The sequence below is a fragment of the Lutra lutra genome, chromosome 9 (genome assembly GCF_902655055.1).
Source record: "Lutra lutra chromosome 9, mLutLut1.2, whole genome shotgun sequence".
Classification (NCBI taxonomy): Eukaryota; Metazoa; Chordata; class Mammalia; order Carnivora; family Mustelidae; genus Lutra; species Lutra lutra.
Genome location: NC_062286.1, coordinates 112,493,517 through 112,565,605, shown reverse-complemented (window position 1 = coordinate 112,565,605; position 72,089 = coordinate 112,493,517). Strand labels below are relative to the sequence as shown.

The following is a 72,089-nucleotide window of genomic DNA, read 5'->3' as shown; positions in this document are numbered from 1 at the left end:
AAAAAATAAAATATTGGGTAAGAATTTGGGGGGTTGAACCAGCCACATCACCTGAGCTGAAGAAAGCCATTCCCTCTGTGTTAGGCTAACTGGTAAACAAGAAATCCTCCTGTCCCAACCCTCAGCATCGAGGTTCCCATACAGAAATTAACCAATAGCATACACTGAAAAACAAAAACACAGTTTAGAAACAAGAAAGTTGCATCAGACAAATTTGTCTTCCCTTTTGCAGTTCCTTGTCTACCTAAAACAAAACACCAGTCAATCCTTGTTTATCACCATTTAACCACAAGTTGGTTCCGCATTCTCCTTCCTTCCCTCAGAGCCCCCCACGCCCCACTTCCCATGCAACCAATACTACAGATGCCTTTTCACATGGACATAAACAGAAAGGCATTTAAAATTGGTTCCCGGGGCGCCTGGGGGGCTCAGTCATTAAGTGTCTGCCCTCAGCTCAGGTCAGGATCCCAGTGTCTTGGGATCAAGCCCACATCGGGCTCCCTGCTCAGCTGGAAGCCTGCTTCTCTCTTTCCCACTCCCCCTGTTTGTGTTCCCTCTATTGCTGTCTCTCTCTGTCAAATAAATAAATAAATAAAAATCTTGGGGGGAAAAAAAAGCGGTGCCCAAACCAAAGAGAGGATAAAGAACCCCAGAAGTCAGGAGCTGGAAGCTGGTTATTTCAATGAACTGATTTCACCCATAAGGAAACCAAAGCCCAGAAAGGTGAACTGATGCTCAAGTTTAGAACTGGTCAGTTTCTCAAAATAGAAGATCATAGGGGAATGGAGGGAAAAATAAAACAAGACGAAATCATCGAGGGAGACAAACCATAAGAGACTCTTAATCATAGGAAACAAACTGAGGGTTGCTGGAGGGGAGGGGTGTGGGGGGATGGGGTAACTGGGTGATGGACGTTAAGGAGGGCACGTGATGTAATGAGTTCTGGGTATTATATAAGACTGATGAATCACAGAACTCTACCTCTGAAACTAATAAGACACTACATGTTAATTAATTTAAATTTTAAAAAAACTGGCCAGTTACTGCCTTCTCTTAACTTTTTGTTAAAGAAAATTTCAAGTGTATACAAAAGTAGACAGAATAGTATAATGAAGGATGTCTGGGTGGCTCAGTGGGTTAAGCATCTGCCTTTGGCTCAGGTCATGATCCCAAGGTCCTGGGATTGAGCCCCACATCTGGCTCCCTGCTCAGCAGGGAGCCTGCTTCTCCCTTTGCCCCTCCCCCGACTCGTGCTCTCCCTCTCTCTGACAACTAATAAAAAAAAATAGTATAATGAACTCATATATACTCAGCACTCAGCTACAGTTATCAGCATTTTGTCAGTGTTGTTTTATCTACCCCCCGCTTCTGTTTGTACTGGATTGTCTCAAAGCAAATGCGAGATACATCATTTTTCTTGTGCACTTAAGCATGCTTCTTGAACTCAGGTAAAAATACTAAAAAAATAAAAATAAAATCTGGGCACCTGGGTAGCTCAGTTAGTTGAGTGACTGACTCTTAATTTCAGGCTGGGTCATGATCTCAAGGTCGTGGGATCGAGCCCAGCATTGGGCTCTGTCTTTAGTGCAGTCTCATTGAGAGTCTCTCTCCCCGTCCCTCTGCCTCTCCCCTGGTTCGTGCTCTCTCTCTCAGATAAATACATAAATAAACTAAATCTTTTTAAAAAATGTAAAAACCCCAGACCATTAAACTTTCAATAAAATTAATGATGATTCCTTTAATATCACCTAACATCTGTCCATATTCATTTCCCCATTTATCTCAAAGGTGTCTTAAAAGTTGGGCTGTTTGAATCAGGATTAAAAGGGTCCACACTTTGCATCTGGTTATATATCTCTGAGGTCCCTTTTGGTCTACAGCAGTCTTCTCTCTCTTTTGGCTTTAATGCCACTGATTTCTTAGAGAGAGTGGCGCATTCTAGAAGGTTCCGTGTTCTGGGTTTGATTTTTTTTTTTTAAATTTCCTGGGGTGTCCTCCACATCTCATGGTGCTCTCCATTACCTGTATGTCCTGTGCACTGGACGTCAGGTGCAGAGACTGGCTCAGATTCAGATTCAGGTTTGGAGGCAAGAAAAATTGAGAGGAGGCCAGTGGAGAATTTGCTGGTGCTATCCATCGGGGGCCATATAATAGCTTCCAGCTATCTCTGGTTGTGCTAAGACCCTTGGGCAGGCGCAGGTGGCGCTGGCCTGATCCCTCCACGAAAAAGCTCCCCATCCACTTCCACGGGTGATTCTAGCATCTCGCGATGATCACCGTCTGCACTCATTGTTTCATGGTGCTTGAGGTTGGTGGGCTTTTGGACTCTATCATTCTTTTTGCGTCTATTAGCTGCTAAAATGGAAGACTTCCTTACCAACTACTAGGTTTTCCTGAAATGCAGCTGATTCAGTAAAGATAGGATAAATGCTCGATTCTGTCCATTTATTTAACAACTGTCAGAGAACTGGGTTGTGCCCTTGAAACATCTAACGGTGACAAGGGCAGAATTTTCTGTTGTTTCATTTTGTTCGCCTATCATTATGATGTTTCTGTCCATTATAGACATTATATGCATGTCGGTGCTAAAACTGTTCAGTCTTAGGCGAGTGAAAATCCTTTCAGATTGGCTCGTGTGTCCCTTTGACTTCATTCCATTAGCCTTTGACCCCTTCTTTGCTTCTGACTTAGTGAGATGCCCATGCATGTCTCCCTCATGCCCTGCCCAAGACCTGTTAACATCTATTTTCTGCTGGTCGAGACATTCCATTGCCTCTCTTTATACCCCCTATTCCTTTGGGCTGGTCTGTGCCTTTCCTCTGACTAACGGTCATGGTCATTAAATACTGGTCTTAGACACCTCTATGATCAGCAAGATACCTTGAGAGTTGTACAAAACTCTATGAGTTTTGTATGGCTCATTTCTTTAAGGCCTTGGAAGCCCTTTGCATGCCCAGATCTCATGCTTTGCTTTGCTTTTAGTTTTGTTTTTGGTTTTAATACGGCTGCTTCATAACCACAGAGGCAGAAACAGAGAGGAAGGGGAAGAAATCAGAACATTCTGGAGGTTCAGCTCAGCCTTTGGAAGAATCCAGTGTCAATTTAGGCATTCCTTTATCTATCCCCTCCTCTCCGAACACTGGTGCCCTTGGTGCAAGGTGGATAAGCTCCGTTGAGGCAGGTTCTGGATTCCAACATCCAAAGAATAACTTTCCACCTACTGTTGTCCACTTCTGACTCTTCCTCCATTTCTGAGGATTAGAGACAAGGGACAGACAGCAGAGGTAGGAGCAGTAGGAGCAGGAGGGACTGAAGCTCAGAGCTGATGTGGGGGAATTAGGGAGGATGAGGAAGAGAGGGGAGGCCATGGAGAGCCAGCGGAGGCCTGAAGGTGGAGTAAAATTACCCAGTGCCCACATACTCGCTAAAAGTCCACTTGAACAAGCTGGAAGTCCTGTGCTTGTTTATTTAGCATGACGAAGAACTCGTAAAACAATTTTGTCCTGAGATTGCTCAGGATGATGATGATATCCTTTGTCATTTGTGTATCAAAATATTCATGCCTCCAAATGGGATCAGACCATCACCCGCCCCGTTCACTGTAACAGGTGGGGGCAGGGCGTGACCAGCTCCTCATGTAGGGATGGTGGGCTCGGCGTGGAAGAATGGGTGGAGCTCAGAGTTAGGCAGAGGGTGTGCCTCTGTGGCCACTGACTGCCCAGAAGCCACAACGGGGATATTCCAGTTGTGAGTCAGCCGGGGGCGGGTTATCAGTGAGGCCTGCCGTGGGGATGTGCGTATTGCCGTCAGACCGTCTAGAAAACATCTGGCCCCAGACTGATAAGTTCCTTTCTCACTCCCTCCCACTGCCTTCCTATAGCCCTCACCCAGTTTTGGAGGGAAGCCCAGAACTTGTTGTGACACCATGGGTGAAGCTGGCTAGATGATGGGGTCAGAACAAGGCAATGAGTGTTTGCAACAAACATGCATTAAATTTTAATATTAGCATTAACAGTCATCTCATTGAGGAAGGTCCTTGGTGACCATCCCATCTCACGATGAGCCAGGGAGCTCTCACCACCCCTAACGCAGCTCAACTTTAAACTTATTTGATGGTGAAGACCTCTTAAAATACAGATGAAATGTAGGGGCACCTGGGTGGCTCAGTCAGTTAAGAGTCTGCTTTTGGCTCAGGTCATGATCTCAGGGTCCTGGGATCGAGTTCCACACTGGACTCCCTGCTCATCAGAGCCTACTTCTTCTCCCTTTGCTGCTCCCCCTGCTTGTGCGCGTGCTCTCTCTCTCTTTCTGTCAAATAAATAAATACATAAAATCTTTAAAAAAATATATAGATGAGGGGCACCTGGGTGGCTCAGTGGGTTGAAGCCTCTGCCTTCGGCTCAGGTCATGATCTCAGGGTCCTGGGATGGAGCCCAGCATCGGGCTGTCTGCTCGTCAGGGAGCCTGTTTCCTCCTCTCTCTGCCTGCCTCTCTGCCTGCTTGTGATCTCTGTCAAATAAATCAATAAAATCTTAAAAAAAATATATATATATATATAGATGACATGTGTTTACTCTGTGATGCCTGTCATTGTAGGAAATCAGTAAAGGTTTATACAATACTGGGTGAGCAATGTCTCCTCTTGGGAGAAGCAGTTACTGGCGACAGTCCTCCTGATACCAGGACAGTGTCCCTGGACCCACCTCCCCATCTCCCCTTCGGTGTTTTAGGAAAGCCCAAACAGTACTGCTCCCCCACCCCACCACTAGGTTCCAAGGGCCTGCAACCTAGTCTCAGGGGTTCGGACACAAGGGACACAGAGAAATGGGCTGTCCCCTCCCTTCCCTTGTTGCCCTCCCCAGAGCTTGCTCCTGGCTTTCACACCATGGGGTGACATCACCACTCCAGTGGAGATCTGTCCTGATGCCCAGAGCCATCCTCCCTGCTCCCAGGAGGGGAAGCCACTCCTTCCAGGTTCCAGAGCCCGGAGTGGCCTAGAGGGTCCCAGGCTGACGTTGACTCTATTCTCTCTCATGGATTCTTGTGGCCTTTATTTTATTTTTTAGTCTGTTAAACTAATTGAAAAGAAACTCTTTTCTCTTTGACGGGCTTTCACACCCTCCTCTATTCTGTGTTTCCCTGGGTTCTTGTTCCCCACACTGTCTTGCACACCTGTATTCTGGAAGGCAGGACAAGGCCCAGGTATCCTGTGCCCCAAAAGACTCCACCTGCCCTCTTTGCTGATGAGAACATTCCCCAGCACCCGCAACTGGAAACTGACCCACACTCAGGTACAGGACTGATTGGAGGCAAACCTTTCTATAGCTGTGTTTCCAAAAAAAGACTATACAGAGAAGTGGCTTTTTAAGTTAACTATATTTCTATATTCCTGATTCCTTTATTCCTTTATTATTTATTCCTTGATTGCTGATTTCTAGATTACTGAGTCCCCAGAATTTCTGATAGGCTGTTGGTCAGAATTTCTGCAGGAGGAGAGTAGGAATGTCTCCCTAAGCTTTCACCTGCAGAGCCCTGTGTAATACATCCAACATCCTACCTTTGGCTTCAGAATGCCATCGTACACACTATGAAAACGTTGTCCTGAAGTTTTTGCATTTTTGAAATAGGTCTATGACTCTAATAAACTGCTAAGTGTTGGAATTTCTGACTAACAAAATGCAAAGGAACTTTCCTGGCTCGTTTGAGTGTGTGTGTGTGTGTGTGTGTGTGTGTGCGCACACACACACACGCGTGACATCGTGGCAGGCAGATCTCCACGGTAATGACTCTGATCTCTTCCTGGTCAGCCTGCTCAGTTCCAAACCAATATACCTGGTGGCCAATGTGACCGTCCCCTCGGGCGTTCCCAGACAATGCAGACCAGCCAGACCCACAGGGGACGTCACTACATGCCATCCAGCAGCACATGGCCACGGCATCCAGCCACTCGGAGTCGGTGTCACCACCCTTTCCCTCCCACGGTGCCCCCACACCAAGTCCTGCAGCTCCCGCAGGTCTGTGGCTTCCTGCCCGCCCCACACCCCTCCTGCCATGCTCGTGTCAAGGTCAGGGGCTGCGTGACTTCCCTCCGGACTGACCAGCCGCCTCATCTTCTCTGGGCAATGTCAGTAATAACAGCACCTGCCTCACTGGGCGGTGATGAATAAAAACTTGCAAACGTAAAGCAACGATCTCCTCCTTGATGAAATAGCCGCCCATTTGAAAGTGTTTCTTCTGTGTGTGCATCATCATTTCTAGGGCACTGCTTGGTCCTCAAGCCACAGATGGAGTAGATAGTTCCTGGGCACTTGATGGGTCGATGGTCTAACAAAAGCTAATGGAGGTGAGTGTCCTGGGCACTGAGGCAGAGGCAGAGGCTCAACCCACTGAGCCTTATTCTTTTAAATAAGTGTTTGTTTTGTGGTGAGAAGCTGTTTCAGTATATCTAATTTGTCACGTTGCTGGAAATGGATGATTTCTCTGAGAAATCAATCAATCAATCAATCAACCAAACCAAACCAAACCAAACCAAACCAAACCAAACCAAACCTTGATCTTGGACTTTCAGCCTCCAGAACAGAAAAATTAAATCTGTTGTTTAAGGCCCCTGCTCTGTGGGGCTTTGCTGAGGTGGTGTTAGCAGACGGATACAGCACCCACCCATCGACTTCAACAATGAGGAACATTCTGCCGTTCTTGTCTCGTATCCCCAGGATCCCAAATCCCCATTTTATTTTTGGTCAGATTGTTATTTTAAAGCACATCCATGGCAGAATATCATTTTGCTTATGAAAACATCATCTGTTTCTAACAGGCAAGGAGTTTTTAGACACAGCCCTGGTATTCACGTGGCTTTTGATATAGGATTCCATTCCTAGGAATTGGCCCTAGGACACTTGCACATGTGCTCTGCTGGGCCTCTGGGGAGGGAATGACTTCTGAGTGGTAGCTTGCTGACAACGTCCCCCTACCACTAATGCCCCCAACCCCATTTCTGTGCAGCAGTGGGGTCTCCGGTGTTCTACAATCTCCCTACTTCTCTGGGGGCTCATTCAGTAACTGCCTCAAGGGGAGGAAATGGGACACAAGGATCCTGGCGTCTCACCTACTCCCGTTCCCGCTCCCTTCCCCAGCACCTTCCCTCTGCTTTCTCACCCCCTTGCCTAATATGATTCGTGAGGCAAAGAAAAATACCCACCTTTATAATTGCAAACTCTTTTCCTAGTACCAGTTTTGTACACTTGAGTTTTCTGTGGTATCTGAACATTGCTTTTGTCCGCAAAAAATATTCAGAAAAAAAGAAAATTTGGATAAAACACAAACCTTAGAATTCACTCTAATTTCATGTTCTATAGAAAAATTCTATACTACTTACATACTTCTAGCAAATTAATACACACTTCTTTCGGCCTGGAGTGATTTATTGTTTTTTATTATTAGTTATTATTCCGTGTGGATGATCCTGGTTTGCCGAAACACGATTATTTTTCAAGGCTGCAGGAAGGGACATTTGTGGCATCAGGCATTTCTGACATCAGACCAGACCATTTCTTCCCAAGGCCGGGGATCAGAGCAGTCCACACCCGGCTGTGTAAGGACCCTGTGCTGTGTACAACCCAGTGTGTGTCCTGCGCAGGGGCTGGCTTATCCTCAGCCTGGCATGGGCTCTGATGCGCCACCCTGCAGGGTAAATGTTTCCAGAGCTCTGGTGAAACACAGTCAGTTCTTCCCTTCCCTGCAGAAGACAGTGGTAGCTGCTAAGCTGGACAGAATCCCCTTTCTCTGGAATCAGCTTTCGAAAAGAGCCAAGGGCAGCAGGCTGTTTGGGGGGTGGCAATGGCATTGCCATTCTGGGCAAGACACAGTGGCCACTCTCTGCAAAGGCAGCAGAGGGCACCTTAGCTCAGAGATCTGGGTCCCCCCAAAAGAAGCAGGTTTGACTGTGACAGCTGACCAGCTACCATGAATTTGCCATTAATTCAATGAATAAGGAGGTGGTCAAGGACTAAGAGACAGGAGAGGGATAGAAGACGGACATTTCCCTCCTTATCTTAGAATTACTAGTGTTTTGTAACTGACATCAGCAAAGACGGAAATAGAATGCATTCCAGGGTGGGAGGAGGCCATCCTGAATTTTTGTCCTTTCCCATTCATTCACCATTTTCAAGAACAGGAGCCCATGAACAGTGTGGTATTGACTTGGAAGAGAAATAAGTGACTTCAGTTACTGTTCTTTTTTTCAGACGGTATCTGTCTGTGGAGCTGGCCACATGCCCTATAAAATTCATGTGTGCACATTTATAATCATTTTCATTTTTTAGGTCCCCAATGTTTATAGTTTCAGTTCATTCATTCATTTGATTAACTTGGGCATGGTTTATCGTTCAACATGCGTGTATCATTATATAACATCATATATATTTCCCCATGGAGTGCTCCCCTGTGACAAAGCAGCCTCATTACCGCTGGGCACTGCTGAGAACCTTGATTCTCCTGGCTCTCTTCTGCCTCCATCCCAGAAGGGAAGGAGAAAGGGGTCTCATTATTGCAAGTGGACGTGGACGACAGGTTCCCACTAGGCCTTCTCTGACAACATCTTGGCAGGGGGTTGGGGTGTCAGTTTCAGCCTGGCGGGGTGAAGTCTAGGCTCTCCATTCGGTCTTTACTGGCTGGAGGGCAGGGGGAGGACGGGGCTGCAGGCTTTCCCGTGGCATTTGATCGGAATAGAGCAGTTATTGCCTGAAAGATTTGTCTTGCTAGCCTGCCCTTTTCCCTGGTTCTTGGGTTGGAGAGAAGGCTTTGTTGTTGTTTTGGTTTGTTGTTTTCTTCTTTTTTCTATACTTGGTGTTACCTGGTTGCCAGCTTCTCTGATATTATCTGGGACAGATGAGGCAAAAAGAAAACCTGAGGACCTCACCACCCTGGAGTTCCTTGAGTCCTTAGGTCCCTAACTAATCTGTCTTCTCTCTGGCTTCAGGTCTTATGTTTTACACAGAATGTTCAGGATTTTTAGTTGGACAAGCCGCGAGAATATGGGAAGTCTGTCTATTCCATCTTTGTGGAAGGAGTCCAATTTCTCACTATATATTAAGTCAAAAAATGAGAAAAAAGATCAATTTTACTAAAAATAAAATGTACTATTATACCAAATTATACTAATGGTAACATTCAGGTCGTAGGCTTGTGGATATTTGTGTCTTTTGTTTACTAAATAATAAATTGCTTTGGAAATTTAAAAAAATTGTTTTCCTACAAGTCACTTTCAACTGGTATCTTCCCTTCATGTGAAACCGCCAGGTTATGCTCACTTTCGCTATGTGAGTATGGGTTCCAAACAACGGAAGCCCAAGTATTTGGGTCCTTATTTTAGTATGCTTTTTAAAACTCCCAAGCAAGCTGGCGCTTTGCAGAATCACATCCTAGTCCCTACTTTCCAGGAAAAGGTCCTCTGGGTTCTTTTCTGCCCGAGGGAATCACCGAAGCCAGAGGGGAGAAAAAAGCTTGTTATCTTGGGCAAAGGCCCTCTGTGATTGCCGCCACTAGCAAACACGCCTTGTAAGCCGGCGGGCTGACCCAGACAAACCTGAGCAACGCCACCTCCTGCATGAACGTGATGGATACTCTTGAGAGTCAAGGTATACTTTGCCACCTTACAGCAACACTGTGATCTAGAATCCATTCTAACAACCTTTCTTGGGAGATCCGGCTTATCTTCCAAACACCACTAGTTTTATCTAGATGGAGCTAGGATACGAAGAGTTTTTTTAAGACAAGAACTTTCAATCAATATACTGAACATATCACTCCCCCAAATTTCCCCAAGTCTTTGTATAACCCATTTCTCCCTCCCCATTTCACCCCCATTCCTCTGCCATTGCTGATGTGCTGTTTTCATATTCTAGAATTTTATGTAAGTGGATTTATATGGTATGAACTTTTGCCTTGCTTCTTATACTCAGTAAAATTATTTTTGTGATTCATCTATGTTGTATTAATAGTTTGTTCTTTTGTATTGGTGGAGAGCATTCTATTGAATGGATATACCACAGGTTTTATATCCATTCGCTTTTTAACGGACACATAGGTTGTTTCCGATTTGGGACTCTCACAGCTATGCTGTGATATACATTCAAGGCTTTATGTGGGCGCAGGCTTTCACTTCTTGTGATAAACAGGAGGGAATGGCTGGCTGTATGCTAAGTACATATTAAAGAAACCATGAAAACAGCTCAAATATGAAGTCACAGGAAAATCCAGTCATTGCTCATTCTCTTGTTTTACAGGTCGTACGAGATTTTAATGTTCCAGCTCCCTAGCCCACTAATTAATGAAGTGCCACCTGTTCATGTTTAGTAACTCTCAATAGGAAACCCTTCCTGACAATATAAACCCTGTCCCAATGCTTTACATCTTCTCTTCTTGGTTGTCTTTGGCAGGAAGCAGCCATTTACCATTCTCATCTTCAGAATATTGGAAATTTTTTGCAGAGACGATATATTCAGCTCAGTTCACTTCCTCTGGATATTAACTGACATTAGTATAAAACAATTTCACCTGCTAGAAAAGTATTAAATATTTAAATATTACTGTACTGCTGGGCCCCTGGCCATTTGAGATTTTCAAGAGAATGTTATGACCTCTGATTGATGTTAGGCTGATTTTGGCTTTTCTTAGTTCTCAGAAATTAAAAATATCTGAGACTTCCTGCTACCAAAACAAAAGTTTCATTAGTGAAGGAAGTTCTTCATGTATGCTATAAACAAGGCGGCTAAATCTGTCATCAGAGGCCCAGGCTCCTGTCCTTGAGGACATGCAGGACCTTGGTCTCTCCAATTCACAACTCATAAGGTTTCTGACAGCTCCTTAAGAACTAGAACCAGCCAGGGAAAAAAGTGACTTCAGAAGGTTTTTCTGAGGCAAAAATGGAGACAAATCTTTTTTAGGGGAGGGAAGGTGGCTTCTTCTTTACCTTTGGTGTTGGGTAATGAAATGTATCTCCTGCATGAGTATGAGATCTACTTACTTAATGGATGAAATGGTGTGAACATAATGCCATGATGGACACTCATAGGACAGAAGGCAAGTGTGCATGTATCAGGCACGGTGATAAGCCTCTCTGACATGCTGTCAAACAGGGTATTCTTTATGTCCTGGACTCAGACACACAAGTGACAAGGCAAGCAACTGTTAAGTGAGCAGCTGTCGGCTGTTCTGGGCATTTAGGGCAGGGGCTGGGGAAAGGCACTGCACTGTAGCTCAGGAGTTCAGAAAAGGCTTCAGGCCATTGACCTGGTCTTGCAGGAAGAAGCAAAATAATAATAATAATAATAACAATAACAATAAAAGCATATACCACGAAGAGTGTTTAAGTGCCTTCTGAGACACCAAGTAGAGAGGTGTGACAGGAGATGAGCGCTGGATGGCCAGAGACAAGACTGGGAGGTGACAGGGGAAGCAGGGCACCCATGAGGATAGAGAAGTCACTCTGGCCACACTGTTCACCAGGCAGCAACAGCACGGGCTGGCTAACTGAGATGTGGCCTACCCCGTTGTTCATCTATCCACATGCCAAGTACACGGAGTGTCTGACCTGCGTGAAGAAAATGCAAACTGCCATCCTGAAAAGCAGAGTACGTAAAAATTGTATCTGAGCACTTACACACACATCTGTAAGGCTACGTGGTCCACCAGTCAAGCTTCCCTGGGTGTTAAACAACAAAATTTGCCTCTAATAGTAGAAGGAAGGAATTTACTAGAGGGATGTAGGTGATCTCACAGAAGTGAAGGGAGGGCCCGAGCACAGGTCCAAAGGAGCAAGTAGGAAGATCCTATGGGCTTCACTGCAGGAACTAAAGTTGCTCTAGAAGGCAAACAGTCTAAGTACTTATTCTATCCTTCAGCTGTTCTGATTAATATACAGTGATCCAAGACAGTCCAGGGTCCAGTTGGCCTGGCTCTGTTCATGCACCTAGTCCTTGGCTGGGGAAAGGACGACATTTTATTTTCAGGTCCCCAAAGACTGTACCCAACAGGGGAGAGAGAACATCTGCCACCCTCACCAAAATACTGCTCCCAAAAAGTAGGAGTTGGGCACTGGGCAGCTAGACAACCCTACCCCTCCACCACACACACCACACACATTAACTCTGGCACCCTCTGGGGAGGAGGAACCTATACCACGACGCTCTGGGATGGCGGGAATTTTAACACCGTATGATGATTTGGTGAGTTTGTGCGAAAACAAAACAAAATACCAAACAAATCTTTTCTCCAAATATACAGGGAAAATGGGCAAACCACAAAAAGAGGAAACAAAAATAGCTAGATACAGTGAAAGTAAACAAGTGACCTCGAAGACAACACTGAGGAAATCAATCATGTCCTCCTCACCACCCCCGACACCGTCCCCGACCCCCCACAGGTCTGATAGGCATCTCAAATGTTTTAGCCAAGGAGCCCTACCTTCAAATCACCCAGGTGCCCCCAATCTTTCATTTTTTAAAACATGTAATACCTCAACTAAATAATAAGCACGTTGAAGACAGAAGCTGCTTTATTCTCCTAAACAAGCCCTTGGCAAAATATTTGGTCATGGTTATCCCTTAAAGAATTACAACATAAGGGAATTCAGTTCAATCAGACTAGCTAAAAACTAAAATATAAGGTTCATACTTTACATGGTGCATACTTCCATTATTACAGAAAAACAGCTCTTTATACAGATTTTTTTTTTCTTTTTCAAAAAGTAGTTCTTGTTCCCTTTCTACTAAAACATATTTTTCCAAGGTCAAGTCTATTATTCTGCTGCTATAGAATCAGGACTGTTTTTAGTATTGCAATAGATTCAACTCAAGGAGCAAGAACAGGTACAAAATAAATCAAATTAGGTAGAATTTTACACACTAAATTTAAGAGCGGTGATTAATGAAATAGTAAAAACATTGCTCAATACTACTAAAGCCTAGTTAAAAAAAAAAAAGATCTTTGGCAATCTAATCAAGGATAACTCCCTACTTCATGTCAAAGAAAATATTAAAAACAAAAAAGTGATTGTATCTCAGAAGATTTTACATATATATGATATCCAGTATCTGTATGTGTGTATATGTATTACGTTATATAATATATACACCACACTAATACAGACTACATACAACACATGGTTGTATGTAGACAAATAACTTTTTTAAAATCTAGGAAAACTGCCTGCTTTTCCCCCCAAATATAAATTTAATAAAAAAGTAGAGAACACAAACAGGCTAGGACTAAAGAAGAAACTGTGAGGGCAGAAAAGAAACACTTGAAAATATGCAGTTTTATAGGAGTGCTTATCAAACCATCAACAGAGGATACTAACATTATACACACTGTTCCACATGACAGAAAAACCTGAAAGGCTAACTCAAGTGACTTTATAAAGCGATCCTGATGGTCTCTAAGACTAGACATAAATAGCAGAAGAAAACTAAGTCAATCTCATTTATGAATATAGATAATAAATTCTAAATGGATCAGCCAATCACTGTCAAAAGAACAATAGGTTTTATACCAATTATTGAAAGGTAATGCAACATTAGAAAATGTATCAGCATCATTCACTTCATGAAAAATTAACAGATTAAATGAAAAACAATGATTGTTTTCTAACTCCTCAAACACTCACTGAATAAATTCCACACCTACGCCTTGGGGGTGGAGAGGGGTTGGCGGGGCGAAGAAGAGATTCTTTAGCAAATGAAGAAGAGATTTCCTTAATTTGATAGAAACCCCAGAAGCCATCATACTATTTCCCATTACAGTCAGTAAAGAAACAAGGATGCCTACAATTGTTTTTAGTTACTGAAATAAGACAAGATAAAGAAAAAGCTGTGATTTTTAAAAAATTAGAAAAATGTACTTGCAGATACGATTAACTAGAAAATCCCAGATACTTAAATAACAAAATATTTTGACTGAATTCAGCAGAGTAGCTACAGATGAGATCAATAAACAAAAATTAACTGTGTATTATTGAAGAAGATATGTAAGGAAAATGGGAATTAAAACTCATTCTTTCAAATGTAAGAAAAAGTATACAACACGTAAATGAAAAAACTCATTTTCCTAGAAGACGTAAAAATTCTGAAAAAAATGGAGGCACACTCTGTGTTCTGGAAAACCCTATTTTTAAAACATTAATCCTTCCCACATATTAATCTAGAAAATCAATCCAACACTGTTCAAAAAAATCCCAAGGGGACTTTTCTGGCACAAAAGATGATTCTATGCTATTAAGCAAAAGAATACATGGGCGATTTCTTTTTTAATTGAAAAGAAACAGGCAACTGACCTATCACATATCATAATATAAAGTTCCATGAGCTTTCTCTTACTGGTAACTTGTGATTAGTGTAATACTCCTGAGTATCGCTGACTGTGACATAGATCACTGGAGGAAGTGGGATGGGAACAGTTTTACAGGAAGGAAGAAGAGCGTTTTGGCGGTACACACGTGAGGTGCCCATTACACCTCCAAGTGAAGATGCAGACACAGAGCTAGATGTGTGAATCTGAGCTTAACAGGAGAAATCCAGGCTGCAGAGAGACACACTTGAAACGCTGGGACAGACTTTTGCTATACACTTTTAAGTTTTCTTCCTGTGACATTACTATGTTAGTTTAGCTTTGCACACGTGCAAGTTAAGTTTCAGAAACTCACTTATCCCATCTGCATTTCTGTTTTTGGTCTGAGCAGGTAAGATGGATGTCTGGACCAATTTGATTAGATAAACTAATCTTTGTATTTATTATTCCTGTACCAATACTACTTTCCTCATTATTTTAAAGTACATCTCTCTGGGTGTGTGTATAAATGATGAATTTTGGAACACTGAAAAAAAAATAAAATTTTTAAAAAAGTACATTTCCCTAATTTTCCTTTAAAATCCATTTAAAAAAAAAATCCTTTCCATTATCGGGATGGTTCCTTCATTCTCTCAACACTCCACAACTACTACCCTGGCCTCTGAGTTTACAAATGCCATACCCCAAAGAGGCTTCACAACTACCCTGACCTCTATCCACCCCATTCTGCAATGGCTCAAGAGCCTTGCTTTAACCTATTATCTCTTCCTAATCTCCAACACACAGAAAATATAAAACGCTCTTAATCATATGCTCTCTTGCATTTTAAACATTTCTAATCCATTTCTCAAACTATATAAACTCACAGATTATATTTGAATAGACTTCCACTCAGGAACAAAATAATCAATGTTCTTCATATGTACGTTTTGCTTCCTTCCCCCAAAATACACAATCCAAACCTAACATGCAAAAGGAGTGAGTTATATCCAAATCTGAATTAAAGGCCTCCACTGCCAACCCAGAGTACCAAACCAGTAGAAACGTGAAACAGAATGTGGTCAGCTATGAAGAGGAAGTGCCGAGGCACAAAGGGCAGTGACGCTCCACCAGGGTTAATGAGACAGCGGGCCCACAGGTCACCTGAGTCCTACCCAAGGCAGCACATCCCGCACTCCCAGACCACCAGCTGCGGGACTTAGGTCCATCAGCCCAGGGAGGGCCAACCAGGCCTGCGGGAGAAACTAGACCTCACCTTCCATTGGGTCCCACAGTTGTCCTCATTCAGCACGGAGCAGAAAATTGGTTTACGGTAACCTGTCTGTGACCTTAAACAACTGGGGCAGAGTGGGAACTCCACGAGGGTACATGCAGACACACATGCACACGCATGCACACGAGCACACACACTCCAGACGACATAGCCAAGCAGGCCATACAAAACTGTATGCAGACTGTGAAACAATCTGAGTGAGGAAACTAGGATCGTTGCCACCGCCATTTATTTGTCTAGTTCATATCTAAGGAGAGAACATGATAGCAGTGCTAGAAATGCAAAGAAGTCCCTGCCCTTAAGGGGCTTACAATCTTAGGGAAATAGAACAGGCACATAAAAAGACCGTAGAAAGCACATGCTAACAAATGCCACAAGAATTCAGAAGGCAGCGTAGTTTAAGAACACGGGGTTAGGAATCACAAAACCCAGTTTTAGTCCCAACCTGGTAAGTCAGTTAACTTCCCTGGGTTTAGCAGCCCAGCTGCGAAATGAAGTCGTGAGATTGACAGGCTGTAAGCATTTGATTGCATCATGATTCTGATCAAAAGCTGAGCCAAGTTTTATGGAGGTGGTGGCACCTGAGTTGGACACAGAGGGAAGACAGAGAAGGCATTTCGGACAAGGAAAGCGGCACTGAGGTAGGCGTAAGTGTGGGGTTTGGAGGGGCGAAAACACAAGGGATGATGGGAGTGAGGTCATGGGTGGCTGTGGTAGCCCTTAGGCACTACCAACACAGGAATGAGCTGTATTCCTCAAATTTACATCCAGTCAGTTACAGTACATAATTCCAGAGAGTAGAAAACACCAGAGAACAACGGCGGCATTTTATCGAACATTGCACTCGATTTCCAGAAAATATAAAATGATTTTAACATTATACCTCTACATTTAAAATGGACATCAACAAACTGTTCCAACTGTCAAAAAATGTAAACCTAAGTTTACATTCTTAGTAAACATAATTAAATCTCTTAATTCAAAAGGACATTTGATACAAATTATATTATCCCAACAATTCCAACATTTATTCTCTACCGTGTTACGCGCACTGTGGAACTAGAGAGTAAGACGGGTTCCCTGCCCTTGAAAGAGCCCGCAGCCTGGTAGGTGAGACGAACAACTACGTCTACTTAAGAATGTGCTAGGACGCAAGGCATGATCAAGGTACGAGCATACGGCTATGGAGTAAGAGATGGATTCACACCTTTCTGCTTAACTTCCAGCAAGAACTCCAGAGAGGCTGATGGCTCAGCAGAAAGGAACGTGGCAGGGAGAGAGTGTCTGTGGGGAGGAGAGGGCTTCCAGGCAGAGGGCACATGGCTACAGACAGGGCATAGTGTAGGAGCATGGCATGGCCAGGGCCTACCATGGGTACAATGTGGCCGGAGCAGAGTGTACAGGGCAACAGTTAGTGATAAGGAAGCCTAGACTCAGTCCTTTAGCAACGGGGAGCTACTGCTATGCTTCAACTGTCTGCTAACCCTAGTTTGCAAGGTTGGGAAGGTAAAGAAAGGGAGCAGTGAGGTTCTGTCTGGGGCATAAGCAGTCCTTGTTAAGTTCTTCGCAGCAAATTACACTGTTCAGGAAACTCCCCCCTCTCCCCATCACCTCTCCTTTCCTTTAATGGTCTGTGAGTCTTCAACATGGAGCTGCATTGCCACTGGATGGAAAGGCAGAGGGGAGGAGAGCAAACGAACAAGATCAGAAACGCACACCTACGGCTGATCAAGTTACCATAAGGTAATGGTCACTGTATTGTACAAAGGTCTACAGACAAAGAAAATGAATTCCTTTTTAGGAGTTTTCTAAAACTGCCTAACTCACACTAAAGCATGGGAAAATCTCATTCAACGTGGGAAAAGTATACAGAACACTTGCAGAAGACTGCATTTCCTAAACTCTTTTCCATTAAATATAATGGTGTTACAGTCCAACAGCACAGGAGTTCAAAGCCTGTCTTCACACAATTAAGACTAAACCACAATTGCATTGTTTGGCTTTAAAAAATAAAAAGATACAACGTGTAATTCCAAGTCTTAGGTTCTCAGCTAGTACTAAAATATGTCAGTGCGTGAGTAAGTTGCCTAGTGCAGAACACGCAGGAAAAAGTAGATGCAAAGAAACCATCACTTTAGGGCAGGATTCCAATTCTTAAATTCCAATTTCTCATAATAATAGTATAGAATCAATTCTACAAAAGTAATACCTTCTTGAAATTTCGTTTTATAAGGAAGAAAATAAATCTGTATATTTTATTTAACATTCATTCTTAAGTTACAGTTATGCCAAAACAATCAGCATCTAACGAAAGAAACCTTTGTATAATCCTAAAAACACGCACATATATTTAGAAGGCTCTTCTACATTTCTAAATAAATTACATGCCTCATATACATTAACCAATAAAGAATACCAATATGAGAATTCAGGACATTTATTTTTCTGCATGGAGATTTAACTACTGTACAACACACACACAACAAACCCACAAAGCAACGGTGTGTAATAGGTAGTGAGAGACACTTAAAATAAGCATACTGAAAATGCCTACAAACAGGCTTTTTTTTTTTAGCAACAAAATATTTTCAGTCCTTGACACCTTCTCACACTCACCTAGCACCACAGATGCAAGGACTTACAGTAAACGCGTATAATCTCATGCTTAAAACCTAAAGCATGCACTCAATAGGATTTTTACATTATGATCTACTCTATTAACTATATAGACATACTTCTAGTATTTTGTACATTAAATTACCCTGCAGCATTTTAACATTTATGCAAAACAATTTTTGAAAGACTTCTGAAACAAGTTTTCAAGGATCACCTCCAGGCTGTTTACACAGGCATTGGTTTGGTTAAGTGGGAGAATGGCAGCAGCCTCAAGGTTCATACTGAATGGAAATGTTGTCTGTGCATGTCAATCCATGTAAAAAATACATATATACATAGATGGCACAAAGATTTGTGCAGCTGGAATCACCGGTGCAAATGCATGCATTTGAGGTACTTATTTTTTCCGTGGTCAGGTATAATTATGCATAGTCATGTTCCCCAAGTGCTAAATGTTTCAGACCTGATCAAATGAAAGCTGTAAGAACTGTAAATATATTATATAGTTAATTTCAAAGCACTATGCTTTTAATGAACATCTGCTTAACATTGTATGTTTAGATATTTCGTTTAATATGTTTGCCAACCAATAAATTTTCTCACTAGAAAGAGACTGACTGGTCATTATACCTGGCCAAGTGATTTTAAATAGCATACTTGAAATTCGAGCAAGAACTGTAGTGAAAAGAGTAAAATACTTCATTATTGCTTCATTGGACGGAGAAACCCAGAAGGCGTAGATAAGACGATGCTCGACGATGAAAAGGGAATACCCAGAACAGTGGTGCATGCCCCCAGATGGCCTCTGTCCAGTAAGAACTAAGCACTCTCAACATTACCGATGCCGTTGGCATCCACATGGATGTCAGGCTCCCCACACAGAGAGGAGGGAACAAAGCGGCTAACAGTGGGGCACAAACAGCTCTTAAGCTCTGGCAATTCTTGCTTCAGGCGTTCCAACTGCTCCACTTGGAATATATTTGGCTGTTCAGGCATCCAATCATATATCCTATGATGAAACAAACACAAAACACAAAAAATAGTATAATTTTATGGTCTACATAAGATCCGTCTGCCTTAACCTTTTCAGGGCAATCTGATTACAGAATGCCTGGAATATCCATTGTACGAGAGCCCACCTCCCTTTTAAAAGATGTAAGTTATCAGTTCAGTTTAAAAATACTTCTCTCCCATCTTTCCAACAACACAGAATAGCAGCATTTCCTTTTGTGCCCATAATGAAAAAGAACGGATTACAAAGCAACTGAATCAGAAAATGAAATAAACCTGTAGTTTACTAGTGACTGATTCATCAGGTATCTTCTCTCCAAGCCAAGCAACTGGCAATGCCGCATTTTACCGATGGGAAGCTATTAAGAGGCAGGGTTGGAATTCATACCCAGTTGTGACTTCAAAGCACTGAAGATCTGGACTGTGAGAACTGTCCTAAAGTTGTGCAGCCTAGGCCAAGGTACTTCTAGTTGAAAGGCCAGAAAAAGTCCCATGTGACAATGGCAGCACTGCACTGCCCATCAGCAGAGAGAGGATGGCCTTTCAGGCCTAAATGTGAGGGCCAGGCAACTCATGCTACAGCAGAGGTCGTTGTGACATCATAGTAGGAAAGAATTTCTAAGAGAGTGAGAAGTGACCTCTGGGTCAAGATATCAGACCAAAATCAGAAGCAACTATACGTTCTCTGTATATTCCATTAAAAAGAAAATAAAAGGATTTAAAAAGAATCCATGCGTATGGGGGGGGAAAAAAAGAGACACACAGCAACAAAATTTTGGAAGCTGGAAAACAGATGCATAAGTAATAACAAAGTGTTTCAGTTAGCAGAACATAAAAGGCCAAATCACAAGCCAGTAGTGGAAAACATGAAAAGGCTGAGTTAAAAGCAGCACCAGATTCCCCTAGAACTGGGGAAAGAGGGGGGTGGCAGCTAAAACAGGGAGGATGAGTAAAGGCTCTTGAGCGGCATTAAACATCTCCCTTCCTTCTAACTTCCTGCCATGAAGGCTGCCCGGCACCCCGGTCCCCCACTTAGGTTGATTTGATTTCGAGAACTTAACAGAAAACCTCTTGGAATGGAGGACTAGACCACCAGGTGAGGGTTTGGGCGTTTTACAAAAGCCACCAGCACCAGGGGAATTAGAGACAGTCCATACATATAACACATGCAAAATTCAGAGACATGCCCTCCCTTCCCCAGCTCTCTTCCCTTACCTGAATCCCAAGAACCCTGGGAGCCAGATCTGGGTCCTCTAGGTAGTTTATATAGACTCTTCTGTGAGGAATCTGGTCAGCCAAAAAGTAAAGTTCTAAATCTACTGACAGCAGAACTATGACCAAACAGGCCACCCAGATCACCCCTCAGTGAAATCCAAGTTAACAAGCCCCATTCACACATTCAGGAGCCTCTAACAAGCATTTAGATCCCAGTTTCTTACCATGAGAAGCAGCCAAGGATTTCCCAACAACCGAGGAAAGCTTCTAACATGTAAGATAGTGAGTCAAAGAGAAAAAAATTCCAAAGACACAAAAGAAGTCCTTGATGCCTTCACAGAAATAGTTCACTGAACCAAAACAGGAAGTTATACGTAGAAGAAAAAAGTGCATTCAGAGAAAAAAGACAGTTCTTAAAATTAAAGACAGAAAAAACGCAATAGAACGGTGGATGATAAGGTTGGCAAAATCTTTCCAAGTAGAGCAAGACGACAAAGATAGGAAATAGGAGAAAACATAAGAATTAGAAGTCTGGTCCAAGAGTGAATAGTATGTAAACTAAAGGATTTCTATAACAGGTGGGAGGGGGGAGAACCCAGAAAAACAGAAGAGACAAAAATCAAAGGATAATTCACAAAATCTCTGTGTCTTCAAAGACACATATCAACAGATTAAATGGGCTGCTGTGTGCCCAGCACAAGGGATGGAAGGAGACCCACAACAAGATCCATCTCTATGAAATTTTATAACACTGGTAACAAAAAGAAGACTCTGTAAGCTTCCAAGATAAGAAACCAAGAAATCACATGTGCAGGAACAAGAATCAACATGGCTTCACACTCCTCAATAGTAACACCGAAACTGTGAATGTGACAGAGAAATGCTTTTAAAATTCTAAAAGAAAATTATTCCTAACACAAAATTTTATGCCCAGCCACAATACTTCCAGGCATGCAAGACCAAACATTTACTTCCCTGTCTTCCTTTCTCAAGAAGATACTAAAGGATGTGTTCCATAAAAATGACAGGCAAGGGGAAGATCAGGACTACAGGAGATGGGAGCTCTGACACAGGAACAGTCAGGGAGCAGTCTTCACTCAGGATGACAGCAGTACCCAAAGACGTCAGTGAGTCTAGGAGCAGTCTGAGTAAAAAGGAAGGCGTGCGGGGGACAACCATCACTCCAAGAGGGCCAATGCCACTGGACCAGAATTGTACCCTAAGGACAGAGCGCCCTAGCAGGCCTGATTCAGAATCCTACTTACACACGGCTTAACCATGTGTTGATGATAATAAACTGTCAGGTAGACAGTTTGTTACGCACTGGCCTTCTCCTGACAACTGGTAGCAGGCTACAATGGGTACAGAACCAAGGAATACAGAACCATCCACTCCACAGGACATTAATCCTTACATACTCTTCCAATACATGACCCACAGACACCTTACAATGGGTTGCAAAACAACTTTGCAAAGTTAAGACTAGCATTTAAAAACATGAAGGCCAGTGGCAAAATGGACTAGCATTTCAAAAGTACACATACAAACAGAAAATGTCCGAGGGCCATTATTTTTAAAATTCTGTTTCAGGTACTTATTACTTGTAGATATACGTATCAATGTGTGCACCTTGTCATAATGTAGAATGCATTTCTAGCTGGGTTGGGTCAAGAAGGTTTGAAAGTCATTGGCCTAGAGAAATTCTACACATGTTTTCTAGAAGGCCTGGTTCAACAATGTTTACAGCAAACACTGCAAAAGCAAAAACCTAGCAACTATCTAAATGTTCTCATACAGAATAAATTGTAATAGAGACATAGCCATGAGTATTATATAGCCACAAAGATGAACAAATTATAGGTATATACAACAAATAGGTTAATTTTAAGAACATTATCACAAGTGAGAAAAAAGTACAAATAAAGTTTAAAGATAATATATTATTTAGTGATAGAAACAGAATTTAAAATTTTTACAAAGAGAATAATAATTTGATAAGCAGTTTTATCTGAGGGAGGAGATAAGGAATTGGATTAGGGAGAGGCATATGGGAGACCTCAAATCTAATGATAACATTCTTTACTTTAAACGGTTGTGTTTGTTACTGAATTTATTTTTTAATCATTTGAGTAGGTACAGTAATTTTTTTAATAAAAAGAGGAAACACTGCCTAATTACTGAGGCAGTATTTTCCCCATACCAAAATGAGACAACAACCAGTTGAGAAAGGTAAATTTAAAGGTCATCTTACTCTTTATCACAAATACAAAAATTCTAAATACCAGCATATCAAACATAGCTCTTTATATGAGATAATGTACCATAAAATCACGATTAAATGTAAAATCTATAATATGTTACTGCCTTTGGAAAGAAGAGAAAAAAATCAGTTTTGATCAACTAAAACACCCACTCTCATGAACAATTCCCCCAACGTAAAAGAGATCAAAGGCTCCAAAATCATGAATTGTTCAAAACCTTCCCTGTTATGTCTAGATTTGACAGTAAGAAAAATAATAGCATAACCACATTATGTGCCAAAAGAAACAGCTAAAAAAAAAAAATTAGGGTGGGGCACCTGGGTGGCTCAATTGGTTAAGCGTGATTTTGGCTTAGGTCATAACCTCAGGTCATGAGACAGGTTCCACACACTGGGCAAGAGTTTGCTTAAGACTTCCTCTCCCTATGCCCCCCACTCTGTGCCTGCATGTGCTGCGTGCGCTCTCTCTCTCTCTCTCTCAGTAAAAAACATTCAGGCACGAGAACTCAGCTAAAAACAATGAAAGGGATAGGCATAGGGAACTGCTGGTTTTTATTGTAAACCTTGCATACACACACACTTCTTTAATTAAAACATTTAAAAAAACCCCAAACTTTTGCAGGTAAACACAACCCTAACAGACCCTAGCAGAAGCCCCATCCTAGGCTATCTCCTCAACGTCTTCCACACCTTCAACACAGTCCTGCCCTGAGTCACACTATTGCTTCTGCCTAAAACTCAAATCCTGTCAAAGCAAACAGCCACTCTCAAGATCCAAATCCAGGCTTCCTCTTTGAAATTATTCTTACTGACCCAGGCCAGAAAGAGCTCACTTTCTTCAGGGCCTTTAATATCACAAAGCATCTTCCTGTTCTCCATTACATGTCACAATTTGGTTCCAACCAAGTTAAGGCCCTTCAAAGGATCTGTCTCACAAACCATTTTCTTGCCAGAATATATTTGCAATCATTCCTTCCTCTTCCTCCAAGAAAAATCTTCAAAAATTTTGCTAAAGCCAGCATTTCTTTCAAATGGTTACTGTAAAAATTTTATCTTCTTTTAATTAGTTGGAAGGGTCTATCATAAGTGATATTAACTACATAGGACAAACAGTAAAGTGAACTAAATTCAGGGAAAGTATTTTTTAAAGCAGGCCTGTAAGAATTTCATCACTTATTCTTTATATGATGTTGCTCAAGTATTACGAAGCCTGCTAATCCCTTAGCAGACTAAATGACATCCCACCTAACCCAAACTTTCTTTATATTAAGAAATCTTTTAATCTCTCAGATCAGTGGCTCTCAAACTTCTATCATAAACACCTAGGGAGCTTATTAAAAAAGGAAAAAACTTTTGTTCAACAAATATTTGAGCCCCTACTGCATGTCACATATTGTTCTAACTTTTGGAGATATAGAAGTGAACAAAACAGGCAAAGAGCCTGTCCTTGTGGAGCTTATGTTTGTGTGGGTGTGTTGGGGTAGGAGATGGAGGAAGAAAGATGTCAATCAGCTCACGTGGGGCCTTGGAAGGACTTTGGATTTTACTCTAGGTGACAAAGAGAACTGTGGGAGAGTTTTAAGCAGTAATAGGATCTGACTTCAGTTAGAATAGGCTCCACTCTGGCTGCCGCGCCGGGAACAGAGAGCAAGGAGGCGTAGATAAAGGAGTGGATGGTAAGCAGACAGACTTCAATAAGCCACATGAGAAATGAGCTTGTCTTAACAGACAGTGACAGTAGAAAAGATGGTGAGTAGATACATTCAGGTTATATTCTGAAGACAGAATCAAAAAGATTCTGTCTGACTGGTTTTAGAGTATGAGTTTAAAAAGAGAGCCACAAAAGACTCCCAGGATTTGGAATGAGAAACGGGAAAGACTGAGTTGTCATTTATATTGAAATAAGAAGTCTATAGAAAGGTTAGGTATTGATAGCTGGATATAAAAGTTTAGGCAGTCAGGGGAAAGACACAAAGGTTGGAGATTTAAAAAAAAAATTAAAGAATAAAGGTATGAAAAGACACAGAACTGGATGAGATCCCCCAAGAAAGTTGGTGCAGAGAGGTCTGGGGGAGACAGCCCCCACAACCCTCAAGATGACAGTACATCTGGTATAGAGCCCAGTTATCCAAACGTTTGATAAGCTTCCCACATGGCTGTGCTATACTCCAGAGTTTGAAAAATTCCACTGACAAATGTTAAGATAAACCTCAGGCTGAACTACAGAATTTTAACTTAACTAAATTTAATATTATTTTTAATTTTATAAAACAACTATTTTTTTTCTAACAATCCATGGAAACTTTTCATGAAAAACAAATACCTATCATAAATTAGACCATTAACTCCAAGTTCCTTCAGTTTCTTTCTGTTTTCGGGATCATTGGTATCATCACCCCAGCAGAATATGACTAGTCCCTTAGCTTTTGCCTCCTGAATATAGGACGGGTTTCTGAGCAGGTCTTCAGTATGAGCATTGATCCCCTAAAAGAAGAAAAATTAGTTACTCATGAAAAAATAACTTATTAACTGCAAATGCTAAATGGTCATAATCTACATCAATGTTCCCCAAAGTAGAGTGAGTAGAGAAAAAAAATGTTAGAACTTTAAATTTGATAAAATAAATTGGAAGAAAAACTTCTAACATATTTTTCAGTCCAGCCATTTTAGATGATTCATAAAATACGCTCAGAAATCTACAAAAAATCACCAAAATCCAATATTAAATGTCAACTGAACTAACATTAAAAAAAAAGACTAAAAGAAAAAAAAAACCTACAAAAATTTACTTGACCTAGGCCTGCAAGAAAATATTTTGTTGCTCATTTAACTGCTTTTCAGTATGAGATCTAATATCCTTATTTAAGTAGAGCTATAAGATTGTTATAAATGTGTCAAAACTAACCAATTAGATGTGTAAAATAACATGAAAACATATTTACTACTGCTCTCAGACATTTCTTTAAAAAAAAAAAAAAAAAAAAAAAAAAAAAGCAAGCATAACTTACTAGGAGGTTTTCAAACTGTGCAAAGCTCATTGCAATGGGGGTTGTCCGAGATCTGAGGTCCATGAGTTCAGGGTAAATATCAGATTTTCCTTGAGTCAGAAATAATATGGGGTATTTGTTCTGCTTCTGCCGAACCCTAAAAAAGACAATTTAAAAATACTTTTCTCATCAGAGAGATAATTCTTATATATTGTTTTAGAATTTTAGGAAACTAAAAATTAAAGAAACCACCTCCCCCAAAAGAGCATAATCCCATTATTGAGATATAATCACCATTAACATGTATTACACCTGTCAATCAGAAAGAAAGATTTTAAATCATTCTATATAAGAGATGAAAGATTCTCAGAATGGGCAATAAGAAAGCCTTTGAAGGCTTACGAGTTCGTAAGGAGGATGTTACAGGCCTATAAAATGAAACACAGGGTGTGAGGTACTAGGATCCAGTGGGTGTAGAGTTCATTGGAGGAGTTGGGAGGGCATCCTGCACCTAAAGGGATGTGAAAACATATGTAACCTAAGAAGTCAAGTCAAGGGTGAAGTCTGGGCAACCTTCCTACCTTCAACCATAATCTTTGTACCCTAAATCCCAGCTACTATCTAAGGGTGAAAAAACTGAGTATTACTCACATTGTGCAAATATCTGCATCAAATGAGGAAAACACTATTCTCCTCTTCCCAGAATTTTCTAAGACAGTTTTCAAAATTATATCCAAAAACAGATTCATGTCAAAATACGTTGATAAGTTACCATCCCACATTCCATCCTATGTAGAAGAAATAAATAGGAAAACAAAAGTCATTAGATACCCTAGAATCATAGTGCCAGAAAAAAAATCTTGAGATCATCTAATCTAACTCTTATTTTACCTGTGGAAATCAAAGGCCTAAGATTAAGTAACTTGCCCAAGACCACACAGCTACTTAGTGATTGTGCAGCTGTCATAATTCAGGTAAAGACACATATACAAAGTGATTATACCATCAATAAACTTTTGCTTTAATAAAGTTAACAAAATAAAAGCTAAAACCCTGTAACTCTGCACTCTAAAATATTAAAATAAATTAATATTAAAAATATTTAAAATATTTTTATATGGGGTGCCTGGGTGGCTCAGTCGGTTAAACGTCTGACTTTGGCTCAGGTCATGATCTCAGGGTGCTAGGATGGAGCCCTGCATCAGGCTCCAAACTCAGCGGGGAGTCTGCTTCTCCCAAACTATCCCCACCCCATGTTCATACTCTATCTCAAATAAATAAGTAACATCTTTTTAAAAAATAAAATATTTATATAATCTTCATGAACTGTAAGACAAAGGACTTCATTTGCTAATTCATTATCAAAAAACCCAGGTAATTTTTTTTTTTTAAAGTAGGCTTCATACCCAGTGTGGAGCCCAGAAAGAGCTTATAGTCATGGTCCAGAGATCAAGATCCGAGTTGAGATCAAGAGTTGGATGCTCAACCAACTGAGCCACCCAGGTGCCCCCCACAACAAAAAAACCCAGGTAATTACTAATCACTAATTAAAAGCTTCATTCTTTGGCTCTTAAAGTCATATCAAGTACCCTTAACAAGTAATAAAAATATTCTCTAAATATAGCTAAGACACTAAGAGCCCTGCTGATATTCAAATATTATATGTTTTATATACCAGTCATTAAAATAATCCTAAAAGCTCAGAAAACTAAAAATCACTTATTAAGAAAAATCACTTACAATGTTAACTGGGACCAGGTTATCATAAACAGCTACTTAGAAGGCAAGATTTGAGGGCAGTTATAGAGTATTCTGACAAAAGAAATCCAGGATATTGCTCTGACTGCCCAATCACACCTGAATTAAACCATTTCAGCAACCCCCAGGCCCAAGAACCCTCTTCCCATGCATCCCAACCATTTATACATATCCCCATTGATATATTCAATGGTTAATTGTTTTCCTCAACTAGACTGTAAGTTCCAAGAAGGTAAGGTTTATTGTTTGTTCACAACTTGAACCCAGCACCCACTAAATGCCTCATTTTCAATATAAACTTTTGAACAAAAAAATGACTAAATCTGGGAATGATTTACAACACACCTATGGAAATTTCTTTTCTTGGTTAACTATTACTAGCTACTACTGCCACCTAACAGGACACTGCTTAGGGAATTATTTAAAATATATATTTAGATGGCGAATAAGAAAACAAAAACTAATCAGTTATAAAGTTAACGGTCCAGTTTTCACATTCATTTTCTAAGTATAGTCAGAATAATCCATATTAATGTTCACACAAGACACATGTAAACTGAAATTTATACTATGATACATTCATCATTACTTTTAAGTACTCATATATAGTATAAGGATAAAGGATGCTTTATTGAAAAGGTCCAATAATGTTGGGAGAAGCCACAGTAAGATTTCAGCTTTACTTTTCCATTAAAACAAGGAGATGGGAATAAATGCATTTAAAGAAATGAGGGGGAGAGAGGAAGAAGGCATTACATCAAGGATTACTTACCCTCTGTTGGCAGATCCATTTTATTTCTATGTTAAACCCTACATCTTCTGGCAAAGACTCTAAAACCTAGAGTTTTGTTTGTTGGAGGTGAATTTTGTTTTGTTTTTGGTGAGATGAACAGCAGAAGAAGAGAAGAAAAAAAAAGGAAAAGAGAATTATTACAAAATGCTACCTATAGTAAAACATATCACTAAGTACGGATAAAAATGTTTTGTGCCTTCAGCAGAAACCACTATCTTTTCTCAAACCCAAACTGACAATCTGGTTGATGATTAAGTCAAATAAGAAAGTCGACAGAAATTAAACAACAAAAGCAGCAATCTCAGGCAGCGTCAGTGATGGCAGATGCACTACCATCACAAAGTTGTATCTTTCACCTCAAATCCTTCCACCAGCATAGCTCTGGGGTCTACACCAACCCGCTGTATGGAAAGTACAGCACCTAAAACTGTGTACTCAATTTCATGTGGAGCTTTTTGACTTTCTTCTCTGATACCTTTAGCCTTATTTTATTTAATGTACCTATCACGTTTTTACTGGACTAATGCAACATTAGAAAAATAAGGACAATAGTGAATGTTAGTGTTGAGAGTGCTAAACATCAAATTTACTAAGATTCTCTTTTATTTTATTTATTTATTTTTTTAAAGATTTTATTTATTTATTTGACAGAGATGACAAGCAGGCAGAGAGGCAGGCAGAGAGAGTGGGGGAAGGAGGCTCCCTGCTGAGCAGAGAGCCCAATGCAGGGCTCGATCCCATGACCCTGGGATCATGACCTGAGCCGAAGGCAGAGGCTTTAACCCACTGAGCCACCCAGGTGCCCCTAAGATTCTCTTTTAAATCAAGACTTTCAGGGGCACCCAGGTGGCTCAGTCTGTTAAGCATCCGACTCCTGATTTCAGCTCGGATCAAGACCTTAGGGTTGTGAAATCGAGCCCTGAGTAGGGCTCTATGCTGAGCCTGAGCCTGCTTAAGATTTTCTTCCTCCCTCTGCCCTTCCTCCCCCAACCCCCCTCAAGCACGCTCTTTACCCCTCTTAAAAATAAACAGATTTTATTTGGTCTTTTTGGTTTTAAAATTTCTGTGATTAAATTATAGGGACAGTGCCAAAGTACATGAACAAAAGTGTGTTTAAGGTATTTGGCTAAGTAAATGTTAAACTGTTAATACACTTCTTTTAAAAAAAGATTTTATTTATTTATTTGACCGACACAGATCACAAGCAGGCAGAGAGGCAGGCAGCGAGAGAAGGGGAAGCAGGCTCCCCGCCGAGCAGAGAGCCCAATGTGGGGGCTCGATCCCAGGACCCTGTGATCATGACCTGAGCCGAAGGCAGAGACTTTAACCCACTGAGCCACCCAGGCGCCCCAATACACAATTTTTTAAAAGTTTTTAATCACAAGTCTAGGAATCATGAGATTTCCCAGAACCAAATGATTTCAGATTTTTGAACCAGAAGGAATGACGTTACTTGGCTGGGCATCATAAAAATCTGGAAAATTATCCCAATCATGTTTTACGAGCGCTCTTATAGCTTCTTTTCTGTTGTGTAAATAATCATGATGAACTGTTGCCTAAGACATCTAGTATACCTGACATCACCAGAAAAAGGCAATGGAGAAGAACAGAAGTTAGAAAAGGAGCCAGAAGGAAAGAAAGCAGACCCAGCATGAGCAAGGAGTGCCTGGCATCCACAGGGACTTGCCTGATACTGGTAAAGGGATTCCTGTATGAATTGTGTCTAGTTTTAAAATCTTTGTACTAGTATTTGTTATACTTTTTCAAGTGAATTCTTGAAATTTGTGTCTCATTTTGAGTAACGAGGGTAGTTATTTTCTTTGGCTGGAGAATCTCATTTCTCTCTAAAAGCTAAAGAACAGTTTGTTTGTTTGTTTTCCAAGTTTTTATTTAATTAAGTAAGCTCTACACCACCCAAATGGAGCTGGAACTCACAATCCCAAAATCAAGAATCACATGCTCCTCTGACTGAGCCAGCCAGGCTCACCAGGGACAGTTTTAAATATTGTAAAAATGCTCTCTTACCATCATCAGTCCCTCCCACCCCTTCTTCTGTGCCCTCTATTTCTTGTTCATATACAGAAATATGTGAATTTCCTGTTCTTACCAAATTAACCCACTGAGATGGGGATTTTTATTCATTTGGGCAGAGAAGTTACTCTTAAAAAAAAAAAGTAGCATACATACACCATACAAAAATATATCTTCTCTAAAAAGAATCAATGACAAGTTTATATAAATGCTATCTTTGACACAGTCTTTTTAGTGCCCATCTAAGAGACCAAAATAACTAATTCAGTTACAACAGAATTAACGAGACAGCCTTTGCTAGTTTCCCTAAGGAACTTACCATCTTAAGAGAAGGAAACGGCTGATTTTCAGAAAAAGAATTTTCTTCCTCAACCACAGATTCTGAAAATTAAAATTATAAAAACTCAGTAGATAGGATACTATTTTATCACTAAGATCTTATCCTAAACTCTCAGGACAAAAAAAAAAAAAAAAGAGAGAGAGAGAGAGATGTAAAGTTAATTATGAGATCCCTTCATATGTAGTATTTTTCAAGGAAATAAGCATCCTTTATGAAAACTAGTTTACCACATTTCATAGAAACACCAAGTTTGAGGCCCCAACAGTTGAGTACTTTCTTATAGACACTGTAATACTACTTTTTACAAAGTAGTCACCAGCAGTAATTCATTATTTCTCAATGGAATTATAAGCTGTGTCCTCGTGCTAAGGCTTCTTTTTGAAATATTAAAATCAGCTCAGAAGTTAGAAATTAAGAAAATATAAAGAAAAGTTAAAATTGTGCTTTTGTTACCACTACCATTTAATTAAAAATAGATTATATCTCAAGACACCTAAGAATTTTTTTCCAAGAGGGAAAAAAAAATTTGGTATCAAACTAATTATCAAACTTTTCTTTTGTTAAAAAAAACCCCTGTGTATTACAAAGACTAAAGTCATATAAAAATTTCCAACTAAATAATAATAAGAAAAATAATAAATAACATTCATTTTGTTATTAACAGTCGTGAAATAGCTACAAAGCCTACAAAGTCCTATCAGTGCTCTGGGGATAATCTCTGGAGTCTTTAACACTTTACAATATCTTCATAAAGTCATTCCAACCACCCTGTTACCACAATTGCAGATAAATATCTAACGAGCACCTACTATATACAGAGCATTATAAGTGTCTTGGGGAATACAAAAACATGTTTTCCACCCTAGAGAGATTTATATTCTAGTTGAAGAGACAGGACATATAAAGAATCAAGTGTTAAAAAAAAGGAGCCATTCACAGTTGCCAAACTGTGGAAAGAACCAAGATGCCCTTCAACAGACGAACGGATGAAGAAGATATGGTCCATATATACAATGGAGTATTATGCCTCCCTCCATCAGAAAGGATGAATACCCAACTTTTATATCAACATGGATGGGACTGGAAGAGATCATGCTGAGTGAAATAAGTCAAGCAGAGAGTCAATTATCATATGGTTTCGCCTATTTGTGGAGCATAAGGAATAACACAGAGGACATGGGGAGATGGAGAGGAGAAGTGAGTTGGGGGAAATCAGAGGGGGAGATGAACCATGAGAGACTGTGGACTCTGAGAAACAAACTGAGGGTTTTGGAAGGGAGGGGGGTGGGAGGTTGGGTGAGCCTGGTGGTGGGTATTATGGAGGGCACGTATTGCATGGAGCACTGGGTGTGGTGCATAAAGAATGAATTCTGGAACACTGAAAAGAAATTTTTAAAAAAATTAAAATTAAAAAAAAAAAAGGAGCCATTAAACCTCAAATGAATGGCACAAACTATGAAGTTCTATGAGAGTGCCAAGTAAAGTACAATCACAAAGGGATTTTATAGGCAGGACAAGTTTCAGGGAAACTGAGGGACAAAGTGGTTAAAGTAAAGTAACCTGCCCAAGGTCACAGCTGGTAAATGTCAGAGTTGGATTCAAACTCCTGGCTCTAGAGCCAGCTTTCATACTTTATATATCGTCCACTTTGTTCTTGGGTTAAGAATGTTTGGAAAAGGGGGGCCTGGGTGGCTCAGATGGTTAAGCCTCTGCCTTTGGCTCAGGTCATGATCCCAGGGTCCTGCTTGGCAGGGAGCCTGCTTTTTCCTCTCCCTCTACTGCTCCCCCTGCTCATGCTCTCTCTCTCTGTCAAATAAATAAATAAAATCTTAAAAAATATATATTGGGGGGACGCCTGGGTGGCTCAGTTGGTTAAGCAGCTGCCTTCGGCTCAGGTCATGATCCCAGCGTCCTGGGATCGAGTCCCACATCGGGCTCCTTGCTTGGCGGGGAGCCTGCTTCTCCCTCTGCCTCTGCCTGCCATTCTGTCTGCCTGTGCTCGCTCGCTCTCCTCTCTCTCTGACAAATAAATAAAATCTTTAAAAAATATATATATATATTGGGGAAAAAAAAGAATGTTTGGAAAAAATGATAGGTAAAAAATTACAAAGAACTTTGATCATCAAGCTAAGAAAACTCATAAAAGTAAAAACTCATAATTACTATACACATGACATAAATGCATTTGAAAATGAATATATGTAAAGACTTCATGTCTATAAAATGATTTAGACAGCCCAATATTATATTCATTAAAATGACCAAGGGTATGTTAAAAGAAAAAAGAAAAAAAAAAAGGAAATACCATATACATGTTAACTACGAAATGAAAATGGTGCCTCCATATTGGTACATACCTTTCAGATCTTTAGATTTTAGAGCAGTCACATGAGCAAGCTAGAAAACACACACACACAAACACAAAATGCAAGAAAAAAAGCCTTAGTTTATGAAGATATGGTTAACAGAACTATAACTTGAAAAGCTAGCAAGAAAACCATAAAATGTAGACTTAATCAGTTTAGTAAGAATAATCACTAATCACTATATATATTTTACATGTGCACACATACATCTAAGATCATGATCAAATACCCAAGTAGGGAAGAATATAAAAATTCTTAAGAAACTCTTTATACTCAATCAACCATTTATATAGGTATCTAGTGAAAATAGGAAGAGTAATCATATAAAATTACATGGTATAAAAAACATACAAAGATCCTAGTAATGGAAGTATAAAAACCAGGGGAGCATAAAAGGCCAACTGTCAAACAGTTCTATGAAGAAGGACTAATGCACACCAGAGGCAATCTAGGACTGGATGAGAAGGGTCAGCCCCTATGGTCTACACACAGACTTATAGCCTAGCCTCTTCACATATGCAAAATCTGTGGGGTCTGTGGAAACTGTTAGAGAAGACAGATGGATTAGCACAAACCCATTCTTCCTACTAGAACAGAGAACCAAGCATATAGTCTACTGATGCTGAATATATAGTCATCTCCATGCAGAAAGAGAACATAAACAAGGTATAAATCATTCTAAAACTAAAAGATCATTTTCATTTTATGTATCATTACTACCTTTAACAACTGGAGTTGGTCAAATGTTAATTCCTTTACTGGAATTTCAAATAATTCAACTGGATCAGCATCAAATTTCTAAAAAGAAAATAAGGAGAAAAATGGGCCTCAAATTATTACTGAATGTTTAACCCTAGACAGGCCTAACAACCCAAGATAGTGAATGATGAGAACAAAGCAAGCCACAGCAAGCCCATGCAGGGGAGCCCCCCCCCTTTTTAAAAAAAACCACCTTCCAGCTCTTAAATTCTGGTTTTTGTTTTTGATGTAGGTGGGAGTGCCTGGAAGAAAAAAGCAGCTGGGAGGAGGCTAGGGCCCTGCAGACATATTGAGCCAGGAATCAGTCATTTCCCCTACTTCCTGTCATACTGCTGACATTCTGACATATGTATATCCATGCTACGTGACAAGGGCAATCAACATGTACAAGTACTATACAAAGATTAATTTCTGTCAATAAGTTTCTAAACTTTTCTAAACCTTTTGAACTTAAGTTTGGTTAAAAACAGCCACATTTTTTCAATGGTCGTGAAAAAAAAAAATGTCTGATTAGACTGAAGCAGTAATACTTAACAGGAACTCTAATCTATTACAAATGTTTTCCCCATGAAAAAACCTGTTTTATTAGCGTTTACTACCATATCAAACATCACACTATTTAAGCACCCCTATCTTAAGGAAATGAATTAACGGACCACCGATAAATCATCAATCCAACAAATATGCTAAAATCTACTACATTTATATTCGTTCACATACATATGGTATAAACCTGTACGTGTAGCTCTTCTAGAAACACACAAGAAACTGGTAAGAGTAAGGGAGTGTTACCAAAGACAAAGGGGAAAGGAAGATTTATTTTTCATTTCATAATCTTCTTTAGTTTTATAATGAACATGAATTGATTTTGTTAAGGAAAATAGCAGCTTGAAAATTAAAACTAAAAATACATATAATTTTTTACTTTCATTCTCTAACTCATCCAGATTCAACTTAAGAACAAGACAAAGTCTGGTGAAAACAGATCAGTAATACTTTTCCATTAACTCTCATAGGTTTTTTGAAATTACAGCTTGATTCATTAACCTCAATCCTGGTTATAAAGATCTTTCTGCTCAGGGGCGCCTGGGTGGCTCAGTGGGTTAAGCCGCTGCCTTTGGCTCAGGTCATTATCTCAGGGTCCTGGGATCGAGTCCCGCATCGGGCTCTCTGCTCAGCAGGGAGCCTGCTTCCCTCTCTCTCTCTCTCTGCCTGCCTCTCTACTAGTGATCTCTCTCTGTCAAATAAATAAATAAAATCTTTAAAAAAAAAAAAAAAAACAGGGGTCCCTGGGTGGCTCAGTGGGTTAAAGATCTTTCTGCTCCATTCCTTCCTGTCCACTTTTGCATTGATTTTTTTCCCCACGGCAAAACAATCTCCTCTTTTTCTACTAAGTTATTTTACCTGTATTATCTAAATAGGTTTATCTCCTTCCCTCTCCTAAGACTACGGACAAGAAGGGTCAGACCCTACGGTCTACCAAGAAAGACTTACAGCCTATCCCCTCACATATGCAAAAACAGTGGGGTCCACTTCTAGAAATGGAAGCATGCTTTTTCATATATCATAGCAATCCAAACCCCCATGACTGATTCAAATCCATGAGCAGGCAGGCACTTTGCCAAGTACACTTCAACAATCATGTCTGGTAAAGTGTTGTATGTTAGCAAACTAGCTTTAACTTTAAATCGCCTCAACAGAAAATAATACCCAAGAGTTTAATAGAAAATGCCAAATGAACCTAGTAAGTTCTTAAGAAATCACTTGGTTAATTTATACACTAAAGTTTAAGCACTATACAATTATCACAATTATGTTTGAACAATAATTACAATTTTTAGGAAATACCCATTTTTAAATCTTCTGGACTTTGTCCTCCATCGTGCCATTCTCCATTCTATCTCCACTCTGGGCCAGGCTTACTGTACCTTTTTTGGCCACATTACCACTCCCCCTGCCTCTGGTCTCTGTCCTCTTCAATTCCCCTGACATCAGGTACTTACATCTAGAGGTTTAGTTCTGAACATTTCCCTTCTTGACTCAAAAGTCTGTCACATTCCCCTAGCTCCTAAATCTACACCCCTTTCCTAAGGCCCTCTTCCATTTGCTTGAAAGTGCTTTTCCACTGTGGCTCTTCTCTTCTGGCCAAATCATACTAACCTATTAATCTGAGGAAACGCTTGAGGCAAAACTAGAAGGGAGGCTAGAAAACAGACACTATGACAGCTTCCTCTCTTGCTTTACTACAGGGAGAGTGGCAGACTGATACAGAAGCCACCTGGAAGGTTCCTTTGTTAGACAGTAGAAGAAAACAAATCAGCAATACAGAGACACTGCTCCAGGCAATTATTCTTCCTATCTCCTTACTCAATGTTACAGGATCTTGACAGAGGAAAGAACTGGCATTAATTGCCAAAAAAATGAACTGGTCAACTCTAATAAATAACTGTACACATATATGTAAAACAAACTTCCTAGCCTTTAAACCTATCTAACTGTAAGAGTTTAAAATGAAAGAATTTGGGGGCAACAGGGTGGCTCAGTCAGTTGAGTGACCAACTCTTGATTTCAGCTCAGGTCATGATCTCAGGGTTGTGAGAGCGAACCCTGTGTCAGGCTCTGCACTGGGCATGGAACTTGCTTAAGATTCTCTCTCCCCGCCCTCCCTCTCTCTCTCTCTCTGAAAAAATAAATAAAATAAAATGAAGGAATTTGTTTTTTTTTTTTTTTTAAGATTTTATTTATTTATTTGACAGAGAGAGATCACAAGCAGGAAGAGGGGCAGGCAGAGAGAGAGGGGGAAGCAGGCTCCCTGCTGAGCAGAGAGCCCAATGCAGGGCTCGATCCCAGGACCCTGAGATCATGACCTGAGCCGAAGGCAGAGGCTTTAACCCACTGAGCCACCCAGGCGCCCCAAAATGAAGGAATTTCAACATACCTTTTTCATTGTCAAGCAACAGGTGAGATCATGATACACCACAGGCACAAAATCTTTTGAAAGATGTACATCAAATTCTACAAAGGCTGCACCCTAAAAGAAATAAAGGAAATGAGTACTTGAAAAACATTATCTAGCCCACAATACATCTAAAACTACAAGGACATAAGAAATTTACTGTTCACTATAAACTCACAGACCTGTACACAAAACAAAAAACTTCCTCATGAATTATGTTATGCTTCAAGCTTTTCTAAAAAGTAGTTTCTTCTCTTAAAATGTTTTTACCATTCTTCGTTGTAATAGCACAGCAATTTTTTTTTCCTGGCAAAAACATGGGCACACTGACCCACCTGAACACACTCCAGGGCCACTCTGTGGCAGTAGCCAGCCTGTCACCTCTGCTACTACTATAAGCATAAACTGGGCCTGCCGGAACAGGGAGCGGGGTCACCTTGTGCCTTATGGCCCACAGGTACCAGACCCTCAGAGATGAGGAGGTTAAAGGAAGAAGCCACTGTCTCAGCTCTGCACCCTGGTGCACTTGGGCGGCACACCTTCCAGCCTTTCCCGGCAAAACCCCAGAAGCAGAGTAAAGAGGAAATGACAGGTGCTGCTGAGAAGATAGAAAGAAGCAAGAGGGTCAAGAATGGGGCCGCACAAGCCCAGTCTCCTGACAGAGCGTCAAAAGGAAGGAGGATGATGACAATGAGTTAAGGGTGCATTTTTCCAAGTCAGAGCCATTCTGACACAGGAATTAATCCAAATAAAGCTGAGAACATAAACTGACCCACAAAGGTGTGCATTCAGGGAAAGAAAGCTGGCTGGAATCAAAGGAAACTAGGTCTGAGCATTCTGTACGTTACTGCAGCCTAGAGAAGTGCTTGTGTAAGGATGGATGACATGCTTCCACCTGTGCCCGAGCTTTAGGTCATGGAACGGGTGTCCAACTTTTGAGGGCACATGGATCACAGACTAGAATCAACGGAGCCTATTTCCTCGATGACTTCTGAAGCAGGAAGTAAGTTTAGCTCCTTCTAGTGCTATAAACAAGACAGTAACACAAAGCATTTCTACCAGAGAACAAAACCTGCAATCCTTAAATAGTTACAATAATTAAACAAATTATAGTTCTGTAGTTTAAATGTTTAACTTTACAGGATCACCACCCTTTAGGAAGGTAATTTTACAAAGAGATAAAATCTGATCCCTAGATCCATGTGTAAGCTTTAAGAAATAAGCTAATAACATACCAGAACCCCTTCAAGGATATGTTTTTAGTATTAAAATAAACAAGCCATTAATAACTAGCATATGGCATTCTAAAATGCGATCTATATGACTTACGAAGGATCTCAACAGAACGTGGAAGAAAAAAAGCTTAATGAAATTTTCTCTCAAAAAGCACAGAGGGGGGCGCCTGGGTGGCTCAGTGGGTTAAGCCGCTGCCTTCGGCTCAGGTCATGATCTCAGGGTCCTGGGATCGAGGCCCACGTCGGGCTCTCTGCTCGGCGGGGAGCCTGCTTCCCTCTCTCTCTCTCTCTGCCTGCCTCTCCGTCTACTTGTGATCTCTCTCTGTCAAATAAATAAATAAAAAAAAAAAAAAAAAAAAAAAAAAAAAAGCACAGAGGGATGCCTGGATGGCTCAGTCAATTAAGTAACCGACTCTTGATTTTGGCTCAGGTCATGATCTCAGGGTTGTGAGACTAAGCCCTGTGTCAGACTCTGTGCTAGGTGTGGAGCCTGCTTAAGAGTCTCTCCTCCCTCTCCCTCTCCCAACCTTCCTCTCTTTAAAAAAAAAAAAAAAAAAAAAAAAAAAGAAGAAGCATGGAGACACTGCAAGTTCATTAACATGATCTTCATGTGTTTACAGAATAAACCAATGTATAGAATAGTTATTAGCTACCATGAAAACCGGTTCCAAATAACGAAGTAGAGCCCAACACTCATAGATTTAATATCCTTTCAACAAAAAGCAAAGAAATCCACTATTCATATTTTTAAACACTAAAATAATTAACGTAAAATGTCATGAATTATAAAATGCTTCATATACCACTAAAAAGAGGAAAAAATGCTGCCCATGATACCAGGATGCAAGGCTAAGAAAGTAGTAAAACCCTTACCAATTGTAGAGATGCTCAAATATGAAAAAAGTATGTCTTGGAATAGATGTTTGCTCATGTAAATGATAAAATTAAACATCACCTATTCAAGTTTACTTGCTGAACTATTTTATAAAAAGGCAAAAGCTTAAGGCATGCGGAGCACACTGTGGAAAAAATGAAAATAAAAGAATGAGTTGTTCCTCCATTTCCTCCCTAGTTTAACTTCAGAGCATGAAGCTTTTCAGTCAGGTACAAGGGCAGCAGGGGGAGACCTGGAAATCTCAGGTTCTTGATTAAAAATGTCAAGTTGTAGCTGCTGAAAAAAACTAAAAGCTAAAAAATGGACTCTAACCTTTAATAAATGCATAAAAGGAATTAAGAAATTTAACATAATCAAGTTGGTATGCAGGAGATAAACTGACAGACTTAAGTGTTATATAAAACCATCATCAAATCCTTCTGTAATCATTATTTCCAAAGTATCTGAATGAGACAATACTCAGTTAATGAAAACCAATGCTTAATGGGGAATGTTTTTCTTGTTCCAATCACTCAAAATTTGTGAACTCAGGGGCTCCAGGGTGGCTCAGTCGGTTGAACGTCTGCCTTCACCAGGGTGATGATCTCAGGGTCCTGGGATTGAGCCCCATGTTGGGCTTCCTGCTGAGTGGGGAGCCTGCTTTTCTCTCTCCCTCTGTCCCTCCCCCTGCTTATGCTCTCTTGCTCTCTCTCAATAAATAAAATCTTTTAAAACAAACAACAAAAAACCCTTGTATTCTCAAGCAAAGATGCTAATGATTCTATAGTTTTCATCACAATCCTAATCAAGAATCTAAAAACAAGGGGCACCTGGGTGGCTCAGTGGGTTAAAGCCTCTGCCTTCAGCTCAGGTCATGATCCCAGGGTCCTGGGATCGAGCCCCACATCGGGCTCTCTGCTCAGCAGGGAGCCTGCTTCCTCCTCTCTCTCTGCATGCCTCTTTGCCTACTTGTGATCTCTGTCTGTCAAATAAATAAATAAAAACTTTAAAAAAAAAGAATCTAAAAACAAATGCTCAAAGATACTTTACCTTCGCTTAGAATTATAGTCAGAAGCACGCATTTTTAACCTACTTAACCTTTTTAAGCTTTTAATGGAACAGACTACCCAGGCCCACAATTCTCTACTTTGCTACCTTTGGACCAACAGTCCCAAGTTTTCAAAAAAAGAGAAGGTCACTTACATGACTAGCAGCATTTCTTAAAGAAGCAATAGTATTTTCTTGAACTTTAGCAAGTCTGGAAGAGAAGAAATATATAGATAAACAGTTATCACCGACGATTGAAAGGATAAAGAAAACAAATGTAATAAAGAAGGCAACTGGAGCCCCTGGAGGGCTGAGTCATTAAGCATCTGACTTAGGTTCAGGTCAGGATCTCAATGTTCTGGGATGGAGCCCTGCTGACAACAGGCTCTGTGCTTGGAGTCCGGGGGATAAGTCTGCTTGTCCCTCCCTGTGTTCTTGCTGTCTCTCTCTAATAAATCAGTAAAATCTTAAAAAAAAGAAAAAAAAAAAAAAAAAGAAGCCAACTATGTCTTTAACAATGGAACCAGTTCAAAACTCTCTATTCTGGAGCTACTTCTGCCATCCCCAAATTAAGACTGTGACCATCACCTGGTGATGCATTTATTCCATAAAAATAAGCTCTAATGACTATAAGTATGTATAAGCTGAATATAATTATATCCCACAGCCACACATACCTCCCCCAGTAAGGTGGCCAGGCAAGGAAAACCACCTTTTGTAGTGGCATAAAGTAGAAGAGACACGGAGACTTGCTCCTTGCAATGGTGCCTCAGAGGATTTAATCCTGGCGGACCGGGAGAATGGGAAAAGGCTGAGACCCGGCAGGACAGCAGTATGGAAACGATACCAAGTACGGGTGAGGAAACCGAGACCCAGAGAGTGGAGCACGCGAAAAGTTGAAACCACAACACACACACTGAAATTCAGGTTGCTTCCTGCATCAAGCTTTTCTTCCTGGCTTTCTGTTTTAATGTGCCTCTTCGCATCGGTTCAGTAGGTTTTAGACAGACTGTCCGGAGTCTTATGACAGAGTTTCTACTTAATTTGAATTACATTAAATCCCAGGTAATAAAGGATCCCTGACCTTCAGTGGGCCAACCCAATGGAGCCTTATCATGCACAAGCTACCAAGCACTAGATGCCGCTCAAATATTCAACCTACTGAGCAGTCGTTGTCGAATTCCCTGCACCTCGGTGTCCAACGTCCAACGGTGTTCTGGGCTTCCAATACTTGGAAAATGAAGATTTCATGTCACAACTGTATCCTGGTAATGGCTTAATAATTATATAGTCAACTTCCATAGGAAAAAAAGGGAGAAATAAAGATAAAGCCGATTAAAAAGACCACAATGAGCATCTAAATAGTATTAACATTTAAGTACTTGAACCAACCTTATCAATCTCTATCAAATAGAAAACAAGTATCAAGCCAAAACTGATTCAAAGTAAAGCTTCCAGAAAATTTCACAGATGCCCCTTATTGCTACTGTAGAAGATAATATTCTAAAAACAAATAATTTAACACCATTCCCAAAAGCTCAATTTGAAACTAACCAAAATTCGAATCTTACCTTTGCTCATTTATAAAGGGCCCCTCTGTTTCTCTCAGCTTACCTCTCACTTTGCCTATTGTTTTTCTGGAATTTCTGCTCATTATGGGAAGAGTGAGAATTCCAGCGCTTTTCCCACTCTCAGCAATGGTAGATGATAAGAGGCATGCTGTCCCTACATGTCCAGGAAGGGCATCACCCTGAACCACATGTTCACTGAGATCTTCCTGAAATAAAAAATGAGGTTTAAAATAATCCATATTCTTACACTTCAGCATTTCCCATTTAAAGTTCAACAAACTCCCTTAAAATTAATTCAAAATCTATTGAAGAAGATCAATAATAAATAGGAATCAAATTTATATTCAGGTAATTTAGATAGATTCTTTGTAAAATAAATGATACATTTTCTTTTAGTATATAATATTTTAAGATTTTATATGGTACTTTATTAGTCATAACTCTGGCGATTGGCACTTCTGATTCTCTAACATGTATCAGATGAATTTCAAACACTGACAAAATTTCTAAGTATCTTTATATTCAAAGACTAACAAACACCTGTAGTGAGCCGTTAATGTGCATTATATTCTCTAAAAATGCTTTCCAACAGAGGACATAAAGGGATAGTTAACTCTCTAGGAAACTGAATACTCATTTGGACATTACATTGGATATTTTATCAGCCCAGTCTAAGAATAAAATAGTATTTCCAAAACTGTTAAATAAATGAAAAGCAAGTTAGGACATTTAAGAGTATTAAAAGGTACGTCCTTAAGAAATAAGGAAATATTCAATGAAAACCTCACATTTTAACAATAAAGTCCCACAGATCTTCTTACTTAGGTAAGATCGAATTATAGGTTTTTTTAAAAAATAAAAATTTTTATAATAGTTTTTTGAAAGGAAACACTTTAAATTTCGTACAATGCAAAGTAGCCAAAAAGCCAGTTGCAAAGGCAATGCATAAAGGCATCATCAAATTAAATAATTCAAAGACTATAATGATTTTAATTGACAAGTGTAACATATGTTACTTGTGGGTTTAAATCCATTCTGTTTTCTCCTATTTTGACAAAACCATGGTTGGGTGCCCTCATCTAAAGGAAATGGGAGTGGAAGTACCAAAGATCAAGAATCTAAGGAAAGCAATACACATAACCACTAGCTGGGCACAATCAAGCAAGGACCTTAGTTAGCCAAGGACCCAGCAAGACTTGTGAAGACGAGAGCACTTGTACAGCCACCAAGTCAGAGGGCTCTAGTGTTAAGAGTCATAAGTAACTCTGGAAGGCTAGCAGCAGATTCTGAACAACCTGGCACAATTTTCATAGCAACTCTTTTTTGCTACATATTTACAATATCAAGTAAAGTTGCAAAAATGAGTCCACTGTTATGAATTCTTACAATAAAATGCCTCAATAAACTACACACTTTAGTCATGAGGAGGACTCAGTCATGTTGAGTCCTGGGTTGCCTATCAAGAGTTACACAGTCTGCTCGTCCCTCTGTTTATCCTTGGAGGCTCCTTTATATTATTCATTTATACTTAGAATAGGCACAGGGGTGCCTGGTTGGCTCAGTCAGAGAGCATTGATCTCAGGGTTGTGAGTTCAAGCCCCACGTTGGTTTAAAAAAAAAAAAAAAAGAACAGGCATAAACATTAAGACATCTGGTCTTGATGTAAAACATCAACTGAGATTTTTTTATAGTACTTGAGTCTATCAACTCCAAGTTTTTTAAGCCTGCTAAAATGTATAGAAAAATAAACATCTAAAAGGATGTATGAATCATGGGTTTACACTCAGACTAAAATAAAAATCAAAACATTTAAAAATAAGCCCATGCCTGCATTCTTTCTCAACTCTCTCCATGAAATAATTACTCACCTCAAAAAAATCAAATATTAGCTCCAGGTTATCTGGTTCCATCGTCTGTATGCTGTACTCTGTCCAACGATCGGGCTGTAAGCCATATCCACACTCTGGCTGTGAATGCCTGCACCTGAACTCATTGTCGCTTATTAAGGATATCTCTAGGCTGTTGGACATTTTGTGAAGAACGGTGGGAGACACCCTATCATCATCATCTTCTTCCAGGCCCTCTAATGTCAGCTTTACCCTACACCAATGGAAAAAATAAGATATGCAAAAAAAAAAAAAAAAAAGGAAAAGGAAAACTCATACAAATGTTACCCGAACGCCAACTTTAAAAGTGCATCCTGAATATGCTAATCCTTCAAGTAACAAATATATGGTATTATATGAGACTACACATATTACTGGTTAAGGCGTTAGTTATGTTTTATAAGATATTGATGTTTTTATCTACATGTATTTCTGCAAAGAATTAAAACAAGATAAATGCTCACTGTATCTAAGATTATCAGTAATTCTTTTTCTATAGAGGCATTTACTATTATCTCATTTATATATGGCTATCTCAATTTCTTTTGAAAAGTCTCACAAAAGAATATATGTATAAAAACAAGCACAATACTGAAACCATATTCTGTCAGTGTACATTACAAGACTAGAGTTGGAGGCTGTAAATTAAAAATTTTCTCCTTTTGGGTGCCTGGGTGGCTTAGTGGTTAAGCATCTGCCTTCAGCTCAGGTCTTCATCCCATCAGGCCCTGCATAGGGCTCTCTGCTCAGCGGGGAGCCTGGTTCTCCCTCTCCTACTCCCTTGCTTGTGTTCCCTCTCTCATTGTAGTGTTCTGTGTCAAATAAATAAATAAAATCTTTTAAACATAGGGAGAGGGTGGTTGGGTTATAGACATTGGGGAGGGTATGTGCTATGGTGAGTGTTGTGAAATGTGTAAGCCCGATGATTCACAGACCTGTACCCCTTGGGCAAATAATACATTATATGTTAATAAAAATAATTAAAAATATATTTTTAAGAAAATTCCCCTTTCTTCTACCTTACCACAGTGTGTCCAGGTATTCTGTGAAAAGTACATTATTTTTAAAAAATAGTGCATTAAATGTTTATTTGTATGCATGCACATTTTTTACATGTGTGTATATACTTCCATGTAACTACTTTTTAAATGAAACAAATAAACAGGGCACCTGGGTGGCTTAGTCGGTTAAGCATCTCCCTTCAGGTCATCATCTCAGGATCCTGGGTTTGAGCCCCACATGGGGCTCCCTGCCCCTCCACCCCATTTGTGCTGCCTCTCTCTCTCTTACTCTCTCAAAAAATAAAAAAAATTTAAAAATTACATAAAGAATAGTTCTGGATAACTGATTCTATTAGTGAACCTCAAGGAACATTCTCCACCAGGATATATGAAGAGAGACCACATTTGGACAGTAATAAATAAGCAAGAAAGGCACAAAGATAAAAATAACTATTCTGAAAACAGCAATGTTATCAGAAAAATTCTGTAAAATTTATTTTACAAAAAAATAAATAAATAAATTCAAGTTTAAAGGGATATATGAAAAAATTTCAGTCATTTATATTAAATGTTTTCTTCAAGTAGCTCTGTAATGGTTATAATCTCTTTCCACTTATGGAGAGAGTAAACTGAATGAGAAGCTTATTTAAAACTTGGTGGAGGGCGCCTGGGTGGCTCAGTGGGTTAAGCCACTGCCTTAGGCTCAGGTCATGATCTCAGGGTCCTGGGATCGAGTCCCACATCGGGCTCTCTGCTCAGCAGGGAGCCTGCTTCCCTCTCTCTCTCTCTGCCTGCCTCTCTGTCTACTTGTGATCTCTGTCTGTCAAATAAATAAATAAAATCTTAAAAAAAAAATAAAACTTGGTGGTAATGAAAAAAATTTTTTTTAAACCTGCTGATAATGAGAAAGAACAGCATGTCTAGCATTTTATTTAAAATGCATAGGCTGTTGCTAAGTTTTTAAAGTCCTGATATTCTTGCAGACCAATTTATTTCCTACCCCATAAAGATTTAGTTTATCATTAAATATGAGTTTGGGAGGAAAAGGTGGTCAGAACACAAATTTCTAGTTATACACAAATTTTAATAAAGTTTACCACCTTTTTTTTTTTTTTTAAGTAATCTCTCCATCCAACATGGGGCTCATATTCACGACCCTGAGATCAAGAGTCACATACTCTTCAGACTGAGCCAGCTAGGTACTCCATACACAATTATTTCAATAGCAATCAGTTATTTAATTTGTAGAGCCCACCGAAGTTTGGTTATACAAAAATATTCCAATTTAAGCCTAATTAACACAATAATATATACTAACACTCTAACTTCTATATAAATAAGAATGGTATAGGACTCAGTATGCATTTGCAATCAGAAATCTGCAAGCAGAACCCCAATCATTAATTATCTATTAATTTCTTAACTAAAGTCAAGGAAAGAAAAAAATCCTCATAAGCCCAACCAAACATCTGGTTTATCTTCTACAGTTATTTCAAGGTCTTACTCTTTTTTTTTTTTTTTTAAAGATTTTATTTATCTATTTGACACAGCGAGAGAGCACAAGCAGTAGAAACGGCAGAGGGAGCGGGAGAAGCAGGCTCCCCACTGAGCAGGGAGCCAGATGACGCAGGGCTCATCCCAGGACCCTGGGATCACAACCTAAGCTAAAGACAGATGCTCAACCATCTGAGCCACCCAGGCACCCCTCAAGGTTTTAGTCTTATTTTAAGAAGACCCTTTATAGTTGTAACACGATTTGTTTCTTCTCCCATGTAAATAAAAGGTTCAATTATGTTAAACACTCCACCCCAAGCACAGAGCCAAATCTCACCACCAAGTGAGATCAATACAGGAGCCAAACTCAAGAGGCTTAACTGACTGAGCCACCCAGTCTGCCCTTACGCCCTAGGTGGGGGGTCAGGGTGGGTCTCATGCAGGTACCTTGGCGCTCTCCCGCAAAAAAAAAAAGAAAAAAAAAACACCTAAATAAATAAAGTTTAAAAGAAAAAAGGATTCAATTATGTATGAAAAAGGCCTAGAAACACTATGAACAAAGATAAGATACATGCAAAACCTTTCACTTCTCAGAATAGCTAATGCAAAGGACTTCAAAATGCTACCCACTCTGTCCCTTTTTAATTTTATGACTGAAGTAAGTACTACAGTATTTAAGCAGTTATTACAAAACACTTATGGGTTATTACCTACAGTATCTTTTAAGTCTTATTATAAAGACACGAAGTATTGTATTATTCATTACTTCAGTTGCTGAAAATGGCCCTTTCAACCCAACTCTGACATTTTGTCAGAAAAGGATGCATTACATACCAAAACTTACAACTCTCAGTCCCTAAGTTATAAAAACTCAAATGAAAGTTATAAAAACTCAAACTCTGGGTCACCGAGATGCCAGCTCACTTAAAGGTATATATGATGGACATTACAGAAAAATCAAGTTACCCACTATGTAGTATTTACACAAAGCTTGAAATCTATTCCTAATACAGAATTAGGAAGAAACTAATCTGGAACTGCCATGATCACTGTTACCTTTCTTCATGAAAAAATTTTCATTTTCAAGCCACAGGAACACTTTAGATCACTGAAGGATATTCCCAATAGTCATTTTTCTCTGTTTATACCATTATCCCCTCATTTAGCACAAATTCATTTCTGTCATATCAATTTTAAAACAAAATATTGCTACACTAAGAAATTTTAAAAGGGGGCACCTAGGTGCCTCAGTTGGTTAAGTATCCAACTCCTAGTTTCAGCTAAGGTCATGATCTCAGGATCATGGGATCTCTGCACAGAGTCAGCTTGCCCCTCTCCCTCTGCTCCCCCAGCTCGCATTCATGCTTTCTTTCTCTAATAAATAAACACACAAAATCCTTAAAAAAAAAATTCTGCATGGTAGAAACCACAAAGATATATACATTTGGAAATCACTTACCTAGATAGAAAAATTTTCTGCTTTCAAATTTAGCAATAAAGAAGTATGTTTAACTGGAACAATCTGAGTCAGGGAAGCAGTTCACTCTCACAAGACCCTTCAATAAGAAAATGTAACCTTATCTATATGTGTGCTATGTTCTTAGTTTATACACTTAAAGGCTAAAAGCAAATGGGTCAGAATTCTACAGCATTAGTAAAAATGAACAGGTTAAGTAACAAATACACATGGTCATACCTAAATCTAGATTTTTTTAAATTTTTCTTTGTTATTGAGACAGGAGGTTTTTCAGAATAATGCAAACGTAATCGTATTTCAGTCTGACATGTCAGCCATCCAGAATCCAGAGTTTCAACACCATCTGGCAGAGTAAATATGAAGAACAGTAATTATTATACACACTTTTTGAAACAATCTGGTAAGTACAACACACCTTTGACAATTCTAGTTCATGTTCACATTTGCATACACTCAGTTTATATATCACTGGAACTTCTCTCCAAAGCAAACACACATGTAGTTTTAAATTTATTCCTCAAAAACTTTTATATGAAGTCAGGGGAAAAAAGTTAAATGTTAACAATTAGCCATATTTAACCACTTAAGTAAATTAAAATTTCTTACTGAATCCATTATCGAGGTAACAGCATCTATTTCTGAGAGAATACCACATTCCTCACTGGCTCTAACCTAGTAGTGTTTCACTGAGGACCACTATCACACTTCCAAAGGGTCACATGAGCTACTCAGCTGGAACAAGTCTATCTTGTGATAGAACAAGTCTATCACTAAAGCTGGAGCTTGAGACAGGAGAATGTTAAAACCAAACCTGTGAGTCAATTCTGTATTCCTGCATTTAGAAATTCGGACATAAATAAATGGCAGGATTGTGATAACACTGTATTAGTATTATTTAACTTGAAGTTTCCTTCAAGTCATAAAATTGTCATAAAATTTTTATAAATTTTGTCATATGTCAAAAATTTTTTGTCATATGTCATAAAATTTTTATAAATACCAGAGAGCTGTCAGCCATTTTGGACCTAAGTTTTTTATCAACAAGACTTTAAAAAAAAAAAAAAAAAAAAGAACTTTTTCTCTTTAGATATAACTTAGGTTCAATAATTACTAAATTTTTAAAGTAAAAAGAAACCACTATCCTCTCTTAATTTTAAACTGTTCTCAGAAATGGATAAATTTGGAAAGACAGTCTTCCATCCTGACAGCTAAATTAAGCTGAGTTTAAGAGAACAACTACAAAAGAGCAAAGAAATGCCTGCATTTGTAACTATGCAGAGATATTAACATAGAATAGAGGGACATGTCCTGCCTTATAGTTAGGGACATGAGAAAGCTACTTCTCCATCCAGCAAGCTCTCTAAAACGTGTAGCATAAATATCTTTTGTAAATAAAGAGAACAAGACTCTAAAACACTAAAACTAAAGCTATGCAAGTATTTTAGACTACCTTACAATGTAATATAAGTCATCCCAAATAAAATTAAGGAAAAGAAGTAAAATTTCTATCCAAACACTGCCAAAGCATGTGTACATTTCTCAAGTGTATAAACACAGGCGCCTAGTATCAGCAATTTATCTCTGGTTCACGGTTAGTGCAAGTACACCTTTTGCTCACCCCCTCTGTATCTTTGACCAGTTTAGGATCTAAAACAAAAATGCAGTTAGCATCGTCACACTATTCTACTGTGAGAATCCCAGTCACCAAAGACAACTTGAACCCTCAGGATAAAGTATTTAGTGAAGCACAAAAATATATGAATGCATGACATTTTCAACATATTCAGAAGTAAAAGGATTATCTACTCCACTATAAATTAATTTTTAAAGTATCAGGAGAATTACCGGAACATTTTGTTTAATCTGGATTTTACTGTAAGTGCATAAACACACAAACTGCACAAACCTCACTTAAGAGTCTAGAATGCTGGGAACATTAATACCAAACACAGGGGTTAAAAGGGGATGATCTATTAACAGTTAAGTATAATACTCTTAAATTAAGTATAGTAATTCATACATCTAAGTCACCAGTCAAAAACCAAAAGGATAAAATTTTAAAGCTTAAGAATTATACTGGAAACTATTATTTAACACAATGTGGTTGTTTCTTGGATCTAGTCTCTATTTTCAGTATCATACTGTCACATTTCCCTGTGCTGTTTCTAACAAAAAGTAAGGTAACATCTCAGTGGTATCAGTAAAGACTGTCAAAACTCAGTCTCACTTACTGTGGATTCCAAATTGTCCATCGTCAATAATAATTTCAGTTTCTAGAATTGAAGGAAAATAAAAAAACCTAGTTAAAATTCATGATGTATACAGAATGCACAACTGAGAAATTACCCACCTTAAGGATTTTTAAAATATGAAATCTAAAATTTAAAAGCAGCCCAAAATGAATAAGCATATTTATTGTAGCCCTCAATAAAGAATTCCCTTTTAAGGAGGTAATCAAACAGTAGAAGTTCTTACAAACTTGGTGATGATTCGTGGTGTTACAAGGAAGGGAAAGAAAACTCCTCAGAGAGGCCCTCTAGAGGCACTGGGACAAACCTCTACACCCACCAATTTATAAGACAGGCTGCTGGACAACAATATCTCCTGGGTGATTTTTTAAACCAAAGGTCTTGGCACAATTAAAATGCTTATTCTTATGTAGTGCATATTCTGAACTTATCTAAAACGTAACTCTCCTCAAATCCCAACTATTCTCTAGAGCCAGCTACAAGCTTCACAAACAGCACAAACTTACCTGCATATACAGAGCTGTGAGGAACTACCAAAAGAATAAGTGCTAGCACATTCCTTTCTAACAGCTAAATAAGAAAAGCGGGTAAGCCCCACCCTCTTCAGTAAAACACTAATGATCTTCCCTTCTACTTCCTTTCCCAGTTTAACTTTAAACGTTAAGTCTGAAATATTTGTCAAAATAGGTGTGATAGTTCCCAATAAAGATTCTTGGTAGATTTCACGTAGCTCTTTAGAGATTATGCTTTCCAAAAGTATAAAATTAATTTTTAAAAGACCAGAAACAAACATCCCATTTCTTACAATAAGGAAATATATTTAACTGCAAGATGCTTCCAAATGCATATTATTTTTTCAATCTTTAATACCTAATAATTTCCAACCTCAGTATGGGACTATTATAATTCTAAAGTATGCTATTCATGAAAACTTTAAATATACTATCAAAAATGTATTAAAACATAAAAGAAAATCCAATAAAGAGGATGGAATGAAGTATCTGTTCAAACAAGACATGTCCTTGCCACAGGGTAAAGCAGGATCTCTCACTACTTTCTAATCTAAGATAGCTACTAGCAAGCCATTATTATCTTTAAATTCTAATTTTCTCTAGAAAATAAAAGATACAGTTTTCAGCACGAGTGAATTTACAGATGACTCCAAGTGGGTAATTTATGCATATGATATGAACTTCAAATTTTAATCTCAGTAAGGAAAAGGAAATTCAAAAATACTTGTATGAAGAGAGATGCCATTTTTTTGGCACAAGAAAACGGAATGAAGTTTTAGGGGGAAAAAAAACAAGAACAAAATAAAATCAACTATCTGAGTATCAATTTTAACAGAGCCAGCAGGTATTTAAGTAAATCATGAGGAAAATATGTCTGCTACAAATCTGAATGCATTCATACAAGTTTATTCAAGTATTTACTAGTTAAAAAAAAAAAAACACAACACAGAATAAATAGGATAACTTATTCTATTGCTCCTGCTATTCAAAGTTAAAAATTTAAGAATTTTTGTTTTGGATTAACTCTTTCCTCAAATGTTCTCTAAGCTCTCTGAGCAAGTAATAAAATAAAGCTGTGGATGCTCAGTCAAAAAGAATGTTATTTTACAAACTTTGTTAAATATTCCAAATGAAAATAAATATTCCACAATAAATTAATAAAATCCCCCCAAATAAAAATAACCTGGCAAACATTTCTAACAAGTTTATAAAGAAAGGCAATTAAGAACTGTTTAGTTTTAAAAGATCCATGATATGCTAAGTGAAATTTGCAGTACTGACAATGCATTGACCTTAAACTTTAGAAAAAAAATTTATTAAATCCCACTAAGCCATTGTGCAGCATATTAGTAACTTTATGCATATGCCTCAAACAGATGCAGTTAATGCCCATACCTAAAGGGGTTATTGATCGTGGTTGTAGATGAGTCTCCCACTTGTGAACTATGACTTGGCATGGACCACCGATAGTCTGCAATTTAAAAGTTAAACGTCTGCAATAATTTCTTATATCTTATTTTCTACCCATGACTCCATTAGATGTTTGTGGCCTAAGTCTTATACTAAATATGAAACCAAAAGATTCATCTTGTTATTTATCAATATTATATGCCAAAAATCAGGATGTACCAGGTCACAAAACATGAGTGCTGGAAGAAAAGGACGGTGAGGCAGTAAACAAGAAAAAAGAGATGAAACTGGCACATAAAACCATCTTAAACCCTTTCTTAAATCTGCCTACAGTATTCCTAATTAGCTGGTAAATTCCCATAAATTAAAGTTAACACCAAATATACTTTATGCCTTATTGTCAGTGGTCAATGAGGTATTACTGAATAAAGTTATCTCAAGTAACTCTCCAAGTGTTTGGGAAAAGCCTATACTCTATGATAGTAGGAATAGTAGGTACAAGTACTTCAAGATCAGTGATCACAAGGAACTAGAAGGCATAACAAGGTTCTTTATTATAGTAAGTAAATAACAGGAAGAACATCAGATTTCTTGTATTATAGTAACCATTGTTTCTAAAGAGTACAGGAAAACCCTAAAAGAAAGTACATGTGCATGAGTAAATTCAAAGAATAAGTCTGACAAAAAGGAACTACCATCTAGTTTTTCTCTTTATGCCCTACAGTTCATAAATTCATACAGGGTGAAAACTAATACTGTCTTCTGTTATCAAATTCTCTTACTAAAAGGGAAAATAAAGCTTTATGTGTTAACATCTACAGCGATTTAAAATTAAAAATGAACTATCGACTCAGATTCCCTATGTATACCTAAAGGATCAAACTACTAACTAAATGCTTCCTAATTTTAATTATTAAAAAAAATCAACTGAACTTATGTGCCAAAATAAAACCATTAAATACATATTTTAGAAGCAAAATTTCAAACTGTAACATTACAAGGCATTTTATATTTCTCTTCACATCTTCAGAAGACATTTAATAAAATACAAAGAAGCAAAAAGGAAACATAAAAGTCATTCATTATCACACCACTTAGGGATAATCACTACTGATATTTTCATACATAAATCTTCAACCCCTTTCCTAGGCATATATTATATACTCTAAAAAAGCACAGAACATATAAGCTCTCTATACACTGTATACCTTTAGATGGTATTAAATACTCTTCTATGTCATTTTATAGCTTTCAGTATTAATAATGTGCTAAATGATAATCGAGTATGAGACAAATTAAGCACATTAAGTAATTAAATGCAAGAGATATTCTACTTAAAAATAACCAGAGGTTGAAATTCTTTTTAAAACTTGCAAACTTCTGAACTTTGAAAACTAAAATATCATTTGCTATTCATTCAAATCATAAAGCAAATGGGATAATCATCAAATCCTCATTTTCTCTTGCTGAATACCTCCTTGTTTTAAGGGTTCAACTTATAAGTTGGTAAAGTGGGCAGATGTTTTTAAAATTTTTTTTACTGTGAAACTGCTCATCTTAAATATAGTGAATTTCATTTCCTTTACACTAAAACATGGAGATAGTTTCAGTCCTATATGTTAGATGTTTTTTATCATGACTTTCCTGTCACATTTTTTTGAATTTCTTAAACATCAAAGTTTCTGATCCTCAAAAGATACAAATATATACGTTAAAAAAGGAACAATGTTTCTTAGCAATAGAGAGTATCCAGAAAGATCTAACCTATAGTCTTCCCCATTCCTCTCATTCCCCTGCACATCCCCCTTCCCAAAAAAATAATCCTCTTTGCTACAAAGATGGTATAGCTAGCTCTACATTCTTATAGAAGTTACTAAACAAAGGTGCCTTTAAAAGGTGCCAGGAACATAGTATTAAATACCAGCAAGGATAAGAAGTGGACAGAAGAAAGGAGAGTTTGTTTTTGTTTTTGTATCAATTCAGTGTCAGGGGAACTTTACAAAGTGTTGACTACAATATCTACATCTAATGTCAGAATAGCCCTGTGGATAAAATATTTGGTAGAAAATATATTTTAATAGTATTTTAATAACTCTACCCTCATCTGCTTTAGTAGCAAACCCACTCACAGCATAAAACCACCTAGGCTTGAAATGAATGGGGCATTCAAGGAGCAATCCAAAGAGCTGATTCAACGGATGACTTCTAATTGGGTATATAAGCGTTCACACTACAAATCATGTTTGTTGGTACAACAAAGTGTTAAAATAAAAAAAAAAATTAACCAAGTTTTAAAATACAGTTATCTTTCAAAATGGTATTACTTTGTCAAACTTTAGAAGGTAATCTTAAATTTTAGCTTACTGAACTTCTTAAAAAATATTTAAGCCCTGAGCCTGGGAAATTTAAAATCTCAGTAATGACTCCAAAACCTGCAATCCTTTTTAACAAGCTAAATGTAATAAACTCATTCTTCAAGACCTTAGAAAAAAGAACAGTTTCATTCCGTAAAAGGCTGCCATAATTTTAAGCACTTTGGAGTCAAGTGCAAGGTGGATCTTTGAAGAAAAAAGTAACATCATCAGTCCAAGACATAATTCCACTAATAGTACTGATAGAGTTGTTTTACAATTTAACGTATATTAAATCAGTTGATTGCTAAAATGTATGTTAAATTGTGAAACAACTCTATCAATACTATTAAGCATATTAAGAAAAATACAAAATAATCTATTTCTGCAAAGAAAGAAAAGCATAATGACTGCTTTCTTAAGCAGTGCTCAACATCACTGAGCTAGCTACATCAAGCCCTGAGAGAAACAACATGTAGACTGAGGTTTTTGGTCTGTTTTGTTTGAACAAAACATGTAGCAAAATCATCAACTAGTCAAGTTGTATCACTGCTTTCAAATATCATGAAAAATAAAACTTCTAAAATTTTATTGTTGTCTTTCCACATTTTGAAAAAAGGGGGGTGGGGCATGTAAAAGGGGCTCTGAGGAATTTGCATTTATAATGGCAAGGCCAGACCAACAGTCATTTAAAAATAACGATTTTGAATAAGACTAATAAGAAAAATAGTCACTTATGGGTAACTAAAGTGTGAGGTGAAGGAAGCTAGGCAGACAGAGATCTGTGAGATGGTTCAAGTCTCAGGTTAACAGCTGAAGGTATTTAGCATCCGGAAGAATATTATTAAGAAAATCACTCAACAAAATAAGATACCTGGGCTATTCTATAAATAAACAATGATCTGCCTATCACAGATGACTGATTCTTTTGTTAAAGGATTTAAACAAAAATCAAGGGAGATTAAGAACAAAATAAGGGTTTATAAAAAAATCTATGAGTGAATGTGAATACCTATAAAAATTAGAAACAGAAGTTACTAAAAAATAAAGAGCTATTTCCGTTGAAATTAAGGGAAAAATCACAGACAACATTATTATAAATTGGCTAACATTTCATCAGGTTACATCACTAATCCTGCCCACAAGTATAGAAGGATGGACATGGACTAAAAAAAAATGTTTTAATTGATGTTCACACTGAAAAATTATCTCTGGTGAAGATGTGAAATTAATGGACCATCTGTAGCTCCCACCTGTGTTTTCATTCCAAAAATATCTATAACCTTTGTTTGCTATGTTCAAGATAGTATTTGATTTGTCACCTGTAAAATTATTTAAAAATCAACATATTAACACCTCATTCTAATTCTACAGAGTAGAAGTCAACAGTTAGTTATAAAAAGTTGAGAAAAGGGACTCTTATAAACTAAAAAGAATATGCCAGAAAGAGCAAAAAAGGAGGAGAAAATACGAATGGTAAAATTTTATTTATTTGCAATAAAATTTTCACAATGGAAGGGACCTAAGAAATCTATGGTCCAAGCCCTTCATTTTATAGGTAAAAAAACTGAAATATGAAGGTCAATTGACAAGACCACAAGATTTTTAGCTTAGGCTCTACAAATGCTTGGGTAGACTACCTCAGCAAAATTAATCTTATTACTCATTTCAGCTTTTCACTGTTTCATAATTACTTTGCTTTCCTATCATTCTTTATATTTATAAAATATATATTCCAATAATTTCATTTTACAATTTAAGATTCTTTGCACATTAGTTTTATCATTTGACAATGCACAACTGAGACAAAGTTTCATAATTATTTCTATTTAAAATTAAGTGTCATTTAAAGAGCGCCACCAACTTTTAAAAGAAAAGAAGTGTCACTTTAAGCTGGCATGTGGAAAAAAAAAACCTCTAGCTATATGCATGGGATTTTATGTAGCTATTTACTCTAGTCCATGAAAAACATACTTACCATGGCAGCCCCTGCATCACACGGTACATGTGTACACGATACAGAGCACCTACTTAAAGAAACACACTCACCAACACATACTGTAAACTTTTGCAAGTATTACAAGGGGGAAAAACTTGTTTTTTACTGTAAGCAGACTTCTTGCCAATTTTTTCAGAAGGCAGTTTGGACTGATTTGCTGCTTTTGGTTACACTTCAATGAAGAGGGAAAATACTGTAGGTTGGCTTAATTTGATCTATGTTGACAATAGTCTTACTTTAGAAAACTATGCCCAAAGGATTCATTATGATTTGTCTTGTCCAAATGCCCCTTTAAGTAAAATTTAGTTGACTTCACGTATTACAAATTTCACATACCAGGATCCTCAAATTAACTTTCAATGTCATGAGTGCTATGACCTACTTATCACTGCACAACTGTTCAATTTAAACTGAAAAACTCTGCCAGAATGCAAAACCCTTAAGCCAGAAAAATGATATTAAGTCATTAAAATGAGACTATTGTCAAGATAAGCCAACACAACGATCAACCATAATGTAATTTTAATTACTGAGTATTTACAATATATTGTTGGAATAAGAAACGTAATAGGTGCAAAAGACAGCTGAAGTGGCTTTGTCAGTTTTTTCTTTTCTATAATGGTGGCTAAGAGAATGAGGTAACAGTGGCTGCTTGCATTTTTCACATGTAATAAGTATTCAATGATCCCAAAGGGAAATAAAAATTTTAAAACGGTTTAATCCACGTTTTGCTTCCCAGACGCCTGCCTAAACCCGTGCTCACATGCACCCTAAGTGTACTCAAAGATAAAAATCTGAAGGAAAAGAATCCTTTCAGAAAATAAGCATCTTTAAAATAAGAAGGAAAGAATCAACTTTTTTTTTCTTTTCTAAATATGACAACAATCCCAAAATAATAAATCATTGTGAGCAAGCAGATTAGATTTAAGATACTCCGAAGGCCTTCAGAAAAGATCCTACTCTATCAACACCATGGTTGAAAAAAAAACTAAGAGGAATTACTTCAGTTCTGATAGGAGTTAAAACAAACGCAGCCACTAAGAGATGGCTTTTATGAAATAAGTTTTAAAAATAATTACTCACTTAAAGCTGGCTATATACTCCTTCAAATGTATTTATACCATGTAAGAATTAAAAAATGAAACAAAAAGAAAACCCTTTTAACTGGTTACTTTACAAAAGTTAGAGAAAAAGCACAGCTACTGAGAACACTCGTTTATCATTAAAACCAATTTCATAACAAGAATACTGCAGAATATACTTACTATTAGTCTTTTAAAAATTCCACTGCAGACATCGTCTGCCTCTGAAGTGGCTACTTGCTTTTTAGCACTAAAATGTCATTAATCTAGAGTTCGGTTTCCCTTATTTGATCAAAACAAACTCGCATTACTTTCAATGTTTCCAAACTTAAATTAGTTGCTTTTGAAAGAAGCAAGTTTGTTAAAGAAACTGGAAACGAGATAAAGAAAACATACCTTTGGTTCTAGAAAGCACCCTTTGAAGTAGCGATACTGAACTGATACTCCTCTAGTGAGTACAATGGTTGCTTTCCATAACATGCTGTGAGGAAAAAGAGCAGAAGCATTAATATCAAACTACAATGCATAGACTTCATAATGTATAAAACCCCTCCAGCAAGGTCTGTGACCAATACCACTTGTTTATTCCTACACAGAATTATACTCCAGGGTGACCCTGCATCAGGCACTGGGAACACAGTGAAGAATAAAGCAGAAAGAGCCCTATCTTCAAGCAGATTACTTTCTGGTGAAGGGAGACAAATAACCAAACATACATAGAAAGGGCTATTTGACCTTTCTGACATGACAGGAAGTTTTGGAGGAGAGGCCTCAATGAGGAAGAACAGTCTGAGCGGAGTCCTAGGTAATGAGAAGGAACCAGCCATACAAAGACAAGGAGAAGTATTTTAAACAGAAAAAGTAACACAAAGTTGGAAGCAAGAGTCAGAATCTTTTCTGACTTTCCACTTAGAGATGTTACAGGGCTGCTAAGAGGCTTTGGGGCTGAGGCAAATGAGTATTACTCACATTCCCAAGTGTCCCTTGTTCTGATTTCTTGCCCAGCTTCTGGCTAATCCCCTGGCCAAACAAATTGGGATCTATATCTTACTTGTTTCAATTCAATGTCTTCCTCTGAACTATGCTATGCTAACATAGTCTACTGCTATTCTAAAGCTTTGACTCAACTGTGAAAGCAGAGTATAATCTAAGGACCATGACTATCACCCTGGAGACTGTTAGAAATCCAAAATTTTCAGGCCACACCTAGACCTACTATAGAAACTCTGGGGGGAGAGTCCAGCAATCTGTAATTTAACAAGCCTCCAGGTAACTCTGATGATGAACACTTAAGTTTGAGAGCTGCTGTCATAGACCATTACCCAAACATTACTTCAGCATGAATAGTTTAGTAAATAAACATCAGCTCCAAATGTTCTTCCACGATACCAGATGGCTAGCGCTGTTTCCCACCTGGCTCTGCCAAGGCAGGCTTTAGGGCATTATTCTCACTCGGACTCAATCCTGGGTTCCCAACAAAATACCCACAACCACCTGTCACCCCTGGTCAACAATTAGATTAATCTAGTAGTAATAAAATACATATGCCCTGGTTCCACCCTGGGAAACTGATTCCAGAGGTCTGGGTGGAGCCCGGTCATGTGGAGTTTGCACAGGATAGGTGAAGACAGAAGGCTGGTTGAGGGCCACTGCTATAAACCAAGACCAGCAAATGCTCAGCACAGGCGCCCGTACTACTTTTCTCTGATAAGCCTCAGAGTCCTTTTCAACACAGCATTCCAGGAACACTCTACCAACTCTGAGGTGAAATTATTTCCCATCTCTGCTACAAAAAAATGGCAAATTTCTAGTACTATTTCATTCATAAATCGGTCAGCCAGATAATGTGAAGCCAGCCTCAGATGTGAACAGCAGAATTAGCAAGAAGCTCTGAAAATGTATGGGGTCCCTCTCTCATGCACTATTCCTCATTCCCCAGGGGTAGGATCTAGACATGTGTATTTTTTAAAATCCCTCACAAGTGAGTCTAAGTGAGCCCCTGGTTAAGAACCACTAAATGAAAAAGATGCAGAGAGCAAAGCAATGAGTTTTTTATTCTACCTTCCTAAGTAAATGCTGCAAAGTTAAAAATGAACCGGAACTGTTCAGTGACATCAAAAATGAATATAATCTGATGAAATTCAAGAAAAGTCAGGAAAGAGGGGCAATAAGGCTTAGTGTACCTGCTTGATTTTGAATGCCCTCATATCCTCCTCCAAAATACCATAAAATCTACAAGAGCAAATAAAACCACAAGTGACCCACATTTTCTGCATTACTAGGAAACAATACCACGACTTTCAAATTATCTGTAAGTTGAAAAAAAAAAAAAAAATCCTAACAGAGCTCTTGTCACTATAAGCCTACAGGTATGAAGAAGCTTAAGAGACTCTGAAAAAGAGCTCTGTACAAAGGGCTTAGATGCACAAGACACTGAAATCCAAATAGACACAATTCTAAAACACAAGAATGGTGTCCAAGGCAAATGTTTTTTGTATCCTCTTGTATCACCTACTTCCTTTCTCCATGTGAAACACTGTTTATCTGCCATATGTGAATCAATTACATTTCAGTGCATGTCAGCAAGGTAAAGTGGCTGGTCCCTTCAAGTTATGTAGTTAAGTGTTATCTCATCTGTTCACATAACTTTGATCAGGCTAGCTGAAATGGACTTAAGACAGGTGACAGTGCAGCTCAACCATTCAGAGCAAGGTGTGTTTTAGGAACAAGTTCAGAAAGGCATAAGGTTTTACTTCAGACAGCAGTGGCTGAACTGAAAATGGAGGAAAAAATAGCCACTTGAAGGGAATAAACATTTCATTCCTCTGTGATTCCAGTATTATCAACTTCACTTATAAAAAAAGTTGCGAACTGGCTGAGAAAATATGTCACAATAATGACAAGTAGAAAAAGGATGTTCTATAGACATTTTTTTTTTAAGATTTTATTTATATTGTGAGAGAGAGAGAGAAAGAGCACAAGCAGGGAGAGCAGCAGGCAGAGGGAGAAGCGGGCTCCCTGCTTAACCCAATGAGGTACTTGAGCCAAAGGCAGATGCTTAACTGACTGAGCCACCCAGGTGTCCCTGTCTTCCTTTTCCTTAATTTGCATTATGGTACTGTATTTGTTATTTTCTTTTGCTCTGTCATCAGTGCTCCTCAAGCTATCTGCTGCAAAGGACCAGTTTTTGTTTGCTTGTCTGTCCTGTAACCAACACTTCTGATCTATGTATCCAGCACAACAAGAGGTGAGTCCACGGTGACATACATGAATGCCCTAACAATCTCAAAGTGCTATAAACATTTCTAAATGCTTGCTCTTAATTTATGTATTTCTCATATAATGCACTGATTATTAGAAAAACTAAAGTTTGGTTTTTTGTTTTTTTTTTCCCCCTAGTACTGGCCCACAGGCCACATTTTCAGTAGCCACGCTCTACATGGAAAACAAGTTGAGCTTAATAATATATAGTCTGGTGTTTCTCCCTAGGGGCACTGCATGTATTTGTATACTGTTTAAGATCTCCTCTCTCCTTACCTCCCACATATATATTTTGACAATCCATAATGCCCCAAATATCTCTAATATTCACTGATTTTGTCCTAACCCCTTTATCATGCAGATGAGGTAACCCAGGCCTAGAGAAATCAGATCTGCCCAAGATTGCAGTTAACTGTGGAACTGAAACCTGCACCCAGGCCCTTCTTTCAACAGTGCAATGCACCAATACACCCAGACTAACTTTAGCATTCTATTTAATGTCAGTTGCAAACTCATTTCAGTATATTAGCTAAAATACCTGTTTCACACTCTGCTCTAGAAAAATATTTTATAGGCTAAAGAAAAAATCAGATCTTTTATCAAGAATATGTATGGAGAGGAGCTCAGGCAGTTAAGCAATTGCTTTCGGCTCATGTCATGATCCCTGGGATAGAGCACCACATTGGGCTCCCTGATAGGCGGGGAGCCTGCTTCTCCCTCTCCCTCTGCCCCTCCCCCTGCTTTCTCAAATAAATAAAATCTTAAAAAAAAAAAAAAAAATAGAATATGTGCTGAGAGGCACCTGGGTGGCTCAGTTGGTAAAGTGTCTGCCTTCAGCTCAGTTCATGATCTCAGGATCCTGGGATCCAGCCCTGTGTCAGGGTCCCTGCTCAGCAGGGAGTCTGCTCCTCCTTCTCCCTTTGCCTCTCCCCCACCACCGCTGGTATGCTCTCTCTCTCTCTTGATCTCTCTCTCAAATAAATAAAATTTTAAAAATAAATATATATACATATAGATAGATATATGTATCCATATATATAAATATATATTGAAAGCTAAAAGATAATACCTTAAAAAAGCTTAAAAAAATAAAAAATAGCAATATAAGCCTGTTATTTGGAAATATAGTGGTAACTACCAAAAGAACCAGCCAAAAGTTGAAAATGGTTGAAGTGGGAAATTAAGAAACAGAGAAACTTTTTTTTTTTTAAACAACCGACTTTGTACAACTACTTCACTCTATGCACACTCAAGAACTATCATAAAAATTAAAAGAGAAAAACTACATGAAGGTATCTTAGAAACCCTCCAAGTTTCTAATTTGGGTATCACAATCATTCTGTAACCTGTTATTACCCTTCTTACCTTTCACCTGTCTCATTTTCTGGAAGAAGAGCCACAGCATTCTGAGGACTCCAGTTTCCCAAAGCATCACAGCTCCCACATATGGCATAAACTTCTCCTAAAGAAAGAGAACAACCAGTTATAGTGGGCTAAGTAAGGAAGTTTCAGACTATAGTTTTAGGAAGCCAGAAAAGAGCAGTCAGTTGCACTAGTTCACCTAGATGCAGAGCCCCCACTAGCAGAGACGGCAGAGCCTCACTGAGACATGTGTCAGACCTAGGTACCACACCAATACCTGCCTTCTTAACTTGACCTAACTCTACAGAACCAAAACCAAAGAAAAGGAGGGATGGATAGGGATGCACTTACTTCATTTGTTCAACCACTTAAGTGAGCTAATAACAAGTACCAAGAAGACAAAGTGATCATGCCACAGTTCCTGCCTTCAAGGCAGCTTCTGATTTAAAAAGGCACACACTAGGGGTGCCTGGGTGTCTCAGTGGGTTAAAGCCTCTGCCTTCGGCTCAGGTTGTGATTCCTGGGTCCTGGGATCGAGCCCCGAATTGGGCTCTCTGCTTGGCAGGGAGCCTGCTTCCTCCTCTCTCTCTGTCTGCCTCTCTGCCTACTTGTGATCTCTGCCAAATAAATAAATAAAATCTTTAAAAAAAAAAAAAAAAGGCACACACTAAATGCAAAGAAGTATTCTAGAGAAATAGTAACCAATATTTTCCAGGAACTCAAACAGTGGCTATTAAAACAAACTAAAGATTAAGAAAATTATCAATGGGACAACAACAACAACAAAACTTCTTCCAAAGACTTAGTGAAAAATCTAGTTTTCCTTACTAAAATAATGACTATTGTTTTACCTGAACACTTCTCATCAATAGACAAACCAAAATACAACTGTCACCTGTATTTGCTGAATTATATGCATTCAGCAAAAGTCTACAAGGTGCCTGGGTGGTTTAGTCAGTGGAGCGTCTGACTCTTGGCTTTGGCTAGGTTCATGTTTGGGTCATGGGATTGAGCCCTGTGTTGGGTTCCACACTGAGCAGGGAGTCTCCTTGAGGTTCTCTCTCACCCTGTCCCCTGCGCCCCCACCCCAGCTTGCACATGCTCTCTCTAAAATGAATAAATCTTAAAAAAAAAAAATTCTTGGATAGAAGTATGGAGAAGTCTTTGACTTACACAGCAATATATTCTGAATTACTATAATTAAAATTCATGGAGAGAAAGATAACAAACTGATGCCAAGTGAACAAAGTTCAAGACAAACTCCTCCACATTCCGAGTGGCTTTCAGGCACTACTCTAGTAAAGCCAGAATTGTAGTTGGCTTTAACCGCCCTCATGAGCATTTTTTAAGGTTGGACTATCTAAAATTTAACTGAAAATTTCAAATGCAATAATCACTCAGGAGTTTTGGGGGTTCTAAATACATGTTTGTCAAGAATGGAGTGGTTATATATAGAGATTTCATGTTAAAATATTCACCAATCCTTTAGAGCAACCAGATTTTGTTTTGTAATTAGGTTATCACTACCTTCTCTGATTAAAAAGAAAGATAAAAGCTGTTGCTATATACAAATATTCATTCCCAGAGTCAAACACACTGCTGTGCACAGTCCTTTCTTATATTCACATCCACCACTATCTTCCCTCTAGTCCTTGAGAGTAAGACCTCGCCAAGCTCACCCTTCTAGGGCTAATTTTGTGGTTGGTCCATATGCCTGACGTGGCTAGCTCCTTCTACCTTAAGTTGTCTATGCACAATTCCCTGAAAGGGTATGATACAGCTCTGCAGTCTTCTCTCCACAGAGAAGGCTACACACTGGACTAGAGGTGAGCTCTTGACCCCAGTGAGCCAACTTATCAGCTGACTAGCAATTTTCAATCTGCAGAATCCTGCCCAGAAATGAGAGCTCTCTACCAGATCATCTTGGCTAAGAATTTGAATTTGGACAAATATATACTCTGTCAGCCGCTCTGATGGCTGCTAGGCCAAAGATGCTGGACATACAGAGTTAATCATTTATTTATTCCTTGAACACGTATTTACTCCTGCTCTGAGTCAGGCACTGTGTTAGGTACATGCACTCAGCATGACAAAATAGTCACATTTTCACAGAACTGACAATCTGTCCATAAACAAAATTACTCAAATAATTCCATAAAATCTGTAGGTACTACAAAAAGTCCTGGAACCCTTAATTTCACAGGAATCCTAACCTAGCTAAACCCAGGGCTAGAGTTAAGCAGAGTTAAAGGGAAGAAGGGAGGCCACAGATCTAGACAGAGGAAACAATTGTAAGAAAGGCCCAAAAGAGAGAAAGAATGTAACAGATTTGGGGAACTGGCCAGTTGGTGAGTATATTAAATAAGGAGATACATGCCTCAGGCCTGATACTATTTTGATATACTATTTACCCTAAAATTACTTCACACTGTGTTAGCAGACAACAAAAAATACAATAAGCCAAAAAATTTACAAATAGGGAACAAAGTTATCTTAACCAAATATTTCACCAACTTCTTGCACTAGGAAAATTTCCCTCATTTTCATGGTACTTAAAAATCATAGTCCATAGTCTTCATCCTGTGCAAAATTAAATACATTCACAGCCTTCTTGGAAAATATGACACTAAGACATTTACTGTTTGGGGAAGTATGTTTTTCTTTCTTATTACACTCCAAGCACATTTCAGAAATCAGGTAAGTCCTAAAGATAGTTTCATCTAAAAATGAGGCCTACTGTAATAACAAAGAGCATATTTAAGACAATCAAGATGGGGAAAATACTCATTTAAAATTTTTTGTTTTAAAGTAAAACTTGACAATACCTGGTAAAAGAGTTCCTCTTATTTCAAAGGTAACCTGAGAAGGTGTCATTCTGGCGGATTTACTTTACAATGTTGAGCTAGGAAGAAAAAGAAAAGATGTCATTTAAAATATATAAAAATCTTAGCTCTAGATAGCTGCCACCAAGAAACAAATTAAAAAATGAAACAAACAAACAAAAAAGAAATAAATCAAAACTATGAACAAAAGATTTCAGAAAACTTACATAAAGGTTGAGTTATTTATGAAATACCTAGAAATTTTTAAGACCTAATATGAAAACCTATTCTGTGTGTACGGACCAGAAAAAATGCAAAACAAGTGTGTCCACTTTTTTTAAAGGATTTAAGATTTTCTTGTTACAAACTTTCTCTTCTGATAAGCAGCTGTTCCAAATTCGACATATCTTTCCCAACCAGGTTCATGTTATGATGGAGGGGGAAAAAAAGCCAAACAAAAACAAAAACAAAAAACAACTACAGATAGAAAAAAACTTGGCTCAAGAGAGGATTTCTACTTCAGTAAGGTTACAAATTTAATAACAAGGAAACAACTGAAGAACTGAAGTACCATTCACTGGAACAAACTAGTTATGTTCTGCCACAAGATGCAGGCTCTGCTTCTAAGTAATGTAACTAATAACTTACCAAAAAAACCCTCCCCGATAAACCACTCTTTTCAGATTTTCCCTGTATTAACCATAGGACTTTCATTACTCTAGTTCTGTAGACTCAAATTTAAAGTCTCAACTCCGTGATCTATTACCAAACCCTGTTGATTCTAATTGATCCTACATACATGCCTTTCTTTGTACGGTCTGAATTTCATTCAAAATCCTAAGTATTCTAAGCTATGTTTTGGATTCTGTCTTCCTAATAATATTTTATGTCAGTTAGAATATTCTTCCTCAGGGGTGCCTGGGTGGCTCAGTCAGTTAAGCACCTGCCTTCTGCTCAGGTCCTGATCCCAGGGTCCAGGGATGGAGCCCCGCACTCAGCAAGGAGCCTGCTTCTCTGTCTGCCTGCTGCTCCCCCTACTAGTGCACTCTCCCTCTCTATCAAATAAATAAAATCTTTAAAAAAAAAAAAAAATTCTTCCTCATGTCCCTGACTTGGAATTACTTCCATTACTTACAGAAATCTAAACCCCTAATCCTTGGTTTCTTATTCACATTGTCTCCATAGCTGATCTTTCATTTCTTGGTTGTTTTCCCAGCCAAAACAATCTGTTTACCACTCCCTAACGTAAGTACCTGAGGGAAGATAACAGATTTTCTTAAAAATATATACAGCATCAATTCGAAAGAGTGCTATATAACTATATATAGAAAGAACACATACTCTACACAAAGAGCAGATTCTACATAACTTCTCCAAACCCTCCCCCAAATTTTGTGCCCCAATTCACCAATATTCCTAAAACAATTCCAATGTCTTTACCCTGCATCATTTCATTAAGTTACCAGCTTAAAGGTTATTTGTATTTCTACATTATTTTAAAAACCATAAAGTAATTTTTATAGCTATTCATTCTTCGATTTCCCCTTTGCTTCCTTTCCCTCTCCACGAACACATACCCAACTCCGCAACGACCATTCAACCAACACTGCTGCTCAGGTAACCACACTTCCAAGTCACGGTAATATACAGCAGCAGTTCTCACTGGGGACAATTCTGCCCTCCAAGGGATATTTGGCAATGTCAAGAGACCTTTTTGGTTGTCGCAACTGGGAGTGATACTGCTGGTATCTAGTGGGGAGAGGCCAAGAGAACTGTTAAACACCATGTAATGCACAGAACAGCTCTTCACAAATAATTGTTCAGCTCCAAATATCAATAGGGCTGAGACTGAGAAACCTGATCCACAGGGGCTGCTATGAGGGCCAAGAATCTAGACTCAATGTTTGCTATGAACTATTTATCATCCCACTCACATCAGTGATTAAATGTAAATGTTGAATATCCATATTAAACAAGACCACCAGTCAGTGTGGTTTCATATCACCTGAATACAGAATTCCCTATTTGTAACTCTACCATTTCAGTTAGAAAACCTAAGACTGTGCACTAGAGAAAATCCTGTCCTTGATCAAAATAATTTGTGTCTAAGAATAAACATGATCTATTTAAAGCATATACATCCAGTTCTAGCACTGCCAAAGAATGTTCTAAATCTAAAAATAGCTGTAGACTGTCAACCCCCTCATTAAGCAATCATTATCCAAGTATCTTATTAGCTCTCCTTTAATATGACATCTGATAGGAATCAGAGTACTAATTCTAAGAAAAGGAATTACTTCCCTTCTAATAATTAAATAGTTCACTTAAACACCACACTCTAACATTTATTTTATGTTATATGAAGAAACCTCAAGACTAGCAAAAGAGCTTGGCTTTTACATAACTGAATTAATTTTGAGACACAGCAAAAAGCCCCATCATCTAGCAAAACTGCTGAATAACCAAGCTTAATCTCAACCTACAACTTCTACTTTCACCCAGTATTTACAGTCACAGTTTTCAACAAAGGACTACATAATCTCATCTGCATAATTACACAGTTGCTACAACTATTTTATGATCAATTTTAAATATCTATTTTAGCCAATTTTAGGGAAATCAAATGTAATTATTCCTATGTATTAAAATCAACAACTGGCACAAAATTACCTCTAAATTTCTACTGCATTAAATTGGAAACTTATACAAATTCAATTGATTATTAAAATTGACTTTCATTCTAAAGGTTGCTTGTAAAAGTGGCTATTGTAACTTGGTAACAGCTATGGTAACAACTGCAGTAAATGTACTGTACAAAACTATATACACAAGCACAAAAATACCTCCTCCCCCAAAAAAAACCTTCCTGGATGTCAACAAAGCATCATTTTCCACTTGAATTGCCAAAAGTCCTATAGTCTGGTTTAATTTCCTGCCGTCCTCCTCCCACAATTTAATACCATACCAAATAAAAGCCTGGGGAGCTGCTCCTACACCAGTTTACTTGATCGTGGACAGAGGCCAAAATTCTGGTGCAGGATTGGCATGCACAATTTTGGCACCCAGCTACCACCACAACAGTAGTGACAAAGTAAAATACTGTCCTGTTGCGGAATGCAAAATTTACACCCCCACCAACACTTCCTCTTCTTTCAAACAAGCCAAAAAAATCATCATCATCACCAACATCATCATCATCATCATCCCAACTTGGACTGGGGAGGTCTTCCAGATATAAACAAGAGTCAGATGAAAAAATCTAGCCATTTTCATGTACATGAGCTCATAGTAAATGTAATTTAACCAACTCAATTTGTTTTATATATAACTTCCATTTTGTGTTTTTTGAAGATAAATATCAAACAGAATTCTCATCTGAGATTTTGAGTAGCATCTAACTGTATTTTAACACTTTTTTAAAGACTTAAGCAATCAGTAAAGTATGACATTGTAATTTACATTCAAGAAATATTTCAGAGTTTACACTACCTGCCAAAACAAATTCTACTTTATTTTTGTGGTCAGAGAAACTATCCCAACACATGACCTTACTGGTTTACCAGCTTGAGGAACAAAAGGGGTATTTAAGCAAACCAAGGTACAGGAACATTTAGTTTAGAGCTAAATTGAGAGCACAGATATTTTTAGCTAAAATGTGTTTTTCTGGCCAAAAAGAACATCTCTGGTCTTCCTTCAAATTTTTTCAAAGAAAAAAGCCATTTCCAAGTCTTGCTTTTTCCTAGACTCCAGCAGCTTTGATTCTCATAACTGGCTATAAGGAATATATGAAATGCCTACGTTTTCCTGAATTAATTTCTGGTCATCCTTTTGGAGGATTGTTATGACCCCACTATTCTGACCCTCGTATACTTGAGCCAGTATTTTAAACAAATGTATGCAAAAATGAATGGATTTTCATAAAGAAAGCATTTCTGGAGATTTCACTAAGCCAGCTTTATTCCTGGTTCAACTTTCTAAGCAATGCTGTAAAGTTTTCCATTTCACTTTGTCTTGATATTATTTTATGTATAGTTTAGTTCATATACTTTCCCTGGTTAGGTTACATACAAGGATTTGATTCATCAACCTACTTTTTGTAGGTATCAAATTTTACTCTGTCACTATGAGATTTCTTTCGTGGTCATTATTTTTCTGAACAGAACTTTCCTAAGTCTTATTTTGTCTAGAATACTGGTTCGCCCTGGTTCTTAAATCCAGAACAGATTAGGCCTTGTGCAGTTTTACCTGTTTGCTTTATCCTGAATTATTTGTATCCAGACCATCAGGAGTTGAAAAAAGGACTGACAGCTTGTATTTACTTCTTAACTAAGTCACAACTGTCAAAAATGTAGCAAGAGGGAGAACATGAAGAGGTAGAGGAGAGGGTAGTTACCAGGCAAGAATAGGGAGAGTCAGAGAACACCATGAAGAAAACATCATCAAGTCTAAACATCCTGCTGGTTCCTGTCTTCTTCTATGTCGACACTACACGGACTCCACAGCTGCCTCAAAATGAAAGAATTCTCTACAATTCATGACTGAATTCATGAACGATTTCCTTTATAACCGGGCAGTGGGGTGAGAGGGGGCTGATGAAGCCCCTAACTGATCGAGGCTTTCCCCCAGAAGTCACCAAGGCTATCTGCAGAGCCTTGGGCCAAGTGCAGTTTTGGAAAAAGAGAAGATGCAGATTTCCCAAAATTGCATGGAGAGCAAAGATGCCTATGGCTGGGACATCTCCTTAGGATAAGAAGGGACTTCGGGGTTTTATTTTTTAGAATAACTGAATTATACAAGCACGCCTTCAACTATGTGGTTAGGCAATTTCAGAAAATAAGCAGTTGCCAAAACACTATGAATTACGCATGGACAGGCGGTTCCATGGTGTAATGGTGAGCACTCTGGACTCTGAATTACGCATGGACAGAATGAGTCGGGGTAGGCGAGGGGCATGCTGCGGGCTAGGGGTGCACGAACGACTTCAGTGGCAATTTTTGTTTCTTCGTTCCCGAAGTTCGCGTACTCGTGGCGGTCCTACGCTCTATTCATTCTGGTACAGGGAGAATCCCGCACTTGACAAATTTTTCGGAGGGGAACTAAGCACCAGGCAGCCCAACGGGATCGTGGCAGCCAACAATAAAAGTGGAAACAGATAGAGGCTGCCCACCGACGGACCGGCTCGAACGTCCAGGCCGCTGTTTCCCGGGGGGTGGGGGAGAGGGCAGTGCCCGCGGGGGCCGGGGCACGCTGCCCACCCTTCTTCCCGCTGCGTCCCCGGCCGGGCCGCCCTGACAGCTCGGCCGCCACGTGAGCTGCCGCCGCGGCCTCCGCACCGAGCGCCGGACCAGGCCTGGCGGCCCGCCTCACCTGCCGGGTCTGCGGGTCCGCGCCGTCGTCGTCGTCGCCGCCGCCGCCGCGCTCGAGAGCGAGGGCCGCGGGCCGAGAAGCCGGGCACCCGCCGTCAGCGCCTCGCCAGCGCTCCCCCAGGCAGCCCGCGGCGGCGCCGAGCGGCAGGAAGCGGCTCCGCTCAAACCGGTTTCAGCTGCTCCAGACCAAACCGCCAGGCCACCCCGCGGGGCGGGGCCGGGGGGAGAGGGGGCGGGGCCTGACGTCACGCCGGCGCCTCCTGGCCAATCGGCGACCGCGCGCAGGGGGCGGGCCCGCGCGTTCCTGGAAAGGGCTAGCGTCGGCGACTGGGGGCGGTAGGGCATCCCCGGGGTCTCCCCCGCCCGTGAGTGTTTTCCGCAGACCCGGAGCCCAGCTAGGTGCAGCGCCAACACCCGGACTGGGGTATTACACGCATTCCTTGGTCCCCAAAGCCGCCTTAGGACGACCAAACGTGGAGGCCGGAGCTGCAGTTCTGAATAGCATTTTTTGCCGTTCAAAAGTGAGGGAACATAGCAGGCTTAGTGTTTTCTGGGAACTTTCTTTCATTACAAAACAGCGAGCACATTTGGACCAAATCTTTTAAGTTGAAAACGAGAATTGAGTGACCTAAGATGTTGGAGCGTTTATACTTTTGCTACACAAACTCTTACAACGCCGGCAGCATCACCTGGGAGCTGTCAAAATTGCTCTCCCAGGACCTTTACAGACCTGCCTAATCTAATTTGCATTTAACAGGACGCCCGGGTTGTTTGTATGCAAACTGAAGTTTGAAGGAACTTTTCCGAAAGTTAGACAGACCCTCACAGACTCTCTCTGCAAATGTACTTTATGATTTTGTGAAAAATCAACCATACCAAAAAAAAAAAAAAAGCTTTTTCTCTCTTTTGAAGGTCCCAGAAAATTAATCAGTTTGCCACTTACCTTACTTCAAGTGTTACCTTCCCAGCGTCAAAGTTAACGTCTGGTTAACCTCTAATATAAAATTACGTTATCAATATTTCATTTAAGTGAGATCCTGAAAATTAAAGAACCACCTTTTTAGTGGGTGTCGAAGAACTCTTGCAGTAAGAGATAGCTCCAAATTGCGAATTGGTTGAAATGGGCCTACTAAAAAAAGCATTTGTATTAGATAAACACTAGGTTTAGAAAGAGTTTCTGGTTTTATAAATCAAAGCACTCACAACCACTCACGACTCACAACTTGATATTTCAGCTTGGATGAGATCCCACAGCATTTCTGACAATGTCACCCATTCAGTTACTAAATAATTATTAAGTGCATGCTTTGTGCCAGGCATAGGATGCAATGGTTTCTTGATGGCACTCCTTTTAATCCCAAATTTCTCAAAGAATTAAAATTTCCTCCCAATTATGTACCATTATCTGCTCAAGTCTGCTGTTGTACAATTCCTAATAGCTTGGAGTTTCATTTCTCTGTTGTTAATCATACTTCAGTGATGGATTTCTTCCCTTCGAGTTTGCTTCCCTTAAATATTTATAATAGATCTTTATTTTCCTGTGATCACCACTTAGTCAAGCCATTATTTGTCTGATGTTCATAGTTCAAGTTGATGGACCAAATCCATGTTCTTTCCTTAAATCCTATTGAAATTATAGAAGAATTATACATATTTGAAAGATGTCATCAGTGGGTTGGAAGCTGAGGAACTTCTTCAAGATTTAAAACAAACCAGTAGCATTAGATGATAGGAAGAATAATGAGAACAGAGAAACATGGACCCATACAGGGGAAGATGCCATTTTACAAAACTTTGCTTAGAAACTCTTTAATAGTGCAACATACAGATAAGTGACTGCCTTCAGCTCAGGTCATGATTCTGGAGTCCCAGGATCCAGTCCTGCATCAGGCTCCCCACTCAGCAGGGAGTCTGCTTCTCCTTCTAATCCTCCCCCTCTCATGCTCTCTCTCTCTCTTAAATAACTAAAATCTTCAAAAAAATTAGTGCAACATATTTAGATTACAACTTATATGAGATATTGAGATACTGAAATAGAATATAGAGAATATAATCTTTCCTCCTGTCACTTCTGTGGAATGTTACAATTTTTCAAAAACATGGTTAATGTGGTTAATTAACTCATAATTTCCAGAGGGGCTCCATATGTAATGAATTTTACAAAAGATTAACATCTTATTTGATTACATAATGAAATAGGTTATCTCATTTGCCTAAAACCAACACGGCATGATCTCACTTTATACCTTAATTTTTTTGAAGGTGGTAATGTCCCCAGCTAGACTCCAAGATCTGATCTTTACAGCCTACCTGCTTGTACTTGCTGTCGTCTTATATTTTCCCTTAAGTTCTTCCTTCCAGCTTTCCTCTCAACTCGGCAAA

General features: G+C 38.9%; 1 protein-coding gene across 3 annotated transcripts; it reads right to left on the bottom strand.

Annotated features, from left to right (window-relative positions):
- Positions 1–15,810: 15,810 nt before the first annotated feature.
- Positions 15,811–69,891, bottom strand: GPCPD1 (glycerophosphocholine phosphodiesterase 1). 3 transcript variants are annotated; one of them, XM_047744332.1, is made up of 21 exons: positions 69,709–69,891; positions 64,345–64,421; positions 61,523–61,619; positions 57,293–57,377; positions 51,450–51,525; positions 49,525–49,566; positions 47,513–47,636; positions 43,304–43,535; positions 41,479–41,641; positions 41,027–41,159; positions 40,021–40,075; positions 36,691–36,783; positions 33,714–33,791; positions 32,985–33,024; positions 30,607–30,668; positions 28,236–28,301; positions 26,357–26,493; positions 25,727–25,862; positions 25,042–25,202; positions 20,459–20,530; positions 19,105–19,241 (listed from the first exon to the last, which is right to left on the bottom strand). In XM_047744332.1, the coding sequence occupies exons 2-20, from the start codon at positions 64,391–64,393 to the stop codon at positions 20,506–20,508; spliced, it is 1,854 nt and encodes a 617-aa protein (XP_047600288.1). In that variant the 5' UTR covers positions 64,394–64,421; positions 69,709–69,891; the 3' UTR covers positions 19,105–19,241; positions 20,459–20,505. The 3 variants fall into 3 exon arrangements, with proteins under 3 accessions (XP_047600286.1, XP_047600287.1, XP_047600288.1); XM_047744330.1 differs by lacking the exon at positions 20,459–20,530 and having other exon boundaries at positions 15,811–19,241; positions 69,709–69,890; XM_047744331.1 differs by lacking the exons at positions 20,459–20,530; positions 69,709–69,891 and adding an exon at positions 65,919–65,961 and having other exon boundaries at positions 15,811–19,241.
- Between the last annotated feature and the right edge of the window lie 2,198 nt (positions 69,892–72,089).

What these genes read in the sequence shown, in the direction of transcription:
- GPCPD1 (XM_047744330.1), bottom strand. Translation starts at nt 64,393, where the DNA reads ATGACACCTTCTCAGGTTACCTTTGAAATAAGAGGAACTCTTTTACCA. An exon ending in CACAGTTTGAAAACCTCCTA is followed by an intron (nt 25,203 to 25,726) that starts GTAAGTTATGCT and finishes TTCTTCTTTTAG; the next exon opens with GGGATCAATGCTCATACTGA. An exon ending in AATGGTCTAATTTATGATAG is followed by an intron (nt 19,242 to 25,041) that starts GTATTTGTTTTT and finishes GTTTCATCATAG; the next exon opens with GATATATGATTGGATGCCTG.